We start from the raw sequence: 72,089 nt of genomic DNA, 5'->3' as shown, positions 1-72,089 counted from the left end.
CTTGGCCTAGAAACGAACTTGAGTCATAAAGGTCCATTCCTGGAACTAAAAAGATCCCAAAAACAACACTACACTAGATCTAATCATTCAAAAAGAAAGTTGAAAGCTTTATACCTCCAATGAGTACCAAATGATGATGCTATCCTGGATCTATGAGCTCAGGATACTTAAGTTCTTCTTCACTATCTTATCCTTCCTTCTTCCAAGCTTCTAAGCTCCAAAACAAGCTTCACAAATCCAAACACACACAAGAATGAGAAAAGGAGGCTATCTAGGGTTTCTGAGAATGAAGGGCTGGTAAGGAGGCTAGGGTTTGAGTTATAATGTGGTATTTATATGGCTTAAACCCTAAAAACTAGGGTTTGGAATTTACTCATGTACGATGCGCGTACTTATTGGTACGCTATGCGTATGTGCATGCGTCCCCTACATCCAATGCTTCTCTACGCCCCACGTACACCAAGGCTACGCCCAACGTACATCTTATGGGCGGTCCAAATCTTTGGCCCACTCACTAATGATCCACTCAAATAGTCCTTCTATTAAAACTTAGCCCAACAATTATTTAAGAAATATTAAATATTATTACCTCAAGTGACGGTCGTTACAGTAAAATGGTATTTTTACCCTAATTTTGGACTGATGGTTAGGGATTGTAACCCAATTATTAATTGGATGTTATTTGGTATTGATAGCTCGGGGAAATTGTCGGACCAACAACCAAAGATTTATTCGTGTGATTCAGCAGTTCGAGGTGAGTTTCCTCGTTGTGTTTAGTTAGTCGAAGGCACCAATGCAGGCCCAAGGTTTATTATGTTAGGATGCTAGAAGTCTGTGTGACTCTTGCATGTGTATGTGCTTTTATGCTTACCGGGAAGGCCCAATGTCAGGCGGGGCCTGATGATTATTTTGTATGCTATGTATCTTTGTGATTATTACATATGTTATGTGTGTATATGTTTATATGTTCACCTTTATACCGAGTTGGGCTCGATGCCAGGCGGGGCCCGATGAAGGGCGGGGCCCATTATATGTTTGTGTAACATTCCAATTTTCGAGGCCAAAAATTTTGTTTTTAATTAAATAATTCATAATACATTTTACCAAAAACATTGTCAATATTACATCAAGTGATAAAAACCATAAATGCCGTGTTCCAAACCATAACATCAGAAGTAATGAAAATCAGAGTACAATCCCAGAAACTCAATGCGGAAACCATGTGTGTGTGATGCGCTGCTACACCGCCGACTCCTTCCCCTCAGGCGAAGAGGTACCTGAAACCAAAACTAAAACTGTAAGCACGAAGCTTAGTGAGTTCCCCCATCATACTCATACCAAATAATACTTAATCTTCGGTAACTTTCAACCGGTAACTGGGAACTACCCTCCCCTTCGGTATCTTTCAACCGGTAACTGGGAACTACCTTCCCCTTCGGTATCTTTCAACCGGTAACTGGGAACTAACCTCCCCTTCGGTATCTTTCAACCGGTAACTGGGAACTAACCTCCCCTTCGGTATCTTTCAACCGGTAACCAGGGACTATTTCCCCTCCTACTGCTAACACATAATGAGCATAGTAAGCATATCAATCATAATCATACCAATAATAGTAAGCATGTCACATATCAATCCCATATAATTATCACAAAGACAACCATCTAACCAATACTCTTACTGGTGGGCCGGCATTGTGGCCGTAGACCCACTCCTACTAGGAGAAAACTCACCTCGATGTCGTGAAATGTCCGAACTGTCCTCTGCGTGAAGATCGACTCTCCTCAACTCCTCAATCCCTACATGACAACCCTTCTAAGTCATCAAGTAGAACATACAACCCTAACCAGGGTCAACTCAAGTCCAGTCAAAGTCAACATTGGTCAAAGTCAACACCCAGTTGACCTGACTTGCCGAGTTAGTCTACCAACTCGTCGAGTCCAACTCCACTAACTCGATCCAACCCCGACTCGACTCGTCAAGTCTAGCAAGAACTCGACGGGTTCTCCTTCAATCACCATTGGGACCATCTTCATCCGACTCGCCGAGTTCGACCTTAAACTCGTCGAGTTCATCTCCCTCCTACGAATACATCCAGTCTATGACTCGCCGAGTTGTATGAACAACTCGTCGAGTTTATCTTCAAAGGTTGGGAGATTGCCTTGGACTCGCCGTGTCTGTTCAACCACTCGTCGAGTCCCATGATTCCCAGGTCCCTTTACGCGTCTAAACAACTAAGGGACTTTCCATCCTAACAATTGGTCCATCCACATAAAGGATTTGGTGGTCAATACACCCCGACTCGCCGAGTCCCAAGAACGACTCGTCGAGTCCAACCTTGACCATTACTGTACAGTCGATTTAAATGGGTCTTAACGCATCAAAACCATAGATCTGGCCTTCTAATGTCCATTTTACACGCAAAGTTCCAAACTTGGTGCACATGCATGGGGTCTTTGGCTCAAAAAGCCATAAAAGGTGTTCTACAAGATGCATGGGGCTCTCATGGCCTTAAAGTTGGCACCTTTATGCCATGAGACCCCTCCAATGACTCAGATCTGAAGTCAAGACTCCATGTAACACTTCACAAATCCGAAAATGGCTTGGAAAGCCCTAAATGTACCCAAAGTCCAAGCTCTAAGGATGAATAAACACATGGAAGACCAAGACAGGGGCATTTTACCTTGATTGAGCTGGAAATGGACCAAAATCTCTGGATCTCCAAGACTCAACTCGAACTCTCAAGCTTCTTTCTTCTTCTCAAGCATCACAATCCACCAAATGCACCAAAATGGCCTTAGAACACACAAAAACGGCTAGGGTTTCGATATACAACTCTCTGGGAGTGATAGGGACGATGGAGGCTAAGATAAAGTGTTTAAATAGGGTGCAAACCCTCAAATTTAGGGTTTCACTCAAACAACACCTACTCGCCGAGTCAGTCTCCCGACTCGTCGAGTAGGTCACTTAAACTGTCCGCGGATCTCGACTCTACTCGACGAGTTGGGCATCCAACTCGTCGAGTCTTAGAGAAAAACACAAGAATGCTTAAATTAGATGCGTACCAGGAATCGGGTGTTACAAATCTCCCCCAGTTATTTTAGACTTCGTCCTCGAAGTCTGCTGCTCGGTCCTGGAAAAGCTCGGGGTAGTGCTCCCTCATCTAATCCACCGGCTCCCAGGTCCATTCCGAGCCCTTGCAGTGCCGCCACTGCACCTTTACCAGCTCCACCCTCTTGTTCCTCGGATCCTTTGACTTCCTGTCAAGGATTGCCACTGGTCGCTCAATGTAGTTCAGGCTGTCATCAACCTGAATATCCTCTAAAGGCACCACTACCGAATCGTCCACCAGACACTTCCGCAACTGGGAGACGTGAAAAGTGCTTTGAATCTGACTGAGTTCGGCTGGCAGATCCAACCTATATTCCACCTTGCCCACTCGGGCTATAACCCTGAAAGGTCCAATATACCTGGGGCCCAGCTTGCCCCTTCCTGAATCGAATGACGCCCTTCCAAGGCGACACTTTCAAGAGCACCATATCCCCGACGTGGAACTCCAGGTCCGACCGACGCTTGTCGGCATAGCTTTTCTTCCGACTCTGAGCAGTCTGAAGCCTGCTCCGAACTTGTTGGATCCTCTCCGTAGTCTTAAGTACCACTTTGGTACTCCCCATGACCCTCTGCCCAACCTCTCCCCAGTATATCAGGGTCCCGCACTTCCTCCCATACAACATCTCGAAAGGAGGACGGTCGATACTCGCATGATAGCTATTGTTATAGGAGAACTCAACCAACGGAAGGTAAGTATCCCAACTACCCCCCGAAGTCTAAAACGCACGCCCGCAGCATATCTTCTAGTGTCTGGATGGTCCGCTCGCTCTGACCATCCGTCTGCGGGTGAAAGGCGGTGCTAAAATGCAGACGAGTACCTAGCTCGCCATGAAACTTCTTCCAAAACCTGGAAGTGAACCGCACATCCCTGTCGGAAATCACTGAAACTGGCACCCCGTTCCGCGCCACTACCTCCCTGATATAGATGTCGGCCAACTTTTCGGCCGAAATGCTCTAATACTGAGATAGAGGGAAAGAGAACCTACAACCTGGAAGGAGACCGGTGGTGGGAGCGACTAAGAACCTTTAACCGGAAAATACAAGGTAGGGTTTTATTGGGGGTAAGGTGGGGTATTTATTTTTTGTTTTTCTTTATTTTTAAATAATATCTCTCTCTCTCTCTCTCTATATATATATATATATATATATATATATATATATATATATATATATATATATATATAGACACACACACAGTAGAACCTTCATAATTTAATACTCGATAGATTAATAATCTCGATAAAATTAATAATTTGTCCGGTTCCAACTTGAGACCAGTACAAAATTCGGCCCTAATCCATAAACTAATAAAATAATAATTTTTTTGAAATCCCAAATGTAAATATATTGGTCCAGCGAAACTATAAACTAATAATTACTATAATATTCCAAAATTTTAGAATTGTCTAGTAAAAAATGAATCTATAGTCACTAGTTTTTTTGTGAACTTCAAATCTATATTGAGTTCATCTTTAAAATATCCCAATTGCACTTAAGAGTTGAGGCATTGTATTCTCGTATTGCAACAAAAAAGCTGTGAAGAGTTTTTGCCGCTTGCAGTGCTTCTTTCCGAGTGACCGGTTCCAAAGGTACTGAATCATTATCAACTTCATCATCAACCAAGTTTAGAAGCCAAAATTGATGTGATTTTAAAATTTATCATTAGACATTTTATAGTGATCAATATAGATCTATGTACATTGAACTCGACTAGTTCATTAATGTGTGAATGTACATGAGAATTTTGAAAGTCCTTGTTTCTATTTTATTCAACACCAAAAACATCAATCTTCTCCAAATGATGCGTCTAAGCCATATTTATGCTAAAAAAAGATTTGATAATTTTTTTTGTATGATTGCTGATGAGCAAAATCAACAGTTGTACGTACTGTTGATGAGCACAATCAGCAGTTATGTGGATTGCTGATTGCTTATCAACAATCCGTACAGCTGCTGATTGTGCATACATGCAAATTTCAGAAAAAAAAATTGTCAAATCTTTTGAGTCTACATATGGCTTACACGCACCATTTGGAGAAGATTGGTGTTGAAAAGTGATGAGTTGATTATGAGTTTGCAAGTTCTCACAAAGCTTTTGGTTTGCACAATAAATCAGCAATATATATATATATATATATATATATATATATATATATATATATATATATATATATATATATATATATATGCTTCGGTTATTTTGTTTTTACTAACTATTGTGTGCCAGAATGCACAGATCTGGACCACCGGATGGAATAGAATCAAATGTAATGATCTAAGGGTCTATGATATTAGAATAGGATAACATGTACCATATAATCACACAAATTTCAGCATAAGGGCATTTTAGTCAATTAACCTATATTAAAAAAGGAAAATTTCAGATTTTTAGGGATAATTAATTCCTTTATTTTTAAAAATCTGAATATTTTTAATTAAATCAAATTTAAAAATCCGATTTTATTTTGTCAGAATGACAGAATGTCAACCACAAACTAATAAATATATTTTTCGATTTTATTCTGTCAGAATGACAGAATGCCAACCATAAACTAGTAAATATATTTTCGATTTTATTCTGTCAGAATGACAGAATGCCAACCATAAACTAGTAAATACATTCTGAAAGAATACACAAAATTGATTCTTGAACAAATAATATACCAAATAATTACATTGTATGATTGCGATTCATTGAATAATAACAACATTCTGAAAGAACAACAAGTGTAATTCTTAAAAAATAACAACATTCTTAAACAGTGAGTGTGATCATTCTTTGATTCATTCTTTAAGCCTTTCCCATCAGGTCTTCAAGCCATTTCTATCACAAATTCATTGCCAAATATTTTATAGTGATACACTTGTAACAATTGCACATTAAACATATAAATAATTAACATTCTATCAGAATTGTATTGCATGAAAGCCAGTTGCAATAGAATCCCGACAAAATCATTATTATGTGATTCTACCATAATCATTTTTATGTGATTATACCGAAAAAAACAATTATGGCAGAATCATTCTTATGTGATTCTGCAAGAATCTAATACTCTTTGCACATTATTCAAATAGAAGAAGAACTTAGATGCAAAAAATTCTTAAAAGAATGAAACAGTTGAAGATGAAGATAACACCCGATTATAAGGTAAGAAAGTTATTCTTATAGAATTAGCTTAATTATGCATTTTTTTCTTTGATTTATTGATTCCATTATTTATAAATATTTATGCTAGACATGTAATTATATAAAAGAGTCAAATATGCTTAAAGAATATTGGTTCGAATTAGAAATTGCAATATCGATTTAGAAAGAATTAACTTTGGTGGTTGAAAAAATCACTAAACCATTACTCAGGCGAGAACCATTGATGAAATTTCTTCAACTGAGAATTTTTTATCTTCACCTTTGTACGTAACTAAAATCACAGGCTTGTCATTGAGTCCTCCAGTGATCTTGAAAGGATACAAACTCTTGTCAGCCTGAACCATGTCATCACTAAATCTCCTACCAATAAAACACTTAGCATCTGAAAAATAAACATCGCACAAGCAACCACATTATGATAAAAAGGGATGTGGGGTTAGAATAAAAAGAATGGTGTATATTCTAACTTCACAGAGAATCACAATAAGAGGAAAATGTATCAGAGAATAATAGGCTATGAAAAATACATTGTCTTCTTCACATCAAACTTCATTGACTTTCTACATTGACTTTTCATTTGTCTGCGATTATAGATACCTTCTTCAATCGATTTTCAATTCACATCAAACTTCGACAACAAATCGACATCTTATACCCATCTGTTCTTCAAAATCGACAAATATGAACACCAATTTTGACTTTTTCGAAACAAACTCCAACTTATGACCGTGGAGTGCAAGTTGTATCAGAATATTTCTTTAATAAAAAAAACAGAAATAGAACATTGAAGAAATCGAATTAATAAGATGATGGACACAATCTCGATCTTGAATCAAAATCGAGATAAAGTCTAGAAGACTTGATAAAATCAAATTGATTTTGTCCATCATAGATGTCGAAAGAAACTTACCAAATCAATTTTATCACAAGAAACTGGATCGTTTAGAAATAAAAATATGTTCGAGATCAATCGACGACAGAAGACCTGGTATTGCCGATTTGGGTTTCAGTATTTCTACCTGTTGACGAGTCTTGATCGGATTTAATGGCGCCGATGTAGACACACCCGTAACCACCTTCGTCGATCTTTGCTGATCGGTTGAAGCCATTGGTGGCCGATTTGAGTTTGGGGAAAGTGAAGAATCGAAGATATAAGACAGGATATAAGAGAGACTAGGTCAAATATATTGATTTTATTTCCTTAATTTCAGGATTTCAATTAAATGATCCCTTAATTAAAAAGTACAAAAGGTCCAAAATACCATTAAATGATTTATTTAATTATTTATTATTTGTTGAATTCTTATTGGTGCGTTTAGGAACACAATAGTTGCTAGAAACATTTGAACCTATATATATATATATATATATATATATATATATATATATATATATATATATATATATATATAGGGGAATGATCAAATGAGAACATCTAAAAGGTTGAGAACGCGAGAACAATTCTGGACCAATCAATCAATATATAAGAGCATATTAGTAATTATATATTTTAATTAAATTAAAATAAATAAAATTCAATCAAATTCCCTTAAATATAGGATCAGTTACCGAAAAAAAAATATTCGATTTTTTATTTTTCTTATTAATGGAATACAAAAAAACATTTTTACCAAAAAAAAAAAAAATTAAAACTGAATTTTTTTTTCCTGAAAAAATAATTTTTTTCTACTCTTTCATGTTTTTTTTTTCAAAAAAATGAATAGAAATCCAACCCCAAATCAATACATTTGTATTTATAAACAAATTTTTTTTTTCAAAAAACCTGATACTACTCCGATCACAAATGAATACACATCAATTTACAAGTAATCTAATTCCTTTATAAAAAGAGTGTAAAAATTATCATTTCTTCATAAAAGAATACCTCTATTCATAAATAAATACACTCATTCACACATGATTACACTGCTGTTCACAAATGAATACATTGCTATTAACAAATGAATACCCTGTTATTCATAAATGAATAAATGAATACCTCTAATCATAAATAAATACATTCATTCACACATGAATACATTTCTATTCACAAATGAATATACTGCTATTCATAAATAAATACACATTCTATCATAAATGAATTCATCAAAATATAATATAACTTACATCTAAAAAAATATAGAACATAATACAACTTTTCATTCTCCTCTAGCTCAAATTCTTCACCTTTCATCTTCTCAAACAACTCCAAAGGACCTCCATAAAAACCCATATTCAAATACCTATATATCATTGAGTTCAATCAACTTCCGTGCACAAACTTTTCCTGTGAATATGATTCCAGGTCTACTTGGCTATCTTTCAAGGGGAAGGTCAATTGTGTGATGAATTTGGTTGAAGGTACTGATAATCAAAAGAAACCAAAAAAATAATAATAATAACTACACATAAAACATACTCATATGGATTTTTTTTACCAAAAAAAAATAGTGTAATTCCGAATTCTCATATTAGATATATTCAATGCGATGAATGTAATTGTAAAGTGAAAATATCATATTAGCATCGCAAAAATCCACAAAATAATAACTAAAATTCATAAAAGAATACCTCTCACACACATTTCATCAAACAACTTCTATGCACAACCTTTTACTTTGAATCTGATTACACCTTTGTGTGGCTATCTTTTCCATCAGTTATAAGGGATGGTATGAGATGAATTAGGACCAATAAATATAGGGTTGGTGTGTAAATGAAGAACAATGGTCTGCAATTCACCTAGAAAACTGAAGAACAAGGCAAGTTAAAATGAAAGTAGCGAACCGGGGAGAGCTTTCGGGGGCGTGTGTAATGATCCTCATAAGAAATCGACTTACATGTGTAGTTATGATGTTTATCACAAGAAATCAATGAACCGACAAAAACGAAGTGATGTTGATGATATCTTCCTAGAGCAACATATTTTTTACAGATTATGTGTTGATGATGTGAAGATGGTGGGCTGAAGTCGATGTGGCGTGGGCTGCGTAGATGGGTAGTAATGGTGCAATGGAGTGTAGATAAGAAGATGAAAGTAGATGTGTGATGAAGATGATGACAACTGGTGATTTGGATATGATGTATAGATCAGATGGCCTTGGTTAGATGAAGAAGAAGATCGTGGGTTTGTTACTGGTTGTGAACCCTACATAGTGGAGAGCTTGAACAATTCTCTGTTTTTTTGTTGATTAGGGTTTAAAGAAACATGAGAAGATGGAGGAAACGGTGATGGTGCGATGGTTTTCGAATGGCTATGTTAAGCCATCGACGATGAAGGTGGCCGTAAGAAAATGAAGGAAATTGGTGGTAAGACGGAGATGGAGACAATGGCATAATGTGAACTTTGAAGAAGGCAGGGGTGTGCGACTGGTGTTCTCAAAATACTCAGATTAGAGTTATGTAGTTAAGTAGATAGAGAAAATAAAAAAAATCTGATTATTATACCTAAATTATAGGAATTTCTATTTATTTAAATTATATGGATTTCCTATTATACCCTTATGGCCATTTCAAAGTTACATATGTAACACATCAGTTTTATAATTTACATAAATGGCTCGGTTAATAATAGCCCTAGATCTAATTATTTATATGGTTGTGATCTGTTCTTGCATTCTCAACCTTTTAGATGTTCTCATTTGATCCAACTCATATATATATATATATATATATATATATATATATATATATATATATATATATATATATATATATATATATATGTAGGGTTAGGTTATTTTATTTTTACTAACTATTGTGTGCCAGAATGCACAGATCCGGACCATCGGATGGAATATAATCAAAGGTCATGATCTCAGGGTCTATGATTGTAGAATAGGATAACATGTACCATATAATCATACAAATTTCAACATAAGGGCATTTTAGTCAATTTACCTATATTAAAAAAGGAAATTTTCGGATTTTTAGGGATGATTAATTCCTTTATTTTTTAAAAATCTTAATATTTTAAATTAATTCAAATTTAAAAATCCAATTTTATTATGTCAGAATGATAGAATGCCAACCATAAACTAGTAAATATATTTTTCGATTTTATTCTGTCAGAATGGCAGAATGACAACCATAAACTAGTAAATACATTCTGAAAGAATACACAAATCAATTATTGAACTAATAATATAACAAATAATTACATTGTATGATTGTGATTCATTGAATAATAACAACATTCTGAAAGAAAAAATAAAAAAAAAACATCAAAATCTAACAAAAACACTAATCTATTCTGAAAGAATATTATTTTTAAGCAACACTTTATACATTGTAGCATAACACATTCTGGTATAATACACTCTCGTTCTATATGTTTTCTTCCTTCTCCACATCAATGTTAGCCTCTTCAAAACCTAAATCTACAAAGAAAAGATAATCAAGTTTCAAAAATTAAACAATTCAATGCATTATAATAGAATACAGCAATAAATATTCTTACAGAATAAACTATTTTTGCAGAATGGTTTTGAATATTCTTAAAGAATTTGTTACATATTCTACCGGAAACGATATAATAGAGAATGATAACATATTCTACCGGAATGTTTTTTAATTTTCCTATCTAACAATGTTTTTTACTTTCCCTATCTTGACAAATAAGAAGATTGAAATCAAATTGTCACAATATAATAAGCATTCCGAGAGTTTTGACAGAATACATACAACATGGCCAAATTCTCTTTCAGGCATTTCCACAAACACCTTTTGTGCACACATATATAAATAATAGAGAATCAAAAGCTTAAAGTATACAAAAAAACAAATATCCTCATTGTTCTTCTGATGCGAATTTAAGGGAGTGTATAACTCAGCAAAACTTAACATCCATTAAAATAGGTTGTTTCATCAATTAGGGTTTAAGAAAAAGGGTTAAAGTATAATCGTTGTTACCTGTATCGGTTATCTTTATCTCACTTGTAGGTGAATTAAGTCTGGTAAAATCATTGTCAACTGCCTCAACACCTTGATTTCTATTTCTATCGTTGGGAACCTCATTTGGAATTTCATGATGTTGCACTTTCATCGGCGAATACTGACTCGTACTCACACCGCCTTCTAACCTAGACAGATGGCCACATAATGCGTCAATAATTGCATTCGCCGCCGCGAACTCGCCTCGGAACCAGGAGATCATCGTGTCCCTGGCGAACGTCTCTGTTTGATGTACCGTCGGGGCTAGATCGGAAGTTGTAGAAACGTCGGTTGTCGGCGCCATCGCCGACGAAAGGGCACAACTCCACCCGTTCTCTTCTCCAATCCATAAAGTTGGTGGTTCTACGGTGCTGTGGGGTGGTGCTACTGCTCTGGTGGTGTCGAAATAAGGAGAGGATAAGGGTTTCTGGGTCTGTGAAGAGAGACCGATGATTTTTAGAGAAGTAGGGGGAATCGGTGGTGGTGTTATATGAAACTGATAACCTAAATTAGTGGGATATTGATTGATTTTGTTTTCTTTTACCATAATTAATTATAGTGTAGATTGCTCTTATACCCTTTTATTATTTATTAGTGATTTAATTATTTCTTGAATTCTTATTGGTGCATTTAGGCACACAATACTTGCTAAAAAACATTTGAACCTATATATATATATATATATATATATATATATATATATATATATATATATATATATATATATATATATATATATATATATGAAAGTGTAAAAACATCATTTTAGGTGGTTCAAGGACCAGCAATGCAAGTTTTAGAAACAACATAGACTATGTTCGTCAAAAAATTTAGCGTAGATTGAAGTTGTGACTTTTGATAAATCATAAGGACCATTTATGTAATTTTGTCTAAAATATATGTATGAAAATCTTTCTTTTTTTAAAAAGAAAATAAAAATGACCAATATGATTGACAATCTAAAAATAATTAAAAAAAAACTAAAACAAACCAAAGGTAAAGAGACAAAACGAAATCAACAACACAGTTGTGTTTTTTGTTTTTAATGATTCCCGCCTCCAATTCTATTTCCCTCCAAAAGTAAAAGCCAAAACAAAAAATAAGTCTAGTTTGTCCTCGCCCTTTCCGTTGTATCGTCTCCTCCGCTCTATCACGCCCTCCTATTGCTGTTACTGTGAGCCGTCTACCCTCCGTCGTCCTGCCCTGGTACTTCTGCCGTGAGCGATCTTCACCGAGTTGACTCACTCTAGGGGTCAGGTAAAACGTAAAATCTGCTACTACTTATGTTGAAAACGCGTTCCTATTTCCTTTAATCGGTCTAATTTTGTATCTGTAGTTGTGTAGTTGGTTAATTTTGTTCGGATCTCGAGCAGCTAGTCGCAGTAAGCCAGTCACCGTCAGCGGTTAGGGTTTGAGAAAAAGACTATTTGTAACCCCCCCAAAAGTAACTTATGTCTACGTTTTCAAGAGATGCGGTTTTATATCTAAGTTAATACCATTTCTACTAGTTGTTATGTGTATTAATACCGTTTTAAGATTAATTCTGGTAAACAATATAAGAGTATATTCAGTAGAAATTCTAAGAATAAGGATCTCTTTTAGTTTATTAGCCTCATATTGTGCTTTCTTCAGCTTTAAATGTGCTTTTTACTCTACTGTATCTTAACCTTTTTTTAGTAGCTAGTGAATAACTATTCAATCCGATGATTTTGGTTGTTGTGCTAATACTTGCTGTTCTTTCTGCCACTTGTTGATTGATTTTAATCAACTGATATTGTCAATGTTTTTAATGATGTGAAGACCTAACATCCATATTTCTTTATTTCCTGGCTCCTGCAATCATTTATGTGCTTTCTTTAGTTGGGCATCCATCTCATTAATTTTTTTTTCTGGCCCAAGGATGTCATTTCTGCTTTAGTCGTATGTATCAAAGAAAGTTTAGGCAGTTTTTATTTTTATCATATAGCAAATTTAAGAATAAACCAAGAAAAACATGCATTTAGCATTTATGATTAGAAATAAATTTGTTTATGATCTTCATATGCTCTACCCTTGTTAGTGGTATGTTTGCCATCACCTATGCATAGAACATATGCATGTATGCTTGATGACATGTTGACAACATGATAAACACACTTTTGAGTTTTTATTGAGTATTAACTATGATGAGAGTAGTTTGGTCTTTGCATAGTTATTGCCTTATTTGTGATTTTCTTTTACCTCATTATATCATTATATTTTTTTCTTATTAGGATAGTATACTCTAGAAAATCTACCAAATGTAGCAGTGAAAATTGCTATCTATTTAAATGGCATTGGTATAGTTGGGTGGATTTCTCAAACTACAATCCTATGAATCATGATAAGAAAAATTGGAAGCAAGATGTTATGCTAAAGAAGCCATAAAGCATTTTGCTATTTCTTGCAATTAACTTGAATCTCATTCATTCTTTACTATCAATATATTCTAATTTGAATTTATTGAATTTGCAGTCCAAGTAAAAAAAATTTGAGCAGTTACTATGGTGCATTTTTTTAAAGATTTTTTTTTCAGGTCTTTTGTGTTGATTTGCTAACAGATTAAGATACTAAAATGGCTAAATAAAAAAACACATCGTACTGTCACCATTTTATCAATGGTTTGAAAAAAGTATAATGCTTAGTCACTACACAAAATAATTAAGTGCCTAAATTGATAAAATTGAGAAAGTACAAACGCTTTTATGTATTATCCTATTACTACAAAGTGGTTAGAAATGGGAAGCCATTAGGATTCTTGCTATATATAATGAAACCTAGCTTCTGTTCTAGGCAGAAGATATACATGAGTTTAAGCTTCATGATGCATCAGATGCATGATGAATTACTAAAACTTGAAGTACAATCACAATAGTCTTGGTATTGTTACACTTCTTGGGTTTAGTCCTTTCAATTGTGGTTTAAGTAGAGTTATTGCCCTAACTAAGGGCAATAATGTCATTCTCCTGTTAGATCAGTCAGGCCAGTGCTAGTAGAGTATAAATATGAGTGTCTAGCACAATTATTTAGGTCATCACTAGTTTCATCTGTGGTAGATGATGATTTGGAAACTGTTGGTCCTAAGAACAAATCTATTTTTGGAGGGCATAAAGTGTCTTTAAAAAAGAATATAAAACATGGTGCAATACATTTTTTTTTACAAAATCAATCCAAGTTAATAAAACTTTGATTACAGGAAACATGACATCCAGATTAATGAACTTCAAATGATAAATATGTACATAGCTTAGCCATTTGTATAAATGATGAGCTACAAATGAATTTTTGATGTACATGTGTAAAGAAACTTATAGAGGATGATGAACAACCCATTTACAGTTTTTACTTATTTTATATATGGGTTATTAAAAAAAAACTAAGCTTTCTCTTTTGGGTTGTTTAAAAGAGGGCTAAATGCAAGAAATGCCAACGTACTTTCATTTATTTGTTTAATATTATCACATTTTTATTTATTTCTATTACAACATTGTAAGTTCATTCATTTTCTTATTTAGGCTTTGTTTTTATAAATCTACTCAGTTGTAGCATTGTATTTTCAATTTTTTTCTTATCAGGACATTATACTTTGAACAATGACATCGTTATAATTGGCTATTTTTGAAGTAGAATGCTATCATAGGAAAAAATGAAAGCAGGATTCTATAATAAACAAGTCAATGGAAGTACATGGCTATTCCTTGCATTCAACCCTTAAAAGATGCTACGTTTTCTTTATCTTTTATAGGATTCCAGTCAAAGTTTGGTAATTTCTCTCATTGCCAATGATTACAAGATATCGCTCATACTAACTTTGGTCGACAAGTTTGTCTGTAAAGGGTACTTTAGGTATTTTACTTTATGATCGCCTACTATGTCTTCATCGACATGGAATAAAGCCTCTGCCACTTTTTAACCGTTTCTGCAATTACATCTATACACGTGAGTTTTATTTAGCAAGCAATGACCAAATTAAGGAAAGTTTGTGTCGCTCAGAGTCTCACAGACAAATGTTCTTTCTTTGAGAATCTGATTGTGATTATTGGTATAGATTATGTACTAGATGTTATATATGGAAAGTCGGGTTCATTAGGACATTATACTTTGGACGATCTTATCAATTATAGCATTGAAAACTACTTTGGATAAAGGATGAGATAGTTATAATTGGAAAATTTTAAAGTACAGTAATGTAATAGGAATGAATGAAAGTAGGACGCTATAATAAACAGATAAGTGAAAGTAGGATGTTACCAATCATTACAAGATATAAGTGAGGTGGCCCAAATTTTTTTGCAAGTTTGTGTTACCAAGGGTACTTTAGGTATTTCACTTGATGATCATCTACTGTGTTTTCATCCATAGGGAATAAACTAAGTATTGGCTACTGTTCAGCCGTTTCTTTTGCTCCATCTTGATGTGTCTCGGGTGTTGTTAATCACACCCGAAAATTGGGTCAAAACCACCCCCATTAATTAAAGTCAAAACCACCTAAACTTAAAACCCAAATTGATATGATGTATTAACCCAAATTGAAATGATGTTTCCACTTTCCTTAATTAACTATATCTCTTTTATTTTCCATCTTTTATATTAACATTATAAGTATTTTCCTTCTTTTATATTACGTTTCATTTTCCTTTTCTATTTCATATATATATATATATATATATATATATATATATATATATATATATATATATATATATATATATATATATATATATATAATTTTCTTTTTCATCTTTTGAGTGTAAACAAACGTAATATGATATTTTTTCTAATTACATAACTAGATAAGACCGATTGGTTTTGAATAAGTATACAAAAGATAATTTATTAAAAAGTTTTTAAGTTTGTTTAGCACGACAAACATACACATACGTCCTAATATTATATATAAGCGTCTTTATAATAAAATTAAAATATAATCATATTATATACATATATCAATTCCCATAGGGTTGGTGAACAAGAATCTATATTAAATTGCAATTCGGCCACAACTTTGTTCCGGTTTAATAGATTTGCCACGGTTTTTGTTTCTTTTTTTTTGTTTTTTTGTTTTTTTTTTTACGATTACGTCCCTTTTTTGCAGTCCGCACTTTCTTTATTTTACAATTATCTCTTTTAGTAGTTAAGATAATAAATTTTTACAATTACTAGACACATGTTGGACATTAACCGCCTTACTTATCCTCATCTTTCACCAAAATTGCCACCTCGATTCCCAGGTCAAACCTTCGTATCTCTTCCAAATCGTTATTTTCCCTCTTTTTCGCGCTTCTCCTCTAGGTTTGTGTTCTTCCATTTTTGTTGTGTTTTACCTTTTCTGTGGTTGTTCTTTGCTTTACTTTCGCGTGAATCTACTTTTTCTCTTGTATCTATTTTGCTGCCCTTTCAGCCTATGAGTGGTAAGCATAAGAGACTTTTTGATTTGCACTTGGAGGCTTCGTCGTTGGTATCGACTCCTCGCAAACAAGGATATTCCCCATCACTGGCTGCCTTCCTTCCCTCTGATATTCCGCACAAAATTATACGAGTTATTAGAAAACTGGGGACGATATGCAATGATTTTTCAGGATTATATAAACAACGTACATCACTCGTTGAGTTTTACTGGATTGGGTTCTGCACAAAATGAATATTGGTTGATTATGTCGGATACTGGACTCCCCATTGTTAATAAATATGGTGTAATCGTCTATTTTTTAGACAAACAAGGTTTGTCGACCTGTTTTCCGCTTTGGCATGGCCTGCAAGACATCTCACATCGTAGATCTATTGTTATCGCAGGCGTTCATGACCATTATGTAATCAATTTCAATGCCTACAGTTTTGCCACTTTGGTGTCACAATAGATTAGAACGTTCAGCTGGATTAGAAATATTGTATAATGCTCGACTTAATGCATATATTTCACCGAATGCACTATGTAATAATTGTAATATTCATGTAGTTGGTGTCCATGATAATTAATAAAATTAAAATATGTAATAAAATTAAAATATGACAGTGTTTGACAAAACGGTGGTAAATGAAAATTATAATTTTATTTATTATAGTTGTGAAAAAATATCATATTATATATTTTATTGTTCGTGATCATTATCTATCATTTAAGGTTAAATGAACAAATATGAACAAATCTCTATTCATGTTCATTAGGTTCATCTTGCAGCTCGATATCGTGAATATTAAAACTTAATAAAAAATTGAAAATTGAAATATTATATGAAAATCCCTATAATAAAATTATGCAATCATACAAAATAGATTATATAAGTATACAAATTTAAATTGAGATATTATATGTTAATTCCTAGGATAAAATATTTAATGGTTGAAGGTATAAATTATAAATTTAGTATATGTTAGAGGGTTATAAATGAAAGTTTTAATAAATTAACAACACCAATAATTTAGTTATAGTTAGACAGTAAAATTACTTTACTGTGTCAAATATAATAGGTAAACTGATTATGTCAATTTAATAAGCAATCATCATCTAAAATCCCGTCAAACTGGGTTACATAAAGTCAAAGTGGGTTTTGACCCTTAAAATGGTTTTTGACTTTTACAGCGGGTGTATTTAGAATCCCCCATGTATCTCATGGAGGTGTTTCCACTGCATTGAGGAGACTATTGGTTTATCTTCTATCCCTGAAACACTCGGCAAAACATCTTGAAAGGCATAATGCTTTCACAACCAATTCTTGTTTTCTTTCAATATTTTTAATCTATTTAAATGTGTTGTCAAATCTTTTGTTATCATGGACTCAAGCTATTTGAAGACGGTGGGCTCGCTTGTTGTAAGATGATTAATTTTGTTATTTTTTCGTTTATTATTTAAACATCATTTCTCTTTTTTCAAGCTGGGGTAGTGTTGGATAATGATATGTAAAAGTGTTTATTGGACCAATTAAGTTTTTGCATGTCGATTCTTGTGTTGGAGTATCCTGGCCTTTATATTTGTTATTTGGTTTCTAAGTTGACTAAATAAGGTCAAAGCAGAAAGCAGGTAAAAATATTATTGTATCAAAATTTCATAATTATTCTCTAAAATGATTCAAATACTTATGTTTTAAAGATCTTTGCAAGAATTTAAAATTCTATAACGTTTTCAAATATTGAAATAAAACTGAAACTTGATTATGACATCAACATTTATTATGATGTCATTACAAACAACCATCATGTTGATTTTTACCAGGTTTAGTCCAGAAATGAAATCTTTTGCAATTTGGTCTTTATTGGAAGAGATGAAGGTGATGAATCCATACGAAAATCAATATGAAACTTTGCAATAAGGACCAAAATGGCAAAAGGTTTCATTTTTGAACTAAACCTAGTAAAACTCATACCAGTGACCATGTTTGTATTTTACTCTCTTTATATATGAATATAATCATTTTTTGTAATATGCTTGTAAATTGACTTCCAGAATAAACTATGTTTGATATTTACTACATGTACGTACAACTGTACAATCAATGAAACTATGCACACTTACATCATCACAAATAAGGAATTTGTATATTGCCTCACTGCCATGGTGTAGATAGCTTTGCTCCAACTTTCACCTAAAGAAAATGAGCAACCTCCTTAGAATAAACCTCATTTATAGAACTAATAAGTTGTCATGATATTTACAGAAGTTAACAATGTGTAAATTTACATCATCCTTATGATACTTAGAAATATGACCCCAAAACAATAAGAAAAGGATAACCACACAAAAAAACAATTGGTCATGCTAAACAAACAGAATGCAGAGTTTTGAAATAGATACAAACCTGTAAGAAAGTCTGAAATTATATAGTAGATACTAAGAATGGATTAAGATGGTGCCAGTTTCTATAAAATTTGTCAAAATCAATATTTAAAGATGATGAGCTTAACCTAAAACTAAAAGGTCGAAATTTCTGGATTGAAGTCCAAATAGCACACGATTTCATTATCTGTTCTAGTAATTCTTTCAACAACGGAAAAGGTTATCGGAAAACAATATCAATGAAAACAAAAAGAAAAAGGAAACACAAAGTTGTTGTAATACAATGTAGATAAAATAAAATAGTTGAAACCTATATATAACAGTAAGATACAAGTATTCATTCAATTCTTCCTCAAACGGGAACATTGCAACTTAATGGTTAAAGTCCTACAATAATCTAAAAGCTATTCAACTATCACACTTATAATTTTTTCTTCTTTTAGTACCGGTTTTGATTATTGGTTAAATGTTTTATTAACAACCAAAACAAGCTTCAAAATTAATGTTACTAAGACTTTAGGTTAATTATCGAAAAAAAGAAAAGAAATAAAGAAATTGAAAACTTAAGAAGTATTGCATTTATACAAAAAGATAACTAAAAAAATTTGTGATATTAAATTTAGAAGAAGGGACGTAATAACTATAAAATCCAAAGAAGGATCCAAGTCAAAGAACCCTCGTTCACATTTGTCAACAAATACTTATTAATTGTAATAATATTATTAAAATTAGTAAACAGACAATTTTTGCACTTATTTAAGAGAAGGGTGATCGGCAAGGAGATGACATACATACCTTTTCTACTACCACACTGTTATTGTCAAATTTGATGGGCCGGATGTTATCTTAAGATCTGTAATCTTGGGGCATGAGAAAATATCAAGTCTTTTAAGGCAGGTGAGGTGTGGTAAGACCCCTGAAAATGATTCCACATCTTTAAAATCCGTGAGCTGTAGAGAAACCAGAGATGGTGGAAGAAGAAAAGATGATGAGGATGAAGGAGTAGTAATAGTATTCCTCACATCGTGTGCCACTACAAATGAAACCACTTCTGAATTTTTTCCATATAAATTTAGTTGGACTAGTGAGGTTGGAAAATTCTGCGGGCCCCACTCTGACATGGGTTTATTTAAGCATCCTATCCTTAGTTTTCTTAACTTAGGAGGCCACACTCCACAAGGAAAGGAGTAGTCCATACTTGGACAGACTTCTATCGACAGTTCTTCCAAAGATGTGAGACTTTGAAAATGCTCATGAGGAAATGAGTTTAGATTCTTGCAACCACTGATCTCAAGAGATGTTAGGTGTGACCTGGGGAGAAAACCGAAGTCTTTTTCTGGAGAGATGTTATCACAATCACTGACTATTGATTCAGTGAGAGGGGATGCGTGATCCTGCACTGCTGAGAAGGTCAAGGATGTCAGTGAATCACAATGTCGTATCTCCAACCTCTCAACACTATTTGGACAACTGTAACTCTCCAGTGTCTCACAAATAATAAACATCACCAGTTTAAGAGATTCCATGGTAATCCCACAAGTAATATCTTTCTCGGCTGATGCAACCAACTTTTTACAACATGATACTTCCAACTTCTGTAAACTCACAAGACTCTGCCATGCTTCTGATTCTCGTTCCCACAAGTATCTCAGTTCATCACAACTGTTGATATTTAGATGTTCAAGTGCCCCAAGATGCATTAAATCTTCTCCGTGTAGTTGAATAAGTCCTTTGACATCCCATATTTTCAATTCAACAAGTGATGATGACACACCAACCATGCCTTTTAACACCTCTTCGGAACATTCTTCTATATATAAAACCTGGAGTGAAGGTATTAATCCGATTGACACCTCAGCTAATTCTGGACAACTGCTTATAGAGATCTCGTGAAGACGAGGAAATGATCTACGAGTTCCATGTCGGTCACCACTATTAATTGACCATCTCTGCCAACTTTGCATATCTTCAAATTTCAGAACTTCAAGGGATGGAAATGTAATGCCAATAACCGAATTTGTAGGTGCATGAAACTCAAAACCCACAGTCTTCACCTCACTCATACTTTCAACAATCAATGTCCTAAGAGACCCTAAACATCCAAGTGTTGGTAAGTGTGTACTTCTACAACCATATAACGTAAGCTCTGTTAACTGATCAAACGTGGGATCGCCAACCCAACCAGGAAATCTCGTTCCCTTGTTATATAAAATCTTGAAGATTTTTAACTTGGGATGAGGCCTTAGTTCTTTAAGTACTTCATATTCAATTGTCTCATCCCGAGATTCATCAAACACATTATCACTCCATTCCATCTCCAAAACTTCAAGACCCTTCTTTTGATGTAAGTTGGCATCCTTTGCTTGTATTGGATTTACCACTTTGTCTAGCCCGATAATGGAAAGTTGACCTTGAAGATCGGATAGGCCCTTAAGATCGGATATTTTGAACCCGTAACCTTCTTCAATAAACACCTTGGGTAGAGTTTGTAGACTCATCAAACCACCAATCCCTAAGGGCAACTTGTTCAAATTCGGAGTATCACTTATGTCAAGATGTCGCAGGTTTATTAACTTTGCAAAACTCCTTGGCAAGCTAGATAACTCTTTACAATGATGAACCAACAAGCTTTGTAGATGATAAAGGTCACTCACCTGTTCCGGCAAACATGTGATTTTAGTATAAGAAAAATTAAGATACCGTAGATGCTTGAGACTACCAATGGATTCTGGTACCTTCGTGACCTGTTGGTATATGTAACGGTTTGTATTCAAGCTCACGACACTTAGCACCCTCATAAACTGTAATCCAGGAAGTAATTTATCAAGAAACTTGTCCAAAAAGTTATCGTTTCTCCAAGAAACAGACATTAGTAAGAAAGTTCGCAAGTGTTTAGCTCTTTCTAATCCATTGAGCTTTCTATATGATCCAGATCTTAGACCTACAAGTGAAAAGTGACGAAACTTCTCAAAAGTTTCATTTGTGACATCGGATACATCCATTTCACCATCCAATCTAAAGGAAAACTCTCCTGCAAAACTTGTGGCCAAGTCATTTATCAGGTCATGCATCGTATATCCTAACTCGTCATTCGTTGATTGTTGAAAAAAGGACCTTGACTTTAGCTCTTCAAAATACTCATGACCTAAATTCTCCATTGACTTGTTTCCTTTTGATTGGGACAAAAATCCTTCTGCCATCCACAATACGACTAACTTATTCTTGTCAAACACATAGTCTTTGGGAATTAAGGAGCAGTACGCAAACAACTGCTTCAGATGTGGAGGGAGATGATAGTAGCTTAGTTTTAGAGCCGGAAGAATCTTATTTCCATCATCTATATCCCATATCTCACTCTTCAACAACTCCTCCCATTTATCACTATGTGGAGAGGGTCCGAGCTGACTTGGGAGCTGGAGACGGAGATGCGGGAGCAGCATCCAGAGTTGTTTGCACAGTGAGACTTCGAGGGCGAAGTCTGATTCTAGTGGGGGAGAATTGTAACATCCGGATTTCCAGGTATGATAAAATGAGTATTATTTTCTAAGTTACGAGGAGTGACTCGACGAGTTGGCGCCTTAACTCGTCGAGTAGGATCGCGACTTGGTGACGTGGAAAATGAATGGACTCGACGAGTCGACAAGATGACTCACCGAGTCAGCGCTGTTGGTAGAAACCCTAATTCTTTCGGGCTTGGGCCTATTTAAAGGCACTTATAGCCTCCTTGGCCCTTCCCACCAGTGTCTTCGTCCCTTAAGAGAAACCCTAGAGTTATTTGTGAGCTAGAGAGGAAAGAGGCTAATTGGAGGCCATTTCTTTGAAGAAGAAGAAGGTCAAGAGTGTTGCAAGGATCTCAGAGGAGAGTTGGTGGATCAGCTTCATCTTCATTCAAGCTTCAGATCTGGTACAAGCTCTTGTCTCCCTGGTGTTTGAATAGATTTCCTTTGGTTGTTGAGTTAGGCTTGTAACACCATTTGGATGGGGTTTTGGGTGCATCCAAACCCTTTTTCGAGTTATTTTGTAGATCTGGACCTTGTAAGGTCCAGAGAACCAGAAAGTAGGTAGCTTTGAGTGAGTAACTTTGGAACCTTGAAGCTATGAAGCTTCAATGGAGTCATAATGGTGTATAGAGCAAAATACACCATGCATGAGCCTCAAGTTCAGACCTTTACGTGATTTTTGGGTGTTAGAAGGTCAGATCTATAAGTTAGAGAAACAGATCTGACCTTAGAAGGTTAAATGAGTATTGCCATGGAGGAAACTCGCCGAGTCCATGAGAGAACTCGACGAGTCGGATCGGGTTGTCCCGCTATTCGTGATCAGTGGTAACCCGTCGAGTGAAAGGTTAACTCGACGATTCGAGTGAGGCCTTAGAAGGATTCAGAGGACACGCATGGACTCGCCGAGTCACCGGAGTGCACTCGACGAGTCTGGTCAAAGTTGGACCGTTGACTGGAGTTGACTTTCGTTAACTTTTAGGGTTTGGTCAACAAGTGGGCATCTGGACCATTGGAGGGGTAAAATGGTCTTTTCCCCCCTTCTGTGAGATTATAGGAAGGGATTAGTCTAGCCTTTGAGAATTGTTGTTAATTAGAGGTAAATTACTTTATGTGATTAGGCGGAGGCTAGATCAGTATTTCGAGTTTGAGACTTTCCGAGATTACCCGAGGTGAGTCTTCTCACTATACATTACCTAGAGTGGTAACCATGTGCAGACCAGAGGGTCTTATGTGTTATGTGTTTACTTGAGATTATGTGTATTGTGATTTATGTATGCTATTGTGATATTTAGACCGGACCGGAGGGTCCAACGATTTAGACCGGACCGGAGGGTCCAATGAGCTAGACCGGACTGGAGGGTCCAACGAGCTACGGGACTGGAGGGTCCCGCTGAGACACATTGACCGGAGGGTCATACCGAGTTATAGCCTCGAGTGGCTTATGTGTTGTATGTGGTATTTTGGGGAACTCACTAAGCATTTATGCTTACCGTGTTATGTGATATGTGTTTCAGGTACTAGCGAGGATCGCGGGAAGTGGTGGTTGTCGAGGCCAACAAAAATAAATAACCCTAAATCTTTTACACTAAAATAGTGTATAGTGGTAAAGGGGTCGATCCACGGAGATTGGTTCAATTTATAACTCTATGGAAAATCTTTTTGCAACAGTACTTCTAAAATGACAATAAAATAAAAATGGGGGTTTTGATATTTTGAAATACTTGAAACAAACTAGAATTAACTAAGATTTAAATAGACAATTTCAACAAAAATAAGAGTTTGATGTAAAATCAATAAGAGAAGGATGGTTGACTTAAAGTTTCCTCACTTTGACTTTTGATGAACATATCATTAGAATCAAATGGTGCAATACTTGTTTTAAATCCTTAATTTGGCTATAGTAATCAAAGAAGCTTGAGATTACCTAGACTTTTCTTAGTTGTTAAAATGGTTAGAGAAGCTCATAACAATTTCCTTAGTCAAAGTCATAATTTCCATTAAGCATGTAATTAGTGAAAGTCAACTAGCATTAAGAACCAAAAAGTCACCAAATCCAAGAGGGGTCAAATGCTTTCACCACCATGTTGGAGAAAATGTTTTTTTATGATTGTGTGAAGTAAAACTAACACAAGAATCACTTGTTGCTTGCTAATTTGAAGATCCTTTACTTAATCAAGAAATTAGCCAACTAATCACCACAAACACATTTAAACTCATGAATAAAAACATGCAAGTAATGATAAGATGTTAAAACACAAAACATTTTCATAAAGATTCAAACACAAATTCATGGATTCTTCAATATTCAACAAAAGTTCAAAGGATTCAACAAAAGTCAACCAAGATTAGTTTAGCCAAGCATGACTAAACTCAAGGAAACAAAGTTAGTTAAGATTGTACCAAACATTTAGCAAGAATTAAGAGATGAAATGGTGAAGTTCTTGAGGGTTCTTGGCCTTCAAAAATGCTCCAAACTCCAGAGAGAAAGTATCAAAATCGGACCTCCAAGATAAGGCTAAAGAGGCACACCAACCTTCCCAATATAGAGCTCTAAGTAAAATCCTGAAATTGCCCTTGTCAGGAATCCACGCGGGCCGCGGGGAATCTTACGCGGGCCGCGTGACTTCGACGGAAATTTTTGGGCTTCTTCAAGTCTTGGGCCCCCACAGCTAATCAATTGGCCCAGTTCGAGTCCAATCAGCTTCTAGCCCATTTCTCTTCAATATTTCTTCAATTTGAGCCCAATTTGTCTCTCCACATCACTCGAAACTTCCGCAATTTCCTAAACATCGATCTTGCACACTCAATAATTCTCCCGTGGCTTTCAAATTTAAAGTTTAATTCTTCCAACCCTTCAAATAATTGACAATCCCACTCCATGCATCACCTCTATAGCCATCAAGCCTAAAATCCTCGTTGTCCTCCAAGTCCAATTGCTTTCCAAAAGATCCCGCTCCGCTAGTCTCCTTAAAATCTGTAATTAAGCTCACAAAACTCGAAAGAACCCGAAAGTGGTCATAAAATAACAAAAAGGAAAATATGCATGGAAATTAACTAAAATGCGAATGAAATATGCTAAAATAAACTATAAGAAGAAGTAAATAAAATGAAGCTATCAAATCACCCCAAGCTTAAACCTTACTTGTCCTCAAGTAAGACAAGACTAAAATGAACTCGGGATGAACTATCCTAGGGAAAATAAAAAGAATGGATAGAACTGCGGAACCTGATCACCGTTAGTCAACATGGTCAGAATTGATCTTGCTATTACCTCACGAATTTTTCATCCGATGACAATGTGACCATAAACCACAGCCAGGACAACTCCTTTAGGTGAGTAAGGAGGGATGAGCAGTCGCAGCCCAATGGAACATACATACAATGAAGAACATCTGTAGTAGGGAGAAAGCAGCTGGATGGGCTCGTGTGGAGCTCTTCTTTTAAGTGTACACTCTGATCTCACGTCTGCTGGCTACTCTCATGTGTAATTGGGTTTAATCGCTCGGGCACCATTGTAGGAATCAGTTCACTTAGTGTTGGCCCAAACCTCCCGTAGTATTCGACTCAACAGTCTCTCTAACATCATCAATTTGCGAAAAAAACAACAACTCGATCTATATACAATAAGACAATCCTAAATAAATGAATATCAAACGCCGGGTGACCAAAATGTAGGAAAATTTGTTCAATAATTGAACCGGTCACCTATCTACGATTATTACAGCTTGAATTTTTTTTTATTTTTTTATATTTTTTTTTATTTAATTTTTTTTTCTTCTCTCTTTTTTTTTTTTTTTTCAAAGAAAATTTTTAACTCAAAATTTGGTTCCCAAGAGTATGTAAGTGGAACCGAGAGGGTAATAATATAATCCGAATGGTCTAAATGTGAAAATGACCATGTGTGGAGCATAAAGATGTAATGTAAGCTCCTTTTCAAACTTGCAATTTTTCAAAAATAATGAAAATGTCCATATGCGGACTAAAAGACTCTCTAAGATCCTAAGAAAATCGCAAAAAAATATGGTGATGTAAAGAGACCGGATATGGATTCTACTCGGGGACAAGCACCAGTGCTTCATCTTAACGGTTCAAACATGATCAAGTGTGATCCTCTCAGCGGTAGTGACCGCAAGGCTAAGAACATCCATTGCTATAGTATATCTTACAGTTGTTAGTATTGCATGCATAATTCTTCATGAAAACTACCTGGCCATGATCACTTACCCCTTTAAGCTTCCAACATCTGATCCCAAGTATGAAATCCCAAACTGCAGCTAGTGGTCCCGGTTCGATGGGTGAGATAGCAACAAGATCCTGGACCAATAATGATACAATAACTATGAACCTGTTCCATGGCATCCAAGGGGGGGGGGTGAGAATAAACAGACAACAAAAATGCATGAATGCTAATGCCCTAAGCTAAATGTTATGCAAAAATAGAAAGTAGAAAAGAAGAAAATAAAATCTTTTTGGAATTTTATAAAAAAATAAAAGAAAAATGAATGCAAATTAGCTTAAAACTAAAATGTTATGCAACCTAGTTAAAAAATGCATGAAAAAGTAAAAGAAAATGGAAATGCCCCACCCCAAGCTTAAGAACAAGCATTGTCCTCAATGCTTAAGGAAAGGGCGGAAATGACCTAAATCGGAGGGTCGGGCGGCGGGAAATGCCCGTGGCGATAGTGGTAGTCCCACATATCCTGGACCTGGCGGGAAGTGGGCGGGAAGGACTGCTCCAATCGATCAACACGGGTCACCACATCTTGGATGGCTCTCGTGTTCTCTTGCGTTTGGGTGTCGATGCACTGCACCGTGGAGAACATTGTGGCGAATTGGTCAAAGAACGTAGGGGGGAAATATGGTGGGACTTCGTGTCCCCCCTGCTGCTGCGGCTGATATTGAGGCTCGGCAAAATGCTGTGGAGGCTGAAACTGGCCATCTTCATCATCTATAGGAGGAGGGTAGTCGGATGGAATGATCCATTGATCGGGGTCAGTTGGGTCGAAACTCCCTATATACTCGTGGGGGAGAATGAGGTATGGTTGGTTGTCAAGAATCCACATGGGACCAACGACCGAATCCCGGACGAGTTGCATTCGGCGGAGTGCGTGGCCGTCAAGGCTAGAGGGGCCGGAAGCCTTCTCGAATGGAAGAGTGGAGAGATGAAGTTGAAGCGGTGGCCGAGATGCAATGAGGGTGATCAATCCCCCAATGAAAATGTCTCCTTTGTCCATAGTTGTGAGGTTGTAACATTTGGTGAAGAAAAAGGAGGCAAAATCCGGCCGCGGACCATTCTCACGAGTCATGCACCAAAGAAAAAATAATTCCGCCTTTGAAATTTGTCCCACTTCGGAGCGGGCAAAAATGGTGCATGTGAGTACTCGATGCGCTAGGCGCAAACATGGGTGAATTATGGAGGAGGCCTTTGACGAAGACGATGAGTATTGTGGCTCGTTGGTAATTTGCTGCCAAAAGTGATGCTCATTGAAGTTTCCGGGCCATGGGTCTTGTTGGTGATATAGATTGTCCACTGGAGTGCCCATCAGGGCGTTCACCACCCGATATGGTAGGGATCGTTTCTCGCCGAGCATTTGGAAGGTGACGGTTTCGCCTTCCTCCCCGGGATTGAATGTGGCGAGAAATTCCAAGGTTGGTTCAACATAGGTGGCGGCGCGGTTATAGAGGAATTGGCCCCATCCAATATTGTTAAATAACGCTTGGACTCCATCGAGTACCCCAAGACTAGCAAAAGATTCCCTATGGAGGAATTTGGTTGACTTGACTTGACGTTTGTTCGAAACGAGAAAATCATATGTTGTGCGGTCCTCGCGATTCAACAAACGAAACGGGGGATCCTTGGATTTTCCTTTTGATCCACCTTTAGAGGAAGTAGCTCCCGTCCCCGTTTTGGCACGTTTAGACATTATCCGGGACAAAATTTTATCAACAATAATCTTCAAATGACACCAAAGACCACACAATTCCAACAACTAATGGGTAATCAAGATGCAAATAATCAAGATAAAGGAATGAAAGTACCCAATTTTCTTAGACCCGGGATGAATAAGTGCCACCAAAAATATTTCGTCAAGACACACCCCAAGCTTACAATTTTTGCTCCGTATTTGACGCTTTAATCGCTAAAACAACCCCACAAACGAGCTTCAAGATGACTTTCCGGCGACTAGAGTGGCGGCACCCGAATTGGTCGGAAATTTTTCGTGAGTTTTTGGGAAAAGATGGGTATGGTTAGAAAGCCCTTGATGAGAGAAACAAAACCTCGTGCTCGGAATCTCCAATGGTGGCCGGAGTTGGCCGGAAAATGCGAAAGAAGGTGGTGGTGGCGCCCGGAATTCCGGCCACAGATCGGACCGGAATTTGGGTGGGGTTTGTAGAGGATGAAAAATGGCGAAGAATGGCGGTGGTCTCGCGAGATTCCGACCGGTAGAACTCCGGGAAAATGGATTTTTGTGAGGAGTGGGTTATGGTGTTCTTGAGAGTAAATGGTGGAATTTGTTAGGTTAGAATGAAGAAGATGAGTGCTGGAGATGTTTAATCCATGGTCAAGAAAGGTCAAACCCGGTCAATGTTGGTCAACTCATTAAACCCCTTAGTCAACAAAAGTCAAAGCAGTCAACAGCTCAAAAGAATGTCATTCGACCAACCACACGGGCAGGGCGCGGGCCGCGTGCCGGCCACGGGAACTGAATGGCCCAAAAAATTGCTAAGTGCTCGAACAATCACGCAGGTAAGGCTCGGGCCGCGGGCTGGCCGCGTCTAGCGTCTGAAAAACTTCTGAATTCTCTGATCTTTCACGCGGGTAAGGCTCGGGCCGCGGGTGCTGTATTCTATCTAATCCTTGATCTACGCGGGCCGCGCAAAAATTAAGCCGCCAAGCCACGCGGGCCGCGGGTCACTCCTGCACTTCAAAAATGATTTTTTTTAAGCCAAAACGATCCACATAAGGCCCGGTTTCAAAAATTTGACAAAATTGGGAACAAAACGGGGAGTGAAAGGTGAAACCTTTCAAAAATTTATTTTTCAAAATCCCGAAAACGCGTTGAAAAATGATTTATTTGGATCCGGAAAAAGTGAAAGCATAATGCTTTCCAAAAATGCCCTTCATTAACGTCTTTGGCGAGACGTCCTTATAGCTTGATTCAACACACCGGGACATCCAAATGGATGATTTCAAGAGCATTTGCATTAAAACCTTCATAGAATGGCTTCAATCGGTGCCCATTGACTTTGAAGATTTGTCCCGTTTCTTCACTTTGGATTTCCACCGCCCCATGGTCAAAAGTCTTTATCACAATAAAAGGTCCAATCCATCTTGACCTTAGCTTGCCTGGAAATAACTTCAATCGTGAATGGTAAAGTAAGACCCTATGCCCCGGTTCAAAATGCTTCCGGGTGATGGACTTGTCGTGGAAGAGCTTCGTCTTCTCCTTATAAATCCTTGCGTTTTCATAGGAGTCGTTTCTCAATTCTTCCAGCTCTTGGAGTTGAAGCTTCCTATGTCTCCCCGCCTCATCAATATTGTAATTACATTGCTTGACCGCCCAAAATGCACGGTGCTCTAATTCGACGGGTAGATGACATGACTTTCCGAAAACCAACCTAAAGGGTGACATTCCTATCGGGGTCTTGTAAGCGGTCCGATAGGCCCATAAGGCATCATCAAGCCTTAAACTCCAATCTTTCCTTGTCGGATTCACTGTTTTCTCTAAAATACTCTTCACCTCACGATTTGAGACTTCCGCTTGACCGTTCGTTTGAGGGTGGTAGGCGGTAGAGACACGATGGGTCACGTTGTACTTTTTCAGCAAGGCCTCCATCATCTTATTGCAAAAATGCATCCCTCTATCGCTAATCAAAACCCTAGGCACACCAAATCTCACAAAGACATTAGATTTTAAAAAGTCGATAACCGTTTTGGCATCATCCGATCTTATGGCTTTGGCCTCAACCCATTTAGAGACATAGTCAACCGCGAGCAATATGTAAACGTTGCCAAACGAGACGGGAAATGGGCCCATAAAATCAATCCCCCATACGTCAAAAATTTCACAAACAAGGATTGGATTTTGTGGCATTTGATTTTTTTGTGAAATGTTTCCCGTCCTTTGGCACCGTTCACAGCTTTTACAAAACATATAACAATCGCGTGACATGGTTGGCCAAAATAATCCACATTCAAGAACCTTTCTCAAAGTTCGGCTAGGTCCGAAGTGTCCCCCACAAGCAAATTCATGACAAAATTGTAAAATGGATTGATGCTCTTGTTGGGGTACACATCGCCTAATGATTTGATCGGGACAATGTTTCCACAAATAAGGCTCATCCCACACATAGTATTTTGCATCACTTTTGAGCTTGTCTTTTTGAGCACGTGAAAATGTGTCGGGATACCTTTTTGTGACCAAAAAGTTAACGATATCAGCATACCAAGGAGTAGATTGAATAAGGGAAAAGAGATGCTCATCCGGAAACTCGTCCCGCAAAGGGAGAGGAGTTTCATTTGAAGTGATCCGACTTAAGTGGTCGGCAACAAGGTTCTCGCATCCACTTTTGTCTCGGATTTCCAAATCAAATTCTTGCAATAATAAGATCCACCGGATGAGTCTTGGCTTTGCATCTTTCTTTGTCATCAAGTACTTGAGCGCCGCATGATCCGAATACACTATAACTTTGGTGCCAAGTAGGTATTGTCGAAACTTCTCCAAAGCGAACACTATGGCTAATAGCTCCTTCTCCGTGGTAGAGTAGTTGCTTTGAGCATTGTCTAGTGTCCTTGATGCATAATAGATCACGTGGGAGGCTCTTCCATTCTTTTGACCCAAAACGGCGCCGATAGCATAATTGCTTGCATCACACATGATCTCGAAAGGGAGATCCCAATTCGGTGCTTGTATGATGGGGGCGGATGTAAGCAATTCCTTGAGCTTGTCGAAAGTTTCTTTGCACGCCTCATTGAACTCGAAATCGGTCTCCTTTTGCAAGAGTTGGCACATTGGTCTTGTTATCTTTGAAAAGTCCTTGATGAATCGTCGGTAGAAACCTGCATGGCCCAAAAAAGAACGAACTTCCCGAACACAAGTCGGGTAAGGTAAGCTTTGAATAACATCGATCTTGGCCTTATCTACCTCAATTCCTTTTTCAGACACAATGTGACCCAAAATGAGACCTTGACTCACCATGAAATGACATTTCTCAAAGTTTAAAACCAAATTTGTTTCAATGCATCTTTTCAAAATTTTGGTGAGATTGGTCAAACATTCTTGAAACGAGTTCCCATATACCGTAAAGTCATCCATAAAAACCTCAATTATGTTTTCGACATATTCGGAAAAGATACTAACCATGCAACGTTGGAAAGTGGCTGGGGCGTTACACAATCCAAATGGCATTCTCCGGTATGCGAAAGTGCCAAATGGACATGTAAATGTTGTCTTTTCTTGGTCTTCCGGTGCCACCGGGATTTGGTGAAAACCGGAGTACCCGTCTAGACAACAATAGTGAGATTTCCCGGCCAACCTTTCTAACATTTGGTTGATGAAAGGCAATGGAAAATGATCCTTTCTTGTGCTTGCATTGAGTTTGCGGTAGTCAATACATACTCTCCACCCGTTTTGCACACGGGTGGGGACCATCATACCTTTGTTGTTCTCGACCACCGTGATTCCCGTCTTCTTGGGAACGACTTGCACCGGGCTCACCCATTTGCTATCCGAGATTGGATAGATCATTCCCGCATCAAGTAGCTTCAAAATCTCTTTCTTTACAACTTCCATCATAGGCGGGTTCAACCTTCTTTGCGCATCCCGACTCGGCTTGCATTCATCCTCCATCAAGATTTTGTGCATACAAGTGGAGGGACTCAAACCTTTGATATCCGCAATCGTCCAACCCATGGCTTCCTTGTGTTCCTTCAACACCTTGAGGAGTTGCTCTTCCTCAAATTCGGTTAGATGAGTCGAAATGATAACCGGAAGAGTCTCATTCTTGCCCAAGTAAGCATACTTCAAATGTTGAGGTAGGACCTTTAATTCCAATTCGGGTGGTTGAACAAGGGATGGAGACAACTTCGTATGGGTGGGGCATTTCCCTTTTTTGCGCATCCCGACTCGGCTTGCATTCATCCTCCATCAAGATTTTGTGCATACAAGTGGAGGGACTCAAACCTTTGATATCCGCAATCGTCCAACCCATGGCTTCCTTGTGTTCCTTCAACACCTTGAGGAGTTGCTCTTCCTTAAATTCGGTTAGATGAGTCGAAATGATAACCGGAAGAGTCTCATTCTTGCCCAAGTAAGCATACTTCAAATGTTGAGGTAGGACCTTTAATTCCAATTCGGGTGGTTGAACAAGGGATGGAGACAACTTCGTATGGGTTGGGGTCAACTCAATTTGCTTGACATCAAATCTTGTGGATTTCTTCACCTCTAAATTATTGACCAACTTCTCAACCTCTGGATCCAAGGAATAAAACTTTAATTGCTCGACTAGCTTCCCAAAATCAAATCCTTTGCTTAAAATCATTTCCAACACATCGCCATTAGACAACTCGAACAATTCTTGGGTCAGTGGCTCAACAACATCTACAAAGTACATAGATGAAACGTCACTAGGATATCTCATAGCATCATAGATATTAAAGCTTATTGTTTCACCATCAAACTCCATTGTCAAACTTCCCGCATATACATCAATCTTTGTTCTAGCCGTTTTCAAAAACGGTCTCCCAAGCAAGATTAAAGCCGATTTGGAGGACACTTGCTCATCTAGATCAATCACATAGAAATCCGCCGGGAAGACCAATTGGTTCACTTGCACTAGGACATCTTCCAAAACACCTCTAGGAAAGACACTTGATTTATCCGCAAGAGAGATTATGACACCGGTTTCACTTAAGGGTCCGACATTCAATGATTCATACACCGAATAGGGCATGACATTGATAGAGGCACCAAGATCAAGCATAGCACTACTAAAAGTGACATCTCCAATCTTGCAAGGGACCGTGAACATTCCGGGATCTTTGCATTTGGGTGGAAGTTTCCTTTGTAAAACCGCGGATGCGTTTTCATTCATCAAAATTTTCTCATTCCCCTTCAACTTCCTCTTGTTGGTACAAAGTTCTTTTAAAAACTTTGCATATCTCGGGATTTGCTTGATTGCATCAAGTAGAGGGATGTTTACTTCCACCTTTCGAAAGGTGTCCAAAATCTCTTTCTCCTCCATGTTCTTTTTCGAAGTCGCAAGTCGGGAGGGGAATGGCGGTTGAGTGGCTATGGGTGTTACTAGAGGGGTAGTCTTCTTTGGAACTCCGACTTGTGCATCGTTCTTGACTATAGGTTCTTCAACGGGAATAACTTCTATTTCTTCCTCTTCATCTCTTGGCTTCTTCTTTGAACTACTCTCTCCGGCTTGTTTGCCACTTCTCAAGGCCACCACATTGACATTTGGGTTCTTTTCGGTTTGAGAAGGCAATTTCCCACGGGACTCCAACTTGCTTATGGATGTAACTATATCTCCCATTTGTGCTTCAAGGTTGGAGATACTAGTTCTTGTCTCTTTTTGGAATTGTTGGGTACTAGTGGCTAAGGATTTGACAATGTCTTCAAGAGACATTCCGGAGCTACTTGGTTGGGATTGAGGAGGTTGTTGGTGATGTGGAGGGTGTGGTTTGGATTGATAGTGTGGTTGTGGATGTTGGTAGTGAGGTTGTGGTGGTGGATAGGATGGTCTAACCAATGCATTTTGAGGCAATGGTCTTGGGTTGTAGTTCATGTTGGGATTTGGCTTCCAACTTGAATTATATGCATTTTGGTAACCGGATGGCTTGTTATGATAGTTTTGGAACTCTCCCGTGGCATTTACATGTTCCACATCTTCTTGGAGAATGGGACACATATCCGTAGGATGTCCCATTGTTGCACATATTCCACAAACCATCACTTGTGGAGTTTGTCCCATGGCTAGCTTTTGGACAACGGAAGTTAGATCTTTGATTTGAGACTCGAGGCTTGATGTTCCCACCTCATTGACTTTTTGTTGAGTTTCTCTCTTCATATCTTGGCGCGGGCCAAAGTGTTGGGAATTTGCGGCTATGGTGTTGAAAAGTTGTCTTGTTTGTTGTGGAGTTTTACTAAAGACATCACCACCACTTGAGGCATCGACTAGTCTTCTCTCCATTGGCAACAATCCCTCATAGAAGTGTTGAATGAGGAGTTGTTCCGGAATTTGGTGTTGTGGGCAACTATAGCACAAGTTGTTGAACCTCTCCCAATAATCATGAAAAGTCTCATTTTGACCTTGGCGGATTCCACAAATCTCATTTCTAAGACTTGAGACTCTTGAAGCGGGATAGAACTTATCAAGAAAAGCTCTTGCCATGTCGGTCCATGAGTTGATTGACCCCGGGGGAAGATAGAATAACCAATCTTTTGCTCTATCGGCCAATGAAAAGGGGAATGCCCTTAGCTTGATTTGGTCATCGGTTGACCCTTGTGGCTTCATACTAGTGCAAATAATGTGGAACATCTTCAAGTGCTTATGCGGGTCTTCGTTCTCCAATCCATGAAAAATCGGAGGTGATGGACTAAACTTGACTTCAATTCCGAACCTCCTTCCAAAACCGGGTAATTGATGCCGGTTGGAGTTTGTGTAACATCGGTTTCCATCATTTGCCTCAAAGTTCTTTCGGGAACTTCTCCTCCGTCCGCCATTGCAATTGGTTCAATAATGGGTGGATTTTGTTGTAGAGGTGGTGTTTCGGGAATTTCTTGGCGAGGGTCGGGACTAGAATCGGGTTCCGTATCGCTTGATGAAACGGGTTCAACCTCCGGATCCCCGTGAGGATTAGAAGTTTGACCACGTTCAATTCGTTTTTCCTTCGCTAAACGCCTTGCTTCTTTTTCAATTTCTGGGTTGTAAATCAAGTCACCTGTACGCTGAGATCTGGGCGCCAAAATTTGGTGGTTGTCGAGGCCAACAAAAATAAATAACCCTAAATCTTTTACACTAAAATAGTGTATAGTGGTAAAGGGGTCGATCCACGGAGATTGGTTCAATTTATAACTCTATGGAAAATCTTTTTGCAACAGTACTTCTAAAATGACAATAAAATAAAAATGGGGGTTTTGATATTTTGAAATACTTGAAACAAACTAGAATTAACTAAGATTTAAATAGACAATTTCAACAAAAATAAGAGTTTGATGTAAAATCAATAAGAGAAGGATGGTTGACTTAAAGTTTCCTCACTTTGACTTTTGATGAACATATCATTAGAATCAAATGGTGCAATACTTGTTTTAAATCCTTAATTTGGCTATAGTAATCAAAGAAGCTTGAGATTACCTAGACTTTTCTTAGTTGTTAAAATGGTTAGAGAAGCTCATAACAATTTCCTTAGTCAAAGTCACAATTTCCATTAAGCATGTAATTAGTGAAAGTCAACTAGCATTAAGAACCAAAAAGTCACCAAATCCAAGAGGGGTCAAATGCTTTCACCACCATGTTGGAGAAAATGTTTTTTTATGATTGTGTGAAGTAAAACTAACACAAGAATCACTTGTTGCTTGCTAATTTGAAGATCCTTTACTTAATCAAGAAATTAGCCAACTAATCACCACAAACACATTTAAACTCATGAATAAAAACATGCAAGTAATGATAAGATGTTAAAACACAAAACATTTTCATAAAGATTCAAACACAAATTCATGGATTCTTCAATATTCAACAAAAGTTCAAAGGATTCAACAAAAGTCAACCAAGATTAGTTTAGCCAAGCATGACTAAACTCAAGGAAACAAAGTTAGTTAAGATTGTACCAAACATTTAGCAAGAATTAAGAGATGAAATGGTGAAGTTCTTGAGGGTTCTTGGCCTTCAAAAATGCTCCAAACTCCAGAGAGAAAGTATCAAAATCGGACCTCCAAGATAAGGCTAAAGAGGCACACCAACCTTCCCAATATAGAGCTCTAAGTAAAATCCCGAAATTGCCCTTGTCAGGAATCCACGCGGGCTGCGGGGAATCTTACGCGGGCCGCGTGACTTCGACGGAAATTTTTGGGCTTCTTCAAGTCTTGGGCCCCCACAGCTAATCAATTGGCCCAGTTCGAGTCCAATCAGCTTCTAGCCCATTTCTCTTCAATATTTCTTCAATTTGAGCCCAATTTGTCTCTCCACATCACTCGAAACTTCCGCAATTTCCTAAACATCGATCTTGCACACTCAAGAATTCTCCCGTGGCTTTCAAATTTAAAGTTTAATTCTTCCAACCCTTCAAATAATTGACAATCCCACTCCATGCATCACCTCTATAGCCATCAAGCCTAAAATCCTCGTTGTCCTCCAAGTCCAATTGCTTTCCAAAAGATCCCGCTCCGCTAGTCTCCTTAAAATCTGTAATTAAGCTCACAAAACTCGAAAGAACCCGAAAGTGGTCATAAAATAACAAAAAGGAAAATATGCATGGAAATTAACTAAAATGCGAATGAAATATGCTAAAATAAACTATAAGAAGAAGTAAATAAAATGAAGCTATCAGGAAGGCGCCGACATGATCTGTACACACTGGCAGAGGATTACGTTTTTGAGATTCTGGGATATGTTTCATTGTGATGACATTTGTTACACATGAGATTTTAAGAATTCTCGATTTTTGAAGGGACATGTGGCAGAGACCAAAAACATAACAAATCAATAAAACTGTCATGAGTGCATAAAAAAATTAGGGACCAATATGCTTTTGACAAACCACATCCACGATTTCAATAAATTTATTCGAAATATTATTGCGTGCACTCGCCCTTTCTATTGATCGTCGCCCTTGCCCTATCTCCCTCCCCACACTCCGTCACCCTGCCCCGGTGCTGCTGCCGCTAGCGATCTGCTCTCTATCGACCTACTCTTCACCGAGTTCACTCTATAGGGTCACTTTGTTAGTACCTATGCTGAAAACTTGTCTATCGTTCCATTAGTCGGTCTAATTTGGCGTCTGTAGTTGTGTGGTTGGCTAACTATGCTTCGTTTTTTAGCAGCTAGTCACAGTAACCTTCAACGGTTAGGGTTTGAGAAAAAAAAGATTATTTGTAATTAACCCCCACAAAGTAACTTATCTCCACGTTTTGAAGTGAGTTGATATTATATATGCATTAATACCATCTCTACTAGTTATTATGTAAATTAACACCATGTCAAGATGAATTCTGGTAGCAAAATAAGAGTACATTCAATAGAAATTGTAAGAATATGAATGTTCTTAACTTGTATATTGAGTCTTGCAACATCTAATATAGGGCCAAAGGCCTCATAAGCTTTTCTAGTAAGCTATTCCCAATTACTTTATCCATTGTGCTTTCTTCAGTATTGGTGATGCTTTTTCTCTGGTGTTTCTTCAAGCTTTTTTTAGTAGCTAGTGAACGGCTATTCAAGCTGACGACTTTTGTTGTTGTGCTAATACCTAAAATGAAGTTTGTTCTGCCCCTTGTTGATTGTTTGTTGTCATATAGTGTGGTTGATTAATATGTTATAAGTATTGAAAAATCCTGGATGAATGCAAATTGAAGGTCTTCTATAAAGTAAACTCAAAGACGTATGATGCTATTTTTTTTCGATGAATATGGTTTTATCATTAATTTAATTATCATCGTACAACAAGTGAGATGGCAAACGGGAAACAAGCTGCGCCACTAAGCCTTTTTGTATGGCAAAGCTCAATCTTTTAAATACTACATTCATGGATCTAGGGGATATACCATTGCAATGCATGATCCGTTGTACTCTATTAAGAAGCTCTGCATCCGATGCGAGGAAACCAAACGTATCAAATGTAACGACGTAAATTTTCAAACCAAATTTTTCAAATTAAAAACACAATCATTCTCATTTCAAACCATAATAGTGCACAATATCAATTCATCAATCACATGTTCAAAATCTGTATATATATCGAATCCAGGATCCTCTCAAATCATAAATCAAACTCTGGTGTGTGTGTGTGTGTGTACAATCATGCTGGCGCCTTCCTGTGATCCTGAGAAGTACCTGAAACACATAACACATAACACGGTAAGCACGAAGCTTAGTGAGTTCCCCAAAATACCACATACAACTCATTAGCCACTCGAGGCTATAACTCTGTAAGACCCTCCAGTCAATGTGTCTCAGTGGGACCCTCCAGTCCCACAACTCTGTGGACCCTCCGGTCCTAACTCTGTAAGTCTCAGCATAATATACAACATAATTCACAAAGACATAATGCAGGATATCACAATACTCAATATAAGCACATAAGACCCTCCGGTCACACAAAAGTTACCACTCTAGGTAAAGTATAGTGAGAAGACTCACCTCATAAGCTAGCAAGTAAAAGTCTCATACTCGGAAATCTCGAACTAGAATCACCGATCTAGCCTCCGCCTAACACATAGGACAATCATCCATAATTAATAATGGCTCTCAAGAAGCTAGATTAACCATTCTATAAACTCACAGAAGGGTAAAAGACCATTTTACCCCTCCATGGGCTTAGTAATCCACAAATTGACCAAACCCTAAAAGTCAACCAAAAGTCAACGGCCGGGAGTACGCTGTGCGTACCAGCTATCTACGCTGGGCGTACTTTGCTACCATGCAGGCATCAGGGATGCTCGACCCCTACGCTGTGCGTACTGGGATTACACCCAGCGTAAGTCCCAGTTTCACTCTTCTCACACATTTGGTCTTAATCAGTTAAGACCTTGGCTTAAATCACAGATCTGGACTCTCTACTAGCTCTTACTCCATAAAGTCAGTGACTTTAAGCCTTTGCATGGCTGATTTGGTCATAAACACACAAAAAACTCATCCTCTTTCCTCATAAAGCTCATATCTCATGCATCGCTTGTTTCTAACATCCAAGATTGGATTTTTATGACATTACTCCACTAAATACACTCAAAGAGGGTTGATCATGGTCTCTGGAGCTCATTATCTCATAAAGTCTCCATCTTTTGAGACAAAACCCTAAAATACCCTATGAAGATGCATAAAACAAAAGAGTGAGAAAGCTTGAAGCTTTATACCTCTATGTGAAGCTTTCCACACAGCTATGCTCAGATCCAAGGGCCTGGGCTCTCACTCCTTCTTCTCCAAAGCTTCTTCTCCACTTCAAGAACACAAGAATACACTCACTGTTGGGTTTTGAGCATTCTAACACTCTTATGGTGTACATGCAACCCTAGAAACCTTGGATCTATGTTTTCTCTAAAATACATGAAAATTTGATTTCCAAGGTTTACAACCTAACTAGCATGTTATGGGGTACTTGTAATATAAAACTTTAAGTAGAATAACATACCTTTCTTTTGCTGTTGATTGCTTGGAGTTTTAGAGCCTAGCACCAATAGTGTGGATGCCTCAAGTGGTGTCACAAATCACCCAAAACAACTTGGAAATACTTGAGAGAATATGATGCTTGCTAAAATCGGCCCACCCTTGTTTCTCACACACACTAGTGCCAATTCTAGAACCAAGGACCTCTTTATATACTATGGAGGATTAGGGTTAAACCCTAATACCCATGACTCTTCATTTACCTAGGATCCATGGGTTAAAAGCTCCATGGACTATCCATGGACTTCCATATACTCTTAGACCATCCTAAAAAAATCTTAGTCCAATCCATATATATGTAAGAGTCCATATTTAATTAGCCTCTTTCGATCATTAAATTAATTCCAAAATCAATTCTTGATCAACACTAATTAAATAATATTATTTCATATTAATATATTATAACTTATAATATATTAATAAATCATAAACATCTTATTCTCAAAAGTATATCCATACAAATTGTTAGGTGAAGTGCAACCCAAATGGACCATGCCGGGTCGGGTCAAGTTCATACCAAATATAGTTACGGACTTAGACACCTTATCCAACACTCACAAGCTCTCAAATGCACTCGCAAGTTATAAGAACGATAACTTAGGGTTAGGAGGGTTTGGTGTCTGGGAATGGTGGCCAGGAATGAGGCCATCATATCCTTTATATAGGGGACTCACCAACAATTAGGGTTTTCATTCTGGGCCTAGTACGCCCGACGTACCCTCTGCTACGCCCAGCGTACCAGGTGGCTTCCGTGTCATATGCACACATATGAGTACGCTGAGCGTACACTCGAGTACGCCCCAAGTATTCATTTACCACCTTTTCTCTATAAGGGCCAAAATAGACAATTGCTCAAAAGATCAAGGGTTATAAGGTATACCTGGACTTGGGATGTTACATCAAATGCAAATGGTATGAGCACGTGTTGATTTTCCATGCATGATTTCTTATGTTTGGTTACTTTGCCTGTAGCAGCTTTTAAAGCAGCCAGTCCCGCCGTGAAACCCCCAGCCCTCAAGCCCACGAGAGGGGATACCCCTGTAAGGTCCACACATGCATGTTTCCCTCCGACCCATCCAAAAATCAAAATGTCAGCCGGTCTAAGGTTTGAACTTCCTTCTGTCGGGTCAGTAAAGAAATTCAAAGGTGCCTCTTTCTTAGCGGAAACCCCGACATGCTTAAATATGTCAAACAAAACATCCCTAACCATATCGTGCCTGTATTTTAACCCTGAGAGTTCTTTACAGTGAACTGCATGCTCTCCAAAAGAGTCCAAACATGCCTTGCGACACACCGGACATATCTCGTCAGCTGGGAATATTGTAATCATGAGTCGATATTTGAGGATAGTACGATACTCCACAGGAGAAATATGTTGACTAATCCCATATATAGGGATAGCAAGAAGAAATTCTAGAGCATGTGGTGCATGTAAGCACTAGAAAACCGCTTTCTGTCGGGCCGTCATGTCGAGATGCACTTCCATATCTTGGACAATTTTACGAAAAAGGGCACTTGCCAGTGTATTTTGGGATTTAGGGGGGCGGTGTCTTTAGTAGTAAAACTGCTAAGGTTAGAATCTGGAAGCTTGTTACGAAGAGAAGCCAAGGCACAATCATAATCAGAATCCATACCATATATGCCGCTATCCCGTAAGATGTGGTCTTGAAATACCCAAGTTTGGGCCCTTGAGGCAACAAAAGAATATGAAGTAGCCTCTACTGCCGAGTATAAACCCAAACCACCAAACCTAATGGGTAAGGAAGCAATTCGCCATTGTATGTCACCAGAGAAAGGACCACCACAAACCACAATGTCCTCAATCGCCCCACGCAACCCATTGTCAAAGAATATTGCCGCCTCCTCCATGTGAACGGGTTGACACGTCCTCAGCCCAAAGAAAATCTTAGCAATACCCATACAATACCGAAGCAGAAGGAGCTCACTCTGGGGGTCAGACAATTGAGGAAGAAGGCGCATCAAATTCACAGCGTTTTCGGCTCTCTTTATGGCTAAGCTGCTAATGAAACTAGCATCTCTACTAACAGCTCCCCCAAGAAGTTTCACCCCCAAATGCAGCCTTCCGATGTCAGCCAAGAATAGCCCCTCACGTAGCTTCCTACCATCACACGAGGGTCAAAAGAGCTCGGTTTTCTTGATATTCAGTTGAAGGCCCAATTTGGGCCAATCACCGTAATGATGTCCAACGCTTTGGCCACCTCATCCGAATCTCCAATAAGTGTGCCATCATCAAGGTGCCATGCATGGAGAAGAAGCTTGCAATTGCCGCTAATATTGTGCAAGAGCGGGTGCAACACAAGGGCAAAGAGAAGTGGTCCCAAGGGGTCTCCTTGCTGAACCCCAGTAGTGGACCAAATATGTGTGTTTCCTAGATACAACCTTGCTGCTTGACCATAGAGGAATTCTACCCACAAGGATATAGAAGGACACCCCAATCTGACCTCATGAAGTAATGCGGATCTGTCGACAAGGTTAAAGGCATTAGAGAAGTCCACGGTAAGCATGGAAAGAGATCCGTCATCGTGGCGCTCACTCAACATCCTATTGGCGCTATGTAATATGGCCTCAGCACCACCCGACACCCCGACCCGAACTGAAAATCATTGAGATATGTGGTCATTTCCTTACCAACACCTTTCATAGCCAACTTAGAAACCAAATGTCTCCATATAGTACCTACTGCAATAGGTCGAATTCCCTTGTCATGTTTTAAAAGAGTCGTGAGAGGAGTAGAGGCAATAAATTCTGCCAAACTCGAAGGGCATCTCCCCTAGCCATAGATTAACCACAAATGTAATAGTATGCAGGAGGTCGTTAGCTATAGCCGAACCTTCACCACAAAGGGCATCCAAAATGTGTTGAGCTCTCAACCCGTCTCTCCCACACGAGGTACCTTTAAGGAAGGATTTAATTCCCCCAAGGACATTGTCAACATCCACTACAAGGGGAGGTTATGAAAATATGGTGTTGGGCATGGAAGGTGGTGGCTTGTATAGATGCTTATCCTCCAATACCTTCGTGGTATCACCCTCAAATGGAGCAACCCCCGAAGAACATAAAACTTTCACTGCTGCTGTAAAATGTCCATCGGCAACCTTACGAAGACATTGTTTGACATTGGTGTTGTCCGGTGTTCTTTCATCCTGAATGTACTCTTCTTTTTTGCCTTGTTGCTCCAGTCTTGCATTGCCAACTTAGTTTTTAACTAGCTTGGCGATACCGTCTTCAGTCCCCCAAGTAGCTAAAGCACTCAAAATATTACAATGTTGCGAAGACTTCCTGTTGCCAGACCTTCTTTCTTGCCTATTCTTAGGCCTGAACACCTGAAGAGTACACCTAGGTAGAATTAACAAAGCAACCCACGCTTCAACGGACCCGGGATGAGGCACCACCTTGGAAAGGGCTGCTTTAAAAGCCTAAGAGAAAGCCATGCGACAGTTATGAGGATGCTTTTGACGATGGTGATAATGCGACAGTTATGAGGATGCTTTTGACGGTGGTGATAGGTAGTTTAAAAAAAGTCACTAATTGAACCGATATTTAGTTATGTGTACTTGAACCGATGTCATTTCTGCTTTAGTTGTTTGTATGAAGGAAAGTTAGGCAGTTCTAATTCTTATCATTTTAATTAGCAGATTTAGAATGAACCAAGAATAACATATATACAACAAATTAAATTATTTTTTTATCTTCATATGTCCTGCCTGTTCCCTTGTTGGTGGCATGTTTGACATCATCTTTTCACCTTATATATATTGTTTAAAGAACAATTGTTCTTACATGCTTTGGAGGCCTTGTCTTCTAATGTTGATGTTTCTAACAAGATTTATGTATTCTCTATATAATAAAATAATAAGTTGTTATTTTACTCTGTTTGCACCATTCTTGAGGTTTACTCTGTTTCTTAATATATTTATTTTAATATTACTTGACATATTCCGTTTATAATTATTATATGGTAAAAACTAAAAAGTCATTAACAACAGTATAGAAAAATCTAGTAACCAGGGACATTTTAGTAATTTTAACATATATTTTTAGTATTTCGTATGTTGCTAGACCTCTGTTAGTGTCAGCAACTTTCATCCCCCATGATATGACACCAAAGATTTTCTTAGGTATAATGCAAGAAATACAATTTTTTTCCTAATTATTAGGACACTATACTTTGTGAGAGACGATATTGCTAAAATTTGGTAGATTTTTCAAAGCATAACGTTGTGATAGAAAGAAATGAAAGTAGAATGCTATAATAAATAAACAAATCAATGAAAGTACATTGCTATTCTTGAATCTATATTGTCCAGGGGTACAAATGTCATTTCCACCTATATGTGCCCACTTGATTGCAACAAGGGAGTATAAACAGGGGTACAAACGTTATTTCCACCTATACAGGCCACTTGATTGCAACAAGGTAACATGTTTGATGTTCAATTATGGCCCTTAACTCATCACACATAGGGTTGCGAGAGTGGGCAGGGTATGTAGATTATTTATGTCATTTTTTTCTTTTATGTCTTCGCAGTTTGAAAAAAAATATTAAACTTGTAAAAAAATAAAAAAAAATATATATCATAACAATGAAACAAAAATTAAACTTGGGTGCTGAAAAGAGTTCTGATAATCCAGATGAAGTAAACTATAAAATATAAATATGGGTTAACATTGTCCTTAACTTTACAATGATTGTAGGTTTTCATCAGTTATTTATCAACACCAATATCACCAAGTTAACACCAACTTTTATTAAAAATTATAAATTTGTAGGGCAAATTATAAACATATTACCATAGTTTGTATAGTTTGTGGATAAATCATAGATTTTCTTTTGAATAAAACAATCCAAGTTTCAACTATATTTCCAAATCAACAACTTCGACGTGTCCACCATCTGTATACCAATTCAATCAATTTTAATTAACAAAAGAACTAAAGTAGCTAAAAAATATCGGACTTTAAGTTCTTCGCTTCTTTAGCTTGTTATGCCATGGTCTTTGAGTTCTTTAAATGTAGATGAAGCAGATTGAAAATGCATTTTGATCACGAAAAGCATATCACATCAAAATTTGAATCCCCAACTCCCTTCCCTTCACATGAAAAAGCATAATGCAATTGGAAGTTCTTCATCCGGGTTGATTTTGGGATTCAAAGTTTTTCAAAATTGGGGATTAGAAGTTCATTATCTAGATCTGGGTTCAAAGGTCTTCATCTTCTTCAACGATTGGGATTGGATCTCATGTAATGTTTCTCTTTTTCAGGGATTTTCTTTCTCTTCTCAAACACCAAAAGCCCTGAAATCTGAACCCCATAATCCTTGAAACATCTTGATCATGAAAAGCATATGGCATCAGAATTTGCACCCCCAATATCTTGATGTTTAACAGTTTAAGTAATGAGATTAAAGAAATCAAACTTTTTCCCAACAACCAAATGAAACACCCCTCAAATTAATACTTGGAAATGGCAGCATCTTTCCAAAGTAAATACCCAACTCACAAGTATAAATTTGGAAACTCCCCCCACTCTTAAATGCTCAAAAGTGAAATACTACATTTATCAACGGTTAATTCTACCCGCTACAAATCATTGCTAAATTATTTAGATATAAAGTGTACAATGCATTTCAAAACAACCCATTTATAAATGAAATCCCAATCAAAAATACCAAAAGAAATTGTATGTTGATATTTACTGCTTTCAAGTACAATAAATTAATCAATACATGCTTACATCCATCATATATCCCAGATTTTGAAGATGTATTTGGTATTTACTTGTATCCTTGGTAGTCTCTACAATCCAATGACCTTCAACAGCCTCCATCCTGTGGACTATGATATCGAATGCTGCAGCTGTGTAACCACCTGATGCATATATCCATGTTTTGCCTACAGAATTTGAGTGACTTATAGAAGAAAACTCATTTATAGGAACATGTCAACATGGCATAAAACTGGATTTGTTAAATATGATTTCATAAACAATCTCTTCCATTAATCACTAATGAGAATAAAGAAGTTGGAAAAATATTTGAAATCTAGAATATGTGGACTTACATCATCCTTATGATACTGATCACTGATTATAGTTGAAATATGATCTCAAGACAATAAGAAAAGGACAACCACATAAAAAGACATAATCATGCTATACAAAGTTTGACCATGTTAATTTCTACCAAAACAGAATAAAGTTTTAATGTCAAATGGACTAATTTTAACTCAAAATCGATACAAATTTGTAAAAAACTCTGAAGTTATATAACAGATACTAAAAAGGGATTAAGATGGTGCTAAACTTGTACAAAATGTATCAAATCAATATTTTAATGACAACGGGTTTGACCTGGAAGGTCAAAGTTTCTGGATTAAAGTTGAAATTCCATTAATTTTTTTTAGTAGTTATTTCAACAGTGGACAAGGTTATTGGAACCAAAAATCAATGAAAACAAACCAAATGACAACAAAAAAGAAAACACAAACACAAAAATGTTGCAACAGAGTGCAGATAAAATAACAAAGTAAGATACAAGTATTCATTCAATTCTTCCTCAAATGGAAACAATAAAGCAACTTAATGGGAAAATTCCACAAAGAAGAGGTATTCAACTACAGCATTTATAGTTTTTTCTTCTTTCAATACCAGTTTTGATTATTAGTTAAAAAATTTAAAATAATCTTATCAACAAACAAGTCTCAAAATTAATGTTCCTAATACTTTGGGATAAATAATGAGAAAAAGAATGCAGAGATTGACTGTCACTTTAAATGGAATATCGCATTGATCCAAAAAAACGAAAAGAATTGGTGATGTTTATTTTAGGAGAAACACAATACCTTTAAAAGTCAAAGAGAGATACAAGACGTAGAACCCTCTTTCACATTTTCAAACAAATACTAATTGTAATAAGAGAAGGATATTGAACAGCAAGGAGATGACATACCTTTTCTACTACCATACAAATATTGTCAAATTTGACGGGCCGGAAGTTGTCTTAAGATCTGTAATCTTCGGGCATGACAAAATATAAAGTGTTTTAAGGCACGGGAGGTTTTGTATGACCTCTGAAAATGATTCCACATCCTCAAAACCATTGAGTTCTAGAGAAACAAGAGATGGAGGAAGAAGAAAAGATGATGATGATGATGGAGTAGTTGTAGTATTCCTCACATCCTCTGCCACTGCAAACGAAACCACTCCTGAACATTTACCATATAACTTTAGATTAACTAGTGTGGTTGGAAAATTTTGCGGTCCCCACTCTGACATGGGCTTATGTAAGCCTCCTATCGATAGTTTGTTTAAATTAGGAGGCCACACCCCACAAGGGAAAGAGTAGTCCATACTTGGACATTCAGTTATCAGCATTTCTTCCAAAGATTTGAGACTTTGAAAATGCTCATGAGGAAATGACTTTAGATTCTTGCAGTCTTGGATTTCAAGAGATCTTAGGCGAGACACAGGGAGAAAACCGAAATCACCGGCTATCGAGTCAGTGAGAGTGGATGGGTGCTCCTGCACTGCTGAGAAAGTCAAGGATTTCATTGAATCACAATTACTTATACACAAGCTCTCAACACTATTTGGACAATTGTAACTCTCCAATGTCTCACAGTTACGAAATTCCACAGATTTAAGTGATGCCATGCTGATCCCAATATTAGCCTCTTTCTCGGCTGATGAAACCAAGTTTTTACAATACCATACTTCCAACTTCTTTAAACTCACAAGACTCTTGCATGCCTCTGATTCTCGTTCCCACATGTATCTCAGTTCATCACAATTGCTGATATGTAGATGTTCAAGTGCCCCAAGATGCATTAAATCTTCTCCATGTAGTTGAGTAAGTTCTTTAACATTCACCATTTCCAAACTAACAAGTGACGTGGACAAACCGACCATGCTTCTTAACACTACATTGGAACATCTTGTTATATATAAAACCCGAAGTGAAGGTATCAATCCGATTGACACTTGAGCTAGTTCTGGACAATATCCAATAGAGATCTGATGAAGACGAGGAAATGATGTAGGAATTCCATGTCGGTCGCCACTATTAATCGACCATCTCTGCCAACTTTCCATATCTTTAAATTTCAGAACTTCAAGGGATGGAAATGCAATGCCATGAAAAGAAGCAGTGGATTCAAGGAACTCAAAACCCACGGTCTGCACTTCATTCATGCTTTCAACAATCAATTTCTTAAGAGACCGTAAACATCCAAGTGTTGGTAAATGTGTACTTCTACAACCATATAACATAATCTCTGTTAACTGATCAAACGAGGGATCGCCAACCCAACTAGGAAATCTCGTTCCCTTGTAGAAACAAATTGTGAGATCCTTAAACTTATGATGAGGCCTTAGTTCTTTGAGTACTTCATATTCAATCAAATCATTACCAGAACTATCAAACACATCACTCCATTCCATCACCAAAACATCAAGACCCTTCTTTTGATGTAAGTTGGCATCCTTTGCTTGTATTGGATCTATCACTTTGTCTAGCCCCAAAATAGAAAGCCTGCCTTGAAGATCTGTCAGGCCCTTAAGGTTGGATATTTTGAACCCGTTACCTTCTTCAATAAGGACCATGGGTAGAGTTTGTAAGCTCGTCAACCCACCGATCCCCAAGGGCATCTTGTTCAATTTTGGAGTATTACTTATATCAAGATGTCGTAGGTTTATTAATTTTGCAAAACTTTTTGGTAAGCTAGATAACTCATCACAATCATGAACCAACAAGCTCTGTAGATTATAAAGGTCACTCACTTCTTCCGGTAAACGTGTGATTTTAGTATGGGAAAAATTAAGGTACCCTCCGGTGTTTCATGTATGGCCCCTATTTGTACATAGTGGTTGAGACTTATTGTTTAACACTTATATAATAATAATAATACCTAGACTATTAATTAGTCTTGGTGAATATAAGACTAAACTCTAGTGGTAATAATACTAGGTTTCGTCAAAGGAAATTGTTTTTAAGAAAGCAAAGTGTTGTCTGAACTCAGAATCACCACCTGTACAGGTGAGTGCATTGTTACTTTCATCTTACACATAGATATGAAGTATTTTATATAAATTACGTGCTATGTGTGCATATTTTCTGTTTACTTGATATCTATGCTGGATGAACGATTTTATACATGTTTTAAATGATTTAAACTGTATACACATTTTATATCTACAAAATATGTTGGGTAAAACATGGGTAGATGTAACAATTAGTGTGTGATAAAATAAAATGATGAGAGGCCTCGATGTTTAAGATGATCCATTCATCTAGCGGAGTATAGATGACGAACACAGACTATTCTAGACAGTCCAGTGGAACGCTAGCAGGCACACAACCTGTAGGTGTTTATTTGAACTTAGTGTTCACCAGCAATACTCCATCCCCCTCATGGTTGCCTTATTTGACATAAATTGCTGATGAACCCCCAAAGCAGTGTCGTCGCCCCGATGAATAACCTTAGGCTAGGTCCCTTATATAAGATGCTTTAGGGACGTAAAGTGAGGATAACGGGAACGGGTAATCGGGTTTGTTTGGTTGATGAAAATAATAAATTTATTTATTGTGGGTTGAAAACCCTATGTGCTCACCAAGCTCCTAAGCCTGACCCATTCAGTTTCTTGTATTACAGGTAGTGGCACAACAGCATAGTTGGATGAATTGATGAGGGATTATGGATTACAGGCCAGTAGATATAAATAAATGTTGTAAGGCCTATGTTGTTCTGTTTATGCTTTTGATCTGTATCGAACATGACATCCCGAGGTTTTAATATAATGAAATACATTTCTTCGGAAATGCTTTGATAAATCTTTATCATATTTTTCTTTTGGGAACAAATTCCGCAAGACTTTTCTTTAAAATGTTACTCTGATTTTTCAAACAAAGCATAAACAAATCGGTCTTTTCTGGCCGTGAAAATGGGGATGTCACAGTTTCAACACGTGCAAGGGAAAACCTCCAGAGAACTATGGCTTTCCCTAGAACGGGTATACTCGCCAAACACTGCCTCTTGTGAATAGATTCTAAAACCCATCTTCCTAAAATCGCCATAAATGGAGATGAATCTCCACAGGGCTATCTAAGCAGGGCTCAAGTGTAACATTTAGAATTCGGTATGTTGCCTTTTGGCCCTTGGATTAAATTTATTTTGCGTGGGATGCCCTTCCGTACACTAGACGTACATATGTGTACGCTTAGCGTACATGGGTAATTTGGACGCGGACCTTAACCAAGTATGTTGGGCGTACTAAGGTGTACGTGGGGCGTACGTGGCCAGAGTTAAAAACCCTAATCTTACGGCATGAACCCTATTTAAGCTCACTTATAGCATTTGGACCTCAGCCGTAACAGCCTCCACTACTTGTTTTTGTCCCTTAAACAGCAGTTTGCTAGTGAGTGTGATTCTTTAAAGTGTCTTTGGTTGCCATTTTAATGTCTTTGGTTGCCATTTTAGTGAGCTTGCAAGAAGAAGAGCTTGGCATCCAAGCCTTGGACGTGGTTGAGCTTCTTGACCCTGCATCTACTTCATCTTGGAGAGATTTTGGAGGTAAAAAGTTCATACGCTAATCCTTTTGCTAGTTTGAGTTAGGGTCTAGTAATGAGATCATTTTGGTCCTTGGATCCTCCCTTGTGAGTTTGAGCAACTCCAGAGTTTACAAATAGTAGATCTGAGTCCCTTTGGCATGTTAAAAACATAAAAATGCTATCTTGATGGTTGTAATGGTACCATGCATGGGTTTGAGTTCTTAAAATGACTCTTAATGGACAAAATGGGATTTTGGGCTCCCATGAAGCATGCAAAGGCATAAAGTTGCCAAATTTATGCCCTAGAACCTTTAAAATGCCCATAATCTGGAAATTAACGAAGTGGATGCATGGATTAAGCTCTTAATGGTTGGTTATGCTTAGCAGCCTTGTACGTTGGGCGTACTGGGGTGTACGTTACACGTACTACCTCATGACCGAGTACGCTAAGCGTACTGATGTTGTACGATGCTCTTACGTCCTTTGGACAGATGGACGAGAGTTGGGCTTTTAGGACTCTTGGGCCTTATCTAGTCTTGGTCCATGGCCCGTTAAAGATAGGTGGACTTAGTTTCCTGTGTGGGCCTTATGTGTCACGGAATGGGCCTTAGGTGGCAAGGTTGGGACATTTTTGGGCCTTATGGCCCCTTATTGATTTGGACACAGAGTGGTTAGGCCCATTAAAGGAGAAAGACCTTTAGGTCTTATTTGAAGAGTTTGGACTTAGGGATTTTGGGCCCATGAGTAGGGTGTGTATCATAATGCTAATTAGGATAAATTGTAAATTTTTTACAGTGTGAGATTTCCGGACTGGTAGCCGAGCAATTTTTACATATCATCAGTCTGAGGTGAGTCTTCTCACTACATCAATGGGTCGAATGCACCAATGTCGGCCCATCATCTGACATGGGGATTGACAGTTGTTATTTATTTACTTGTATGAAGACCATGGGGGCAGCCCGTGGCACTTGGATATCAGACCATGAGGTTAGCCCATAGCATTCCAGGTAAAGACCATGGGGGTAGCCCATGACACTTGGATATCATACCATAGGGTAGCCCATGGCATTCCAGGTAAAGACCATAGGGGTAGCCCATGACACTTGGATATCAGACCATGGGAGTAGTGGGTAGCCCATGGCAACTATATGAATGTCGCATGGTATTTTGTGGTTGTATGTTATGTGATATTTTGGGGAAATCACAAAACTTTTGCTTACAGTTTATTTGGGGTGTTTTCAGGTACTTCCAGTACTAAGGGGTAGGGACCGGCTTGATGGCGCAACATTCACTCTCCAACATTTTCGTATTTATTTATATCGATACTTTGATCTTTTACCTGGTTTTTGGGCTATTACATCAAGAGTATGCCACAGTCCTCACCAACATCGGTGAACCAATGAAGGATAAAGATCTCGTCATGCTAGCAATCTCGGGACTCAGGGAGGAATACAACAGTTTGAAGTCAACTCTTTTGGCTCGTCATCCACCAATCAGCTTCAACGAGTTACATGGTCTTCTAAGTGATCATGACTACATGATCAACAAACCCATCTAAATCCCTGCTACAGTAATTGCATCACCACATGTTTTTGCTTCCTCTACCGGAAATGCCATTCAAACTCTTTAACAATTGGCATCTCAATTAGGTTTTCAACTAAATCCTATTGCCTCCCAACAAACTTCTCCACATGTTTTTATGACTCTCTTCCACCCAACAACAATCGAGGCAATCGTCATGGAAACACCCGCAACAATTACTCCCGCAATCAGTCTCAAAACCAAAATCGAGGGCGTGATAATGGCAACAATGGTACTGTCACACCCCCGAACCGGGATGGCGGAAACATCCGGGGGCGGATGACTTCATGTACAGTATCATAACAATTGAATATGAATGAAACATAGCAACCAAACTTGTAACATCCCAAGATTTTACAGTTATTTCCGAACCCTATTCTATCATTACTTTGTCGATTATAGCCCTTGGGATTGGGAATGGAGAGCCAATACAAGTTTAAGGGCTAAGTTTGCAAATTTGGGCCAAAAAGGGGGTACGTTGCGCATACATAGCAGTACGCTAAGCGTATTAAGGTCCACCTTAGTACGCTGGGCGTACACTTGTGTATGCTGGGCGTACTAACGTCAGGAATGAAACCCTAACATTTAGGGTTTGGGGCCTATATAAGCAACATAATGTGCACCAACACCTCTCTTACCTCAGCCTCCACAGATCAAACTCGTCTCTCTCAAACCCTAGCCTCCCCTTTGTGTGTTTAAGCTCATTTGGTGTGTTCTTGAGTGCTTTAAGAGGGAACCATTGCATCAAAGAGTTGAAGGAAGAGACCAAGCTTGTAGATCTGAAGTTAGCTCATGCACAAGAAGCTTCAGAAGGTATAAAGTTCCAAACTTTATGCTTATATGATTAGATCTCTCCATTTTGCTTTAAAAGACCCATTTCTTGTCCCAAAATCCATAAAGTGGTGCATGTGTGATTTGGACGAAAAGAGTTGTCCTTCCAGGCTCTTGAAGGGACCTTGAGTGATAAAAATAAGGTCCCATTAGCTGTAAGTGTCCCATGCAAAGAGAAATAAGGTCTTAATGGATTAACACCAAGCATTAAGAACTGTATGGATGTCCAAAGTGATAAAGTTCGTGACTTTATGGATCCTAGGCATGTTAGGCCTCTGGATCTGGGGTTTGGGCTTAAGTGCTTAAGCGATTAAGCACCTAATAAGGTTTTGACAAACTGTAGTGTACGCCCAGCGTAAATCCAATACGGCCAGGGTACTAGGTCAGCCACCCCGATGGTGGTCAACGACTGGACGAGTACGCCCCGCGTACGCCCTCTGTTGGGCCTTCGACAAATGGACTTCGGATTTTGGGCTGTTTATGGACTAAATAGAATTGGGCCGTTGCTGGACTCTGTAAATAAAATGTTTTGGGCCAAGTAGTGATAGTGGATCATGGTGTTTGGCCCAATTAGGATGTTCGGCCCAATTTAGAAAATTGGGCCAATAGTGGATTTTATATTAAGACTTTCAAGTCAAGGACTTGGTATTAGGCCTTGGCCCAATAAAGAGAATGGACTTAATGAGGAATATGGACACTTAGTCAAAGGAGTTATGTCGGGTATTAACCTAGTATTTATTATGTGTCAGTTCGGGATTTCCGGTAAGACAACAGTCAGAGAGTTACAGTATTCAGCACTACTAGCGAGGTGAGTTATCCTCACTATATCAACAGGGTCTAAGGCACCAACGCCGACCCTTTATGGATTTGTAGCCGGATTATTAAATGATATGTTTATTGTTTTGCATCCTGGTAGTTAGGATGGTGATATGCTTATGCTTAGTGACCTGGTCTGGTCGGTATCCTGGTTATAGGATTATGCTATGTTAGTGACCTGGGTAGGTCGGTGTCCTGGTTATAGGATGTTGCTATGCTATTTGATCAGCTAGATCGGTTGACTATTATTATGATAGCGTATGATATGTATGTGCACATGTTTGTTTGATTGTGGGCTTGGGTTTAGACGGTCCTGCTTTGTGCTGAAGGCCAACATACCTAGGGCGGACCGGATAGACTACAAACCAAAAAGGGTATGGTAGTTAGACCGAAGGCCCGACGAGCGGTCCGGATAAGCTGAAGGCCCTAAGAGGCGGTCCAGACGTGTTGAAGGCTCGGAGAGCGGTCTAGATAGACTGAAGGCCTGCGAGGCGGTCCAGTCAGGCTGAAGGCTCATGGTGCATGATGATATATATTTGTTGACATGATATGATTATGGTTATATGAGGTTGGTATTTTGGGGGTAGCTCACTAAGCTTCCGGGCTTACAGTTTCAGTTTGTTGTTTCAGGTACTTTTGGTGATCGCGGGAAGGCGAAGGCATGATCGTACCACTCCTCCTTCTGTTATGATTTTATGATTTGATACTGAGATACTCTGATAACTATAATTAAGAAAACAAACTATGTAATGTTAAATGGTTTTAAGTGTTTTGAAAAAGTTTAAAATCGGCTTGAATTTTATGGGTGTTACAAAACTTCATACATTGGAAATACACACTTACATAGTTTACATATTGAACTTGTTCATCAGTTACACAAAAGTAATAAAAGTAAAGTTTTCTTGAAGTCGCACCACTTGATCTCCTAGTCGAGCTTATTACCTGCTACTGGATCCCTGAGAATACAAGTCGTTTTGAAAAGCGTCGACTAAAAAGTTGGTGAGTTCATAAGCATTTTTGTATAAAAGCGGTTTTGCACTTGTTTAGAATAGTTCTCTTAGTTCTTTTAGAAAATCTGATATTTCTTATGAAAATGATTTGTAAGTCTCTTTCCAAAACGGTAAATATATGCATGCATGTCCTTTGTTATCTTTTGTTTGTAAAAGTAAAGCGAACGGTCCCAGAAAATCTGATATTTTCTAAAAAGAAATGGTTTAAATTGTTTGTGCCCGATCTTATATTAGTACATATGTGTTAATGTTTGCGAAAATAAAAAGAGGATGATCCCAGACAACCCGATGTTGTCCGCGTAAGAGAATGCTGGAATCTCAACCACCGAGGTTGAGTACCAGCGCGTATAGGTTTTCGTTTTATCCAAAAAGAAAAAAAAATGGTTTCCCCGTAAATTTTATAACGTTAATTCCTCTCAGTGAGCCGCTATAACCATACTTGATAATGACAATTTCTCCTGTTATGACGTCTTTGGGACGCCGACGAAATAAGGTACGGTTGGTCACCCTAGACTGGCCTAGTCTAACTGTAGCGAACAGCTCAGGTGTGGGGCATCACCCCCGTATAGATCTATACACAAACTCACGCTCTCCCTCCAAGAAACTATGGTTATAACTACAGGCTACGATCGTACACTCAATAGGTGTCAACCGACACGTCTCACTAGATCCTTAATCAAATTTACGCGGAAAAAGAAAGAAGAACATATAAGGTATATTCCAGGCCCAATAAACATGTAAGTGGACAACTAAGGCCCACTAAACATGTATATTATTTCCAGGCTCAAACAGAATATGAATGCATATCCCGGGCCCAATATACATTTAAAAGGACACTAAGGCCCACTAAACATGCAAAAGGACACTAAGGCCCACTAAGCATGTAAAAGGACACTAAAGCCCACTAAACATGTATATTATATCCAGGCCCAATAAGGACGTAAATATATATATATATATATATATATATATATATATATATATATATTAAGTACATACAAGTTAACATGTCTAGATGTTTTAAAAGTATATATAAATTATACAAACTTGCATCTAACACATGTATAAGAGCTTTTAGCATGATAAAAATAATTTCTTGTTTTTGACCTATCTGTCCCTATTTTTAGAAAAATTATAGAAATATCATCGTAAGTCGAAATTCGGATTCGTAAACTCTGAGAGTTTGGAAAATGAGTCTACTTTACTCATAATTTTTATTAATATTTTTAATGGCATCAAACCAGTGTGAAAATGTTCATATACACAGACTGGTCCGAAATCATTCCTGAAATGATAGACAGTTTTGTAAAAATCGCCAAAAATTGTGAAAAATCGTATGAATGCGTGAGAGTAGTCATTTTAAAGGTATAAACATGAACGTTTTGCATGTAAAACAGTTTTGAAAAATATTACCATCAAGGTGGTCAAAACAGTCCGTAATTTGACCAAAACATTCCTGTTAAAAGCTGATTTTTGAGTTTAGGTTATTGATGTTTGAACACAACACTTGTTTTTGCTATTTAGATTGTATAATCTCATATCTACAAGTTTTCATGTAATATATAAGACAAACCATACTTTTCTCATGGTTTTTATGAAGATCTAAGTGATAAACTTCATGTTTAAGTAAAGATCCAAAAGTTAAAAACTTAACACAATGGTACATGCAAATATCCAACGGTTAAACGAGAGTTGACTTGTATTCTCCCCCAAAAACATGAAAAATACGAAAGATATGGGGGTACGAAGCTCACCTTGAGGGTTTTTGAGATGTTGAAGAAGATGAAGAAGAAGCTTGAGTCTAGCTTGTGTTCTTGGTGAAACATTTGAAATGATGGTTATTCTAAGGTCCATAATAAAAAAAATGGGAGATTAAGGGAAGGATCTTTGCATAAACTTGAATCAAAACAATAGAGTTTGTCATAAACTTACCAAGTTAGTGATCTTTGAAGAGAACTCCTTGAATACACTAGCAAACTCACGAATTTTGGAGGAAAGGGATGAGAGGCACTTGATGTTTAGAGAGAAATGAGAAGTGAAAGTGAAGTTGGAAGTGAAAGTAGAGAGGGAATGGTGGTGGTTTGGCCGAGATAAGGGGAGAAAAGAGAAGAGATAGAGGTTTTTACATGGTGGGTATCCACTACTTGCATGGAAGTATGTAGGGTAATTAGCCTAGGTATTTGTGGTGTAATAATGATGTGTCAACACAAGTCAATCCTATCTAATTTGTTTGTTTTTTTTCCTTTTTGTTTTTAGATGGCTTACCAAATCGGCCCAAGGAGTGGCCCATGAAAAGTAGCCCGACTTTCGGTTTGGCCCAAAAAAAAAATTCGGCCCACTAAGCCCCATGTGAGTGTTTTCGGCCCAAAATAGTATTTAATAAAAGTTTTTGGCCCATTAGGGCCCAAAAGAGAGTCTTGGCCCAAATAGGGGTTTGGGCCGAGAAGCTTGGGCTAAGGCCCACAGTTGAGTGGACTTAGCTTATTGGGTTAAGTTCGTGGGCTACACGAGGAAGTTTCGACTTGAATTATGATTCTTGAATGTATAACTTCTATGGTATTGAAGTTTAATTTATGCCAAAGGTAGGGTTACAAGGTCGCACTAAGAAATTATCCTGTACAAGGATAAAATATAACCCTAATTTGCTGGTTGTGACATCATCCCCCCGTTAGAGGGAATTTTGTCCTGAAATTCATTTCTAAAGTTGCTCTCAAATACTAAGGAAAAGATGAGGGTCTCGGTTTTATCTAGTCTCTTCGTTCTTGGGATAATTTAAGTCTTTGCTTAGTGTTCTAGCGGACCTTTTCTAGTAGCCTTTGACCTTGCTCCTTTGGTTTCCCGGTCCACTACTTCTATGAGTTCCTTGGATTGGATGCATGTATAACAGGGTGTACATTGATGAATTCAGACGGTAGTCGGAGTATATAAGTTACTGGCCAATACTAGCAGGGATTTCAAGGGTTCGATGTGTCTCAAATCCTGAGGGCGAACACTATTGTCGCTAAAGTTAAGGTCGCGTGCGGTATAGTTGGCCTCATACTTCTTAAGTTGGCATGGGAGTTTCTCACTATGGGGTTCTGAATTAGTGGGATGTTGATCTTTGCTTGTTTCATTTGATTCTTAGTAGTCAGTGGTCGTATGGACACTTAGCCTTTCCTATTTATGAGTTGGATAGGCGTTCTCGGAGGTTCAAGTATTGGTTTGATAACTCTCATACTTACTGGGTCGTTCCATCGATCGGATACCTTCGGTGTTTATGTTGGTGCTAAGTGGTCTTGGTGGTCTGGCTATGAGAATGGAGTCATGAGCTGAGTCGATCTCCGAACTCAACTTGGCATGTAGGTCATATTTCCAAAAGGACTTTGGAAACACCTTAGGGGGGTTATAAATCTCTAGGTTACCCTCGGTATCCTTTGCTCCTTGTTTCTTATCCCTATTATGGGCTAGGAAAGAGTGTGGTATTACTTGCACGGGTACCTAAGGGTCTAGATGCCCGGGATAATTCGAGGATTGTCATTACAAGTTGTATGGGTTTCGTTAAGGCGAAAAGCCTTGTTGGCACATGAATTTTGTATGGTGAGGATCAAGTCAGCCCATGTCAATTGACATCGTTGCGCTCCTTACTGTAATATATGTTGGATTGATCTAAAAGGGATGGTTGTTCAAAATCATAGTGTGTTCTATGTACATGTTTGTAATGTTACAAATTTCGTCCTTGGTATTCCTATTGTGATTACTTCGTTCTGAATTTTTGGGTGTCCTAGCAATACGAGTGCCTTGGTATAAACAATGTGATTTCGTAGTCTGATTTCTATTAGACCTCTCTATGATGGTTTGATGTAGCCTAGTCATACATAATTTAAGATTGAAAAGATTGTAGACTGAGTGGTCATGTCCTAATTCCACAGTTAGATAAGAAACAGGAATTAAAGCGGAACTACGCACTCTAAGCTTGTAGAATCTTAATTACACACAGCCTTACGTTTATACTAAGTTAGACTGAGTGGTTTGGGAACGTACCAAAAGTCTCACGTCCAGTTGTTAAACTCCTCCTGCTCCTCCATCATTCCTCTCTGTTGGACAATTCCTCTTGAAGTGTCCCATCTCACCGCATGCGTGGCATACAGGACTTACTTCTGGGTTGGGGGTTGGAGTGACGCATGGGGTCGGGGCCCTACAGTAAGGGGCGGTGTGCCCCTTCTTGTTGCACCTTTTGCAATGAAATTCCCGGCAGACTCCCTGATGATGGTAGCTGTACTTGCTGCAGAGCGGGAGGTTTCCATGATATGGTCTTCTCGGTGCTGGGGTAGAGGGGCCAGTGGGGGTAGGGGCTGCTACAACTTGTTGCCTTTTGGTAGGCCCTTGAGTCGATCCGCTTCCTTTCTTGTTCCCTAACTTTCGCTTCATGACCTTAGGTTTCGAGTTTGGGGTGCCTTGGTAAACTGTCCGTCGTTGGTTTCGTTGGTTGTTACTACGGTTGGGATTGTCGACACCGTTTCCATTTCCATTTGGGTTGTTGGCGTTGAGTTGTGCCATGACGGCTGTCACAGCAGCTGTTACAACGGCTTGGAAGGTTGTGGGGTCTATCTGCAGAATTGGTATTTCGCCGGATAGCTGGTTGTTTCCATAAGAAGTCATGATTCTGTTGCATGATGAGAAACGGGTTCGTGAGTAGCTATGGTTATTTCTAGTCGTATCTCATCTATGATTATTGATATGAACTTATGCATGTATGCATATAAATCACATGTTTTGTTGCACGATTCTCGTTGTCTCGACCTACATCACTATGATGTATTAATGGTAGTATGTAGAAATAGGTATTGTACAAATGTTAAATTATCCTAATAGATCATGTATATCAGATCCTTAAGTTAGCTCAGGTTACATGAGTTCTTGGAGGGCGTACCTCTCTTGATTTACTACTACCAGTTGTGAAGAATTACATGGTAAACCTATGACTTTGTGTGAATAGGGTAGTGACGCTCATATGCCTAAATAGTGTACAAGGCGTCCAACCATTTTTCTCATTTCACGAGTGGCCTCTTTCGCTCTCTGCTCTGCTAAGGCTGCCCTAGTCTCAGCTTCCATGAGTTGTTGCCTTAGTTTGGTCACCTCCTCTTCTAAGGAGCGGAGATGATCGGTAAGCTCTTCTTGTTCTGCGTGTTGGTTCGATATTGCTTCCGAGTGGTAAGGCTCGCTAAGGATCTCTCTGGATTCTTCACCCCTGTCTGATTCCTCATCAGAGTCTTCTCCCTCGTAGTCCATCACTTGGTACTCTTCGGGGCCCACTTCTGGGTTCTCCCCTTGTACTTCTTCTGGTTCTCCTTGGACCCATTTGTTGGCTATTACCGAGGGTAGTAGGGGTCTTCGGGGTAAAGCTCAGCCATGTTGCCTCTGTGAGAATGTGTCACACCCCCAAACCGGAACGGCGGAAACGTTTGGGGGTGGAGGACGTCATGTGTAGTATCACAACAATTGTATCATAGAAATCATAGTAACACAACCATTACATTAAATACGTAAATGAAAAAAAAAGGTTTACATCTGTTTAATTTGTTTCCATACATCATAGTATAAGCAAAATAATAAGACATGACTCCATACTCTTTGTCTTCTTAGAACTCCGGAAGGTACCTGTCTACTGATTTCCTGAGAATACAAGCAGTTTTGAAAGAGTGTCAGCATAAAGCTGGTGAGTTCATAAGCTATGTTTTGTAGTGAAAACTTGTTGATGTATCTCGTAAAATGTTCGCATGTTTCCAAGAAAATTCAATATTTTCTTTAGTAAAAGCATGATATTACCAGTTCCTTCTATGAAAGTTAGTTATGGTATACTTTGTAGTACAAAACATATCAGTTTGTATGCTTGGTTACTACCAATATGTATAGTATGATGAATTCTTTATGAAAACCTCTGTGTATGGAATGTTCAGTTTGAAAACCCTGGCTACCACCAATATGTATAGCAAGTTCTGTTTGAAAACCCTGGCTACCACCACTATGTATAGTATGTTCTGTTTGAAAACCCTGGATACCACCAGTATGTACAGTATATTCTGTTTCAAAACCCTGGCTGCCACCAGTATGTATAGTACGTTCTGTTTGAAAACCCTGGCTACCACCAGTATGTGTAGTAGTTTTATTATTTAAAATAAAACCAGTTGTTGTATCCCTGGAATCCTCCAGTGTAATGTATAATAGTTCTATTATAATAAAATAAAACTAATGAAGAATGAAATCCCGTAAACAAAGGTTAGTTTATACTTATTGTGAGTCGTATAACCACGCTTGATATGACCCAGTGACCTCTACGACGTTCTTCAGCCATCGGATGTTATGACATTTGTCACCCCAGGCATGCGTGCCTAACTGTAGCCATCGGATGTTATGACATTTGTCAAGGCTTAAATCAAGAGGTCTTTCAAGTATAGCAAGCTAAAGGATGGAATACTTACGTTTTTGAAGTCTTGGAGGATTCACGGTTGAGTAAGCTTGAAACAAAAGGGAGTAGTGTGCATCCAAGGGGAGAAAGGAATGAAAGAAGTGAGGTCTACTTATATACATAGGGGTGGGTGACCCACCACCTTGAGTGTGCGGCCATGAGGGGGGTGTACGGCCGTACACTCCTCCTAAAGGAGCGTATGGCCCGAAATGCTACTTTACGACTTTGATAACTCACCCCTAATCTCAACCTTGGTTGTACTCAAGCTTAGAACACTTAAACGAACCCTTATATAGTGCTAAAAGATAACCGAAACGAGTTTAACATTGATTGAAGTGAATAGTTGAACAAGATAGAAGTTCCGGGTTGTCACAGAATGGAGGTATGAGATACATGTAGAAGATGTAAGTGTGGAGGTCATATGGTATACTAAAATGCTACTATAGTATTACATGTTTGATCCTAGGGCATCCTGATGTACTAAATCGATAAGGTTTTAGACTTGTTGCTATTGTTTAGTATCATAAAATACCCCTATAGTATTTTAAACTTTATATTTGGCTCTAATGCTCCTTTGCATGCAAGGTCGGTAAGTTTTAGACTCGTTGCAATGCTACCCTCACTCCCAAACACATGTTGGTCGTATCTCAAATAAATATAGTTGATCAGGCTATATTTATCCCATATATGATTACATAACTGCCCAGGTTTGACTATAGTGTTCAACATCTAAATACTTTTGTTATGTTCTTATTATGATACGGTTCTATCAAGTATGTATACTTTTAGAAGATACTTATATTCTTAAGGTATACTTTTAGTCAGAGCGTTTTTAGTTCCATTGTATTTATAGTTGTATATCTTGTATGGTTAGATATACTAGTTCACTATAAACACTTCTCTGATACCAATCTGTCGCACCCCCGAACCGGGACGGCGGAAACGTCCGGTGGCGGATGACTTCATGTACAGTATCATAACAATTGAATATAAATGAAACATAGCAACCAAACTTCATACATTGGAAATACACACTTACATAGTTTACATATTGAACTTGTTCATCAGTTACACAATAGTAAGAAAAGTAAAATTTTCTTGAAGTCGCACCACTTGATCTCCTAGTCGAGCTTATTACCTGCTACTGGATCCCTGAGAATACAAGTCGTTTTGAAAAGCGTCAACTAAAAAGTTGGTGAGTTCATAAGCATTTTTGTATAAAATCGGTTTTGCACTTGTTTAGAATAGTTCTCTTAGTTCTTTTAGAAGATCCGATATTGATGGGTTTTACACAAAATAACATCCTATGTGCTCATGCAAACCCTAAAGCTTGGATCTAGACTTCTCTATTGTACATGCAATTCATCCAAGTCTTGCAAACCCTAGATCTAGTGTATATAATTCGAAATTAGCATAACAAAACAGATCTAGATGATTACCTTGATTGTTGATTGTAGATCTTGAAGCCTTGAGAACTTTAGCACCTCAAATGTTGTGCCTCTAATGAATCACAAACACCAAAAGCAATTGGATGAAACAAGAGAGAGAGAGAGAGAGAGAGAGAGGAGAGGAGAAATTCGGCTCTAAGACTTCTAGGGTTAGGTGTAGTCGAATTCTCATGCCCAAGGGGTTCTTATATAGGTGTAGGAATTAGGGTTTCAGTCATTATCCTTATCTGGTTACTTAGTCACCAAGCAACCCATAAGATAATTCTAGAACCCCCATTATGGATGAATTCTTAAGGCCTTATCCTTAGAATTTGTCCACCCCATCATTTAGGGTTTCCTTGCCCAACCTTGTAACTATCACATAATTACAATTCAGTCCCCCTAGTTCAATTAACTTCTTTTAATCACAGAATTAATTCTCAATTAATTCTTGACCAATGTTAATTAAACAAATATGATTTTTCTTTTAATATATTATTCTTATAATATATTAATAAACCATATTAACCTCTTTCTCTAATATTCCTCCAGTCAAGTTGCTTTGGTGAAGCCAACCCAAAAGGACCATGCACAACCGGGTCAAGTACATACCAAATATAGTTATGGACTTAGACACTAATCCAACAGTCTCCCACTTGGATAAGTCTAATAACTATAAATGTAAATGCAACTTCTGGATCCGATTAGCAATCACAGTTCTCAAAACTCTTGATCTTATCAATAACTTGTCCTTAAGATAAGGGGTCGTATAATCCTCTGTTCTTGATATCGTACGGACAATTACATGGAACATAGTCATACTTATTGTCCAGCAGTTTGTTTCTCGATCTCAGATTCATCTGACATAGAACTTAATTGAACACATCAATTCAGTCCTGACCGGGCCCGACACATAAGTCAAAACAAAATCATCGAGGGGCCCTGATATCGCTTTTACACTCTTAGGATAAATGGAACAGATAAACTTCGACTTATATGCATTTACTATCGACTAATCAAATCATACACAACAATGTGTTTTATAACATCAAGTTACTGATGCGTTTACGCATTATCAATGCACAACCAATTAGCAAACACTAAACCATACGTCTAGGTTTTAAGACCATATGATATTATCGTCTTGCGATCACTCGTGATAAATTCCATGAAGCAATTCCAGCAAGCGTGGGTCTAATCCAATGCTCAAATCAAACACATAAGCACTCATGAACGTTGTAGCAAACCTTTGCAATGTCTAATACACTTTAGACAATCTACACACCAATTCATGACAATCTTCTTTCATACCTACTCCCAAAGTATGAGCGACTGTGGAACATTCGGATAATCTTATTATTCAGGAAGTCAAAACATGCAAAATGAAACAATAGGTAAATAATTAACATAAGATAGTAACTTTACTTATAAATAATACCCTTTTATTTAATCATCAAATGTCAATTACATTTATCTATTACACGTTTCTAAACTATCTAATCAAAACTAATATCGTCCTTCAGCCCGATGCTCCTAGCGTGCTGCAAGTGCTTAACCCTACTCAGTCCCTTCGTAAGGGGATCTGCTGGGTTATCTTCTAACGATACCCTCTTCACTACGAGGAGTCCTTCTTCCACCCGATGTCGAATAAAGTGATATTTTCTATCGATATGTCGAGATCTGCCATGATCCCTTGGTTCCTTGGTCAAGGCAACCACTCCTTCATTATCACATAAAATTTCCATGGGCTCCTTTATAGCTGGCACAACTCCAAGGTCTCCAATGAAGTTCTTCAACCATATTGCCTCCTTTGATGCTTCGCTCGCCGTTGTATACTCTGATTCGCACGTTGAATCAGCTACGGTCTCCTTCTTGCAACGTTTCCAAGTCACTGCTCCTCCATTCAAGGTAAAGACCCAGCCCGACTGCGAACGGTAGTTGTACCTGTCGGTTTGAAAACTGGCGTCACTATACCCTCGCACCCTTAAGTCATCACTCCCACCGAGGACTAGAAACCATTCCTTGGTCCTCCGAAGGTACTTAAGAATATTCTTGACTGCGGTCCAATGTGCTTTGCCAGGGTTCCCCTGATATCTGCTGACCATGCTCAAGGCGAAGGCCACATCAGGGCGAGTACAAGTCATAGCATACATAATCGAGCCAACTGCGAAAGCGTATGGTACTCGGCTCATTTCTGCTATCTCGACTTCGGTACTCGGGCTTTGAGTCTTACTCAATTTGGCATTACTTTGGATTGGTAACTCTCCCTTCTTTGAATTCTCCATACTAAAACGTTTTAGTACCTTGTCTAAGTAAGTATTCTGACTAAGTCCTATTAGTATCTTACTTCTTTCTCTCACTATCCTTATACCCAAAATATAGGCAGCCTCTCCGAGGTACTTCATAGCGAAGCACTTCCCAAGCCAGGATTTAACTTCCTTCAGGGTTGGGATGTCGTTTCCTATGAGTAGTATGTCATCGACATACAATACGAGGAACCTTACTATACTCCCACTGGCTTTGACATATACACATGATTCATCCTCGCTTTGCAGAAAGCCAAACTCTTTGACTTTCTCATCGAAACAAAGATTCCATCTGCGAGATGCTTGTTTTAGTCCATAAATGGACTTCTCAAGCTTACACACTCTATTGGGGTGCTTCGCATTGACAAAACCCTCTGGCTGAGCCATGTAAACATCCTCAACCAACTTCCTGTTAAGGAAAGTGGTTTTGACATCCATCTGCCATATTTCATAGCATGAAATGCAGCAATGGCCAGCATCACCCTGATAGACTTTATCTTCGCAGCTGGTGAGAAGGTTTCATCATAATCAACTCCGGGAGTTTGAGTGAAACCCTTCGCAACTAATCGTGCCTTATAGGTGTGTACATTCCCATCCATGTCGTTCTTCTTCTTGAAGATCCACTTGCACCCGACCATCTTACGACCTGGCACATTGTTAACCAAATTCCAAACTTGGTTGTCATACATGGACTGAATCTCGTTGTCCATAGCCTCTTTCTATTTCGCAGACTTCGGGCCTGCCATGGCTTCCTTATAGCTATTAGGTTCGTCCAGATTCACTAGTGTACTATCACTAATGAACGTATCCCCTTCAGTAGTGATATGAAAACCATAAAACTTGAGTGGAACACTAACTCTTTCGGAACGTCTAAGAGGTAAGGACTCGTCAATCGGTTCAACCGGAGTTTCCTCCTCGGGTTGAGCGCCAGTGTTAGAGGTTCCTTCATCGCTCGACTCTTGAAGCTCTTCAAGATCGATTTGCCTTCCACTGTCCCCTTGGCTTATGAGTTCACGCTCTCAGAAAACCCCTCTCTTCGCGACGAAGACAACATTGTCACTCGGTCTATAGCAGAGATATCCAAAGGACTTTTGCGGGTAGCCGATGAAAATACATCGCTCACTACGAGGTTCGAGCTTGTCGTGAGTCTCTCGTCTTACGAAAGCCTCGCAACCCCAAACCTTGATGTGTGCCAACGAGAGAGCTTTCCCTGTCCACATCTCGTGAGGTGTTTTGGAAACCTTCTTCGTAGGGACTAAGTTAAGGATATGGGCGGCAGTCTCTAAGGTATACCCCCAGAATGAGATAGGTAGCGAAGCACGACTCATCATGGAACGAACCATGTCTAGCAAGGTTCGATTACGCCTCTCAACCACACCATTCAACTGTGGTGTCCTAGGTGGCGTTAATTGTGAAACAATTCCGCATTCCTTAAGGTAGTCGTGGAATTCAAGACTTAGGTACTCTCCACCTCGATCGGATCGAAGCATCTTGATTTTACTTCCCAACTGATTCTCCACTTCTTGTTTAAACTCTTTGAACTTTTCCAAGGTTTCTGACTTATGCCTGATTAAGTAGATATAACCATATCTGCTATAATCATCGGTAAAAGTTACGTAGAAGCGACACGCATCCCTTATGGTGGATCTAAATGGTCCACATACATCTGTATGTATGAGGTCCAATAAATCTTCACCCCTCACACAAGTACCAGTGAAGGGTGACTTGGTCATCTTTCCAAGTAAACAAGATTCGCACACGTCATCGTCCCTAAGGTTGAATGACTCCAACACTCCATCCTTTTGGAGTTGGGCTATGCGTTTCTTGTTGACTTGTCCAAGACGACAACGCCACAAGCATGCTTTATCCAAATCATTGGAAGAATCAATACACAACACATCATTTCCTAGATTGTCTACAACCATCACAGTTTCATATATTCCATTACAAGGTAATGCTTCAAAATAGAAAACACCATTAAGATAAGCATTAATAGAACCCTTTTCATTATCAAATGAATATCTAAAACCCTGTATATACAAACCATGAAATGAAATGATGTTTCTTGCCATATCTGGCGAATAGCAACAATTATTTAAATCTAATCCTAATCCACTACTGAGCATTAAAGAGTAAACTTCGATCTTGGTGACAGGCGAAGATCTTCTGTTCCCCATGATCAAATTTATCTTCCCATGCTCCATATCTGTAGCACCCGGTTCCTGGTATGTATTTCATTCAAGCATTTTTTCGCATTTTGGACTGAGACTCGGCGAGTTGATGGCCCAAATCGTCGAGTAGTAGCGGCTTGGACCCGGGGTTTAAGTGACGGACTCGTCGAGTCGGCGGCAAGACTCGACGAGTAGGCTCTGGCGGGGCAAAACCCTAATCTGAGGGTTTACACCCTATTTAAACGACCTTATACAGCCTCCATCAACCCTTTATGCTCCTAGAACACTCCATTTCGAACCCTAACTGTGTTGTGAAAGATCTAAGGGCTTTTTGGTGATTTTTAGTGGTTTGTGGTGGCAAGAAGGAAGGAAATGCTTGAGGAATCAAGAGGAGACCAAAAAGAGTCAAGCTTGTGCATCATCTATAGTCCTTGGAAGGTATAAAGTCGACACCTTGCTCCTTCTTGCATTAGATCCCTTTTTGGGGAGATTTAGGGCTTTTATAAGCCATTCTTGATGACCAACCATGATTGCAAGCATGGTTGGGGGTTGAGGCTTCAGATCCAGCCTCCTTAAGGAGTTAAAAGGCAGAAAGGGACTGACTTTGCCCCCATGGAAAGCCCCATGCAACTTAAGAGCTTCTTTTAGGGCCTTTTAGCTCATAGTCCCATGCATGTACGTAAAGTTCATAACTTTATGTGCTATATCGAGCTTAGGAGCCTAGATCTATCATTTGGACAAGTGTTGTACATCATAAATCGAGAAATAAGACTTGGACAACCTCGACTCGGCGAGTTGTTCTTGGGACTCGGCGAGTCCGAGGCTTGACTTCCCTTTTCTGTTAAGGTTCAAAGGAACCAGTTGAGTGTTAGAAGGGTTTTAGAGGGTCCAAGGGAGTGGCCCAATGTGTTGGACTTAGCCATAGACCTGGAGTTCATAGGACTCAACGAGCGCATGAGCAGACTCGGTGAGTCCAATACAATCTCCCACCCATTGAAGATGAACTCGACGAGTTGTTCATAAAACTCGACGAGTCAAGGTCAGGACTTGTTCATTGGATGGGGATGAACTCGACGAGTTGTTCATACAACTCGGCGAGTCGGATGAAGGTTCATTCGAGGTTATTTTAGAAGAAGGACTCGTCGAGTCATTGCTAAACTCGACGAGTAGAAGCGTGAAGAAGGTCAGATGAAAGGATAAGGACTCGACGAGTTGGCGGCCCAACTCGTCGAGTCAGGTCAACTGAAAGTTGACTTTGACTTTGACTTGGTCAGGGGTAAAATAGTCATTTTACCCTAAGAGTAGTTATCAGTGTCTGATTAAGTGTTTTATGGATTTATCGTCGGAGGATCACCGGAGTAGCAGTCAGACATCTGCCGATCATCTTTTCAGCAATCAGCCTTACGAGGTGAGTTACCTTCCAGTAGCGGTGGGTCTAAGGCACTAATGTCGGCCCACCAGTAGGAGTCGTATGTTAGATGACTGTCTTTGTGATATTCATCTAGGTTTGCTACTACCTGATATGTTATGTGCTAGTATGATATGATGTTATATGCTAGTAGCAGTAGGGGAGATAGTCCCCAAGATTTCCGGTCGATAGGGCCAAAAGGGGGTAGTAATACCCAGTCATGCTAGATAGAATACGATTATGTGTTGCATGTTATGTGGTAGTAGTAGAGGGGTGAAATAGTCCCCAGTATCCGGTCGAGAGGACCGAAGGGGAGGCCAGCACCCAGATATGCTAGGCAGTATCCGGTCAAGAGGACCGAAGGGGAGGCCAGCACCCACATATGCTAGGCAGTATCCGGTCGAGAGGAGCGATGGGGTAGGTCGGGCACCCAGATATGCCTGACAGTATATGCATGTTATGTGATTATATGGTATGTGGTACGATGGGGGAACTCACTAAGCTTCGTGCTTACAGTTTTCAGTTTTGTTTCAGGTACCTCTTCAGCGAAGGGGAAGGAGCTGGCGCGGTAGCTGCACATCATACACACACACGTTGGATTTCCGCATTATGAGATTCTTGGGAATGTACTCTGATTTATTTTACTTTTGACAAAATGGTTTTATGGTGGCATGTTTTGGATTATTGACATATTGGTTGTGACATGAGATATCATTATGAATGTTTTTATACCAATGGTTTTTATGTTATAAATTAATTTAAAAACGAAATTTTTGGCCTTGAATTTTGGGATGTTACAAGTTGGTATCAGAGCCCTGGTTTGAGGGATTCAGACACACCCTCGGGGATGTCTGGACTCAAACCGAGGGATTAAAAGATTTTTACAAAGAAAATGGTTTTCTAAAAGCTAAGTTAAAAAGTTTTAAGAACAAGGTGTGTGATGTGCGCGACCGGCCGAGCTCAAGTAAGTTTTCCCCAAAGTACCCATACAAGTTTATGTTATGATTATCAGCTTCAGTAGAACAGCATGCTAGATTAGGGCTAAGGATCTAGGAAGGATGCCTTATGTGCCTGTTATATGTGCTTTTGAGCTGCATGATAGTGTTGATTAGACAGAGATAGGATAGCCTGCTTAGGTTATGCCTGATTACATGAGCTTATATCGCATGCTAGTACAGATTCCTGTTATGTGGATAGAATTGCTTGAGCTTGTTTCCTTTTTGTCTGAATGTTGCTTGCTTTGTGCTATGTGGGGCTTGGAGTGATGGGAGTTAGCTATTAGGTGGGTACGTTAGGTCACATGCTATCAGGGTTGAATAATCTCAAAGTGTTGGAGATGACCCTACTGCGTAGCTCTTGTTTGAGTCCTAACCGTTGTAGGGATGAGTCCCTTACTCGAAGGATTATCTGAACCTCGTGACATGTGACTGTATCCATACGGTGGCTAATTGGCATTGCAAAGAGGCCTTCAGCAGCTGAGGACTGGTTTGGGTGGAATTATAGGTACCCTAGGGCAAGCCTAGGATGAGAGTAGCAGAGATCAGTAGTAGTAGAAGGGACTTGGTGGAGTCAAGGCAGTTCTTGAGGAAAGTACGGATAGATGTGGAAGGTAGTATGGGCCCGTACTACTGAAAGCAGAGGATCCGTACTTGAGTCGAGGAAGGCTGAGACGAGACCAGGAAACTTGTGATAGATGTGATCCCTCTAGATGTATCAGTATTACTGACGGTTGTCATTATGTATTGCAGAATGGTGGTGCTACGACCGAGGCCAGCAGTTGGCAGTTCAGGAGAGGGATCGGGTTCGGGTTCAGGTTCCGAACCAGTGGATGAGAGGCTACGCGAGTTCATCACGTCCGAGATCACTAGAGGCATCCTTGATGCGACGCCGGTCATCTTTGGGTCGATCAAGGAAGGGATTATCGAGCTGATGGAGGGTCGCCTCAGGGCGTTCAGGAGTGACATGGCGACCAGCCAGTCAGGATCATGCACACTGTCCTTTAAGGACTTTAGGGGCAGTGGTGCGCCAGATTTCCATGGGGCGAAAGACCCCATTGTGGCCAGGCGGTGGATTGCAGACATTGAGTCTGCACAGTTGACCAGCTTCTGCCCCGAGGGGTCGAAGGTGAGATATGCAGTAGGGGTGCTTGAGAGACAGGGCCAGAGATTGGTGGGAGTCGGTTGGTGACTCTCTGGGAGCCTCGGCTATTGAGGCTATGACATGGCCGGATTTTGTGACCCGGTTCAGGGCCGAGTTTGCACCTGCGGTGGAACTCCAACAGTTGGCCCGGGAGTTCCTGGATATGAGACAGACGACTGAGACAGTGGCGGAGATCACCGCCAAGTTCCGGGAAAGGGCGTTACTGGTGCCCCAGTATGCGGGAGACGAGGATATGAGGAGGACCCGCTATCACGACATGCTACGAGCCGACATTCGGGAGCATGTCAGTTTTTCAGCTTGCCCTACCCTGGATTCCATGATTGCCAGGGCAAGGGAGAGGGAGATTGACCTGGAGCACATCCGGAAGAGGAAGGCCGAGGAGGGACAGATGATTGGGGCTTCGGGGAAGAAGCCCAAGGGATCAGACGCTGGGCCAAAGGGCCAGCAGGGCCGAGGACGCTGCAGGAAATGCGGCAAGTCACATGAGGGAGCGTGCATGTTGGGATCGTCGGGCTGCTATAAGTGCGGCAAGTTGGGGCATTTCAGCAAGGATTGTACCGCCCCTGCACCCACTATTCAGACATCTGAGTTGCTATGTTTACACTGCAACCAGAGGGGCCATAAGAAGGCCAGTTGCCCCCAGTTGACAGCAGCAGCGCCAGTGAAGGCGCCAGCCCCAGCGACCCTGCCGGTAGGGCAAGTCAGAGGCTCCAGTGGTGAGGAGCCGGGCCTTCCAATTGACTACCGAGGAGGCACGCACTGCACCCGATGTGGTGACGGGTATGATTCTTCCCCTTTGATTTATTTATATGATGCTTTTGATATTGACATATGCTTTGTATATATATGTTTAGGATCGTTCCATGTGAACGGTATACCAGTTCAGGTGTTGTTTGACTCGGGTGCTACCCGATCGTTTGTTTCTCTTGCGCTTAGCAAGAAGTTTCATGAGTCTTCGGGCATGTTGGATTGCCCTCTAGAGGTCGAGATTGCGGACGAACGGTCTGTGCGAGCATCAGAGGTCTTCCAGGATTGTGTTTTGAGGTTGTTCGAAGAGCGATATCTAGTGGACTTGGTTCCCATACCGTTGAGGGGAAACAAGGTTATTATTGGTATGGACTGGCTAAGCCCCAATGAGGCAGTGATCGACTGCGCGCAATAGTTGGTGCGGATTAGGACCCCAAATGGGGGAGAGTTGGTGATCCAGGGCGAGAGGCCACAACGAGGACCAGCCTTATGATCAGCAGCGAGAGCGAGGCGCTACCTTCAGCATGGTTGCGCGGGATTTGTCGCCTACGTTACGGATACCCGGGAGGCGGGTAAGGAGACGGTGGGCGATGTGCCCGTGGTACGAGAGTTTGCGGATGTATTCCCCGAGGAGTTGCCTAGGATACCTCCGGAGAGGCAGGTGGAGTTCAGGATCTACCTCGTCCCTGGTGCGGCTCCGATAGCCAAGGCACCGTATCGGTTGGCTCCTCCTGAGATGCAGGAGTTGTCTACA

At 39.0% G+C, this 72,089-nt stretch overlaps 3 protein-coding genes and 1 long non-coding RNA gene across 4 annotated transcripts; 1 reads left to right on the top strand and 3 right to left on the bottom strand.

The window, feature by feature from the left end:
* The first annotated feature begins 12,259 nt into the window (after positions 1-12,259).
* Positions 12,260-12,899, top strand: LOC145108232 (uncharacterized). The gene is made up of 2 exons (XR_013708121.1): positions 12,260-12,449; positions 12,529-12,899. It is a non-coding gene; the product is annotated as an uncharacterized LOC145108232 (long non-coding RNA).
* Positions 12,900-19,784: 6,885 nt separating this feature from the next.
* On the bottom strand, positions 19,785-22,181 carry LOC145126418 (putative disease resistance RPP13-like protein 1). The gene has a single exon (XM_079061792.1). The coding sequence runs from the start codon at positions 22,179-22,181 to the stop codon at positions 19,785-19,787; it is 2,397 nt and encodes a 798-aa protein (XP_078917918.1).
* A 10,299-nt stretch (positions 22,182-32,480) lies between these two features.
* Positions 32,481-34,022, bottom strand: LOC145126411 (uncharacterized). Its single transcript, XM_079061785.1, has one exon. It carries the CDS (start codon positions 34,020-34,022, stop codon positions 32,481-32,483), a length of 1,542 nt encoding a protein of 513 aa, XP_078917911.1.
* Positions 34,023-44,746: 10,724 nt separating this feature from the next.
* On the bottom strand, positions 44,747-48,533 carry LOC145126404 (uncharacterized). The gene is made up of 3 exons (XM_079061779.1): positions 46,985-48,533; positions 45,668-45,781; positions 44,747-44,784 (listed from the first exon to the last, which is right to left on the bottom strand). Exons 1-3 carry the CDS (start codon positions 48,531-48,533, stop codon positions 44,747-44,749), a joined length of 1,701 nt encoding a protein of 566 aa, XP_078917905.1.
* Positions 48,534-72,089: the final 23,556 nt, after the last annotated feature.

This window comes from Lactuca virosa, chromosome 1 (genome assembly GCF_052849685.1).
Source record: "Lactuca virosa cultivar CGN04683 chromosome 1, Lactuca_virosa_CGN04683_v6, whole genome shotgun sequence".
In the NCBI taxonomy this organism is placed as follows: Eukaryota; Viridiplantae; Streptophyta; class Magnoliopsida; order Asterales; family Asteraceae; genus Lactuca; species Lactuca virosa.
Note: the sequence above shows the minus strand (reverse complement) of the source record. Positions and strands in the feature narration are given on the sequence as shown.

Bases quoted from the DNA above. Each gene is read 5' to 3' on its own strand.
- LOC145126418 (XM_079061792.1), bottom strand. From the start codon at position 22,181: ATGGCAGAAGGATTTTTGTCCCAATCAAAAGGAAACAAGTCAATGGAG.
- LOC145126411 (XM_079061785.1), bottom strand. From the start codon at position 34,022: ATGGGAGATATAGTTACATCCATAAGCAAGTTGGAGTCCCGTGGGAAA.
- LOC145126404 (XM_079061779.1), bottom strand. From the start codon at position 48,533: ATGCCCTTGGGGATCGGTGGGTTGACGAGCTTACAAACTCTACCCATG. The intron at 45,782-46,984 runs GTTTTGAGGATG...CAAATTCTGTAG, and splicing joins TGTTTCTCTAGAACTCAATG to GCAAAACATGGATATATGCA. The intron at 44,785-45,667 runs GTAAATACCAAA...ATTGGTATACAG, and splicing joins AGAGACTACCAAGGATACAA to ATGGTGGACACGTCGAAGTT.